This window comes from Canis lupus, chromosome 20 (assembly GCF_003254725.2).
Source record: "Canis lupus dingo isolate Sandy chromosome 20, ASM325472v2, whole genome shotgun sequence".
In the NCBI taxonomy this organism is placed as follows: Eukaryota; Metazoa; Chordata; class Mammalia; order Carnivora; family Canidae; genus Canis; species Canis lupus.
The window spans coordinates 51,693,322-51,748,068 of NC_064262.1; the positions used below are offsets into that span (position 1 = coordinate 51,693,322).

The 54,747-nt window shown below is 40.2% G+C and overlaps 4 protein-coding genes across 4 annotated transcripts; 3 read left to right on the forward strand and 1 right to left on the reverse strand.

Moving 5' to 3' along the window:
• The first annotated feature begins 3,481 nt into the window (after positions 1 to 3,481).
• Positions 3,482 to 4,471, forward strand: LOC112666992 (putative gustatory receptor clone PTE01). The gene has a single exon (XM_025458454.1). The coding sequence runs from the start codon at positions 3,482 to 3,484 to the stop codon at positions 4,469 to 4,471; it is 990 nt and encodes a 329-aa protein (XP_025314239.1).
• A 10,012-nt stretch (positions 4,472 to 14,483) lies between these two features.
• LOC112666991 (putative gustatory receptor clone PTE01) lies at positions 14,484 to 15,521 on the forward strand. Its single transcript, XM_025458453.1, has one exon. It carries the CDS (start codon positions 14,484 to 14,486, stop codon positions 15,519 to 15,521), a length of 1,038 nt encoding a protein of 345 aa, XP_025314238.1.
• A 9,233-nt stretch (positions 15,522 to 24,754) lies between these two features.
• LOC112666989 (olfactory receptor 7E24-like) lies at positions 24,755 to 25,741 on the forward strand. The gene has a single exon (XM_025458451.1). It carries the CDS (start codon positions 24,812 to 24,814, stop codon positions 25,739 to 25,741), a length of 930 nt encoding a protein of 309 aa, XP_025314236.1. The 5' UTR covers positions 24,755 to 24,811.
• Positions 25,742 to 31,365: 5,624 nt separating this feature from the next.
• Positions 31,366 to 32,304, reverse strand: LOC112666465 (olfactory receptor 7D4-like). The gene has a single exon (XM_025457447.1). It carries the CDS (start codon positions 32,302 to 32,304, stop codon positions 31,366 to 31,368), a length of 939 nt encoding a protein of 312 aa, XP_025313232.1.
• Between the last annotated feature and the right edge of the window lie 22,443 nt (positions 32,305 to 54,747).

A 54,747-nucleotide genomic window follows, 5' to 3' on the forward strand; every position in this document is an offset into this window, starting at 1 on the left:
GCCAGTCTTGAAGAGGGACCCTGAGCCTTCATCATATACCAGACAAGTGATCAGTACTCCTCAGTCATGCTCCAGCAGAGATGCATCCCAGCTCAGTAAGTGCTGAAGGAAACAGTGATTGGAGGAGGGAGTATCAGGAGCATTTTTTCCTCCTCCACAATAGAAACACTTGGTTTAGACAGATGGGAGGACATCAGTATACAAACTTTCAGATGAGACCCCTGTGACATTTATTTTCTTGGTTCTGATGGGGATGTGAGAACTCTCATTAAGAGTTCTGCTTCCAAAAAAAAAAAAAAAAAAAAAGAGTTCTGCTTCCAGGGTGCCTGGGTAGCTCAGTTGGTTAAGCATCTGTCTTTTGCTCTTGTCATGATCCTGGGATCCAGTCCCACATTGGACTTCCTGCTCAATGGGGAGTCTGCTTCTCCCCTTCCCTCTGCTCATGCTCTCTCTCTCCCTCCCTCTCTCAAACAAACAAACAAACAAAGCAAACAAACAAATAAATAAATAAATAAAATCTTTTTTAAAAAAAGAGTTCTGCTTCACTCTCACTGACTCTGATCTGGTTGGCCTCTCCCCCACCATAGCCAATGGATCTCTTCAACCTCTTGCCTAGGCTACTCCAAAATGATCATGAAGGAGATTATGATGATTGTAAGGAGAAGGATGCCATTGACCACTAACCACAACATAATGTACTTTTATTGAAAGCTTCCTAAATGCCAGGTTCTGAGGTATGTGTTTTACATATCTTATTTGATTTCATCTGGTTAATCTGTTCCAAATCATAAATGCACACATTATTATTATTTTACACAAGCTGAAAGGAATGCAGCATTTTATGTAACTTATACCAGGTTGTGAGTTAGAAAGGGTTGATGGCATGTTTGAATCTGGGCATCAGACCAGACTTTTCCTCTGCTAACCCAAAATGGTTATTTCACTTCCTTTAGGGGTTTCTGGCAGACCACCATTGGAGAACAGTAGATAGCACTTCCTGCTTCAACTACAGGAAGAATGGCTGAGATCACATGTAATAATCACAGAGAGTTGGCACATGATTATTCAGGGGAGATCTCTCTTTCTCTCTCTCTCCTGCTCCTGTTCCTGGATTTCACTTCAACTGTTCACTTTCTCCTCCATTCTTTTTTTTATGATTTTATTTATTTATTTGAGATAGACAAGGAGCAAGAGAGAGAGCAGAAGCAGGGGAGCAGAAGGAGAGGGAGAAGCAGGCTCCTCGCTGAGCAGGGAGCCTGACTTGGGGCTCAATCCCAGGATCTGGGATCATCCTGAACCAAATGCAGACGCTTAACTGACTGAGCCAAACAGGTGCCTCCCTCCTCCATTTTTACAGTCAGCCTACTCAATCATAAAAGGTGACATAAAGTCAGAATCTTGGGGGTTCATTTCAACTCAGGAAACGGAAAATGGTTTAAAAATGTATCTCAGATGTGCCTATAGTTAAAACCTCTGTACTTCTGCTTAAAACTTTCAGAAATTCTGGAAACAAGGAAGTTTGTGGGACTCAGAGAATGATAATTTATTTATTTATTTATTTATTTATTTTTAAATATTTTATTTATTTATTCATGAGAGACACAGAGAGGGAGAGAGAGAGAATGGAAGAGACACAGGCAGAGAGAGAAGCAGGCCCCATGCTGGGAGCCCCACGTGGGACTCGATCCTGGGACTCCAGGAGTCTTTTGTCCAAAGACAAAAGTCTTCAGCTTTGGGCTGAAGACAGGCGCTAAACCGCTGAGCCACCTGGGCTGCCCAAGAATGATAATTGATTTTGAATCCTGTCTGCTCCATTTATTATTAGTGTGCTAGGGGGAAAATTCTTGGTATCTCTGAGACCTAACGTTGTCATCTAAGTTGATCCCTAGTTGATACAGCTCAACTGAATAAGGGTTAAACAAATAATGGATGCCTTCTATGCAACAAATATGTGATGAATGCACAAAATAAGGACAAATTAAAATTTAGATGTTTTATTACTAATAATGATAAAGGTTATGATCTCCCTACAGCCTTAACAGGATATTTCATTTTGTTTATACAAGTACATCTTTAGCATATGGAGAGAAACAACTGAGTCTCATCTATTTCTGAATCCCCAGAGCCTATGCCTTTTGGCACAGAGGAAGTATCAAAAATTTAAAAATCTCAGTTAAGTACAGGATAGACCTTTCCATTGTTCACAGAAACAAAGAAGAAAGTATTTTCATAGTTATCAATGTTGTTTGATTATGTGCACTTAACTAAACCACATTTATCAAAATTTGAAGTCTGCAAAAGCCAAGGATAGGAATTATATGCTAAATGACTTTTAAAAGACAACCATTAGAAATGACAAATACCCACCATTTGCTTCGATGTGGATGGACCTGGAGGGTATTATACTGAGTAAAATATGTCAATCGGAAAAGGACAAACATTATATGGTCTCATTCATTTGGGGAATATAAAAATTAGTGAAAGGGAATAAAGGGAAAGGAGAGAAAATGAGTGAAAATATCAGTGAGGGTGACAAAACACAAGAGACACCTAACTCTGGGAAATAAACAAGGGGTAGTGGAAGGAGAGGTGGGCGGGGGGTTGGGGTGACTGGGTGATGGGCACTGAGGGGGGCACTTGATGGGATGAGCACTGGCTGTTATGCTATATGTTGGAAAATTGAACTCCAAAAAAAAAAAAAAAAAAAAAGAACCAACATTGGTCATCACTTATTTCCATGAAGGAGAAAAGAAAGAAAATCAAAGAATGATGAAACTGATGAAGATAACTAACACTAAAAATATTTTCTGATTATGAATCTTTAATTCTAATTTAGAATCCAGACTACACACTCCTGCCTTTCATGGAGTGTTTATAAATATTCTAAATGAAAAGAATATCTAGCATTTCATTTGAATAAAATATTTTTAACTGCTTCATAATTTCTTTAAATTAGAATGATTTTTTTTCTTAAAAGAGGAAGGATATTTCTTATGATTTCTCTTCAAGAAGGAGGCTGTGAAAAAAAAAGAAGGAGGCTGTGTTTACTGTGATCATGGATTTGTTATCTCTTATGTTCTTGGTTCTGATACTCTTTGGTAGAGTTTCTCTAAGGTAAATGTCTATAGAAAGAGGTAAATAGGGATCTCTGGGTGGCACAGCGGTTTGGCGCCTGCCTTTGGCTCAGGGCGCGATCCTGGATATCTAGGATCGAATCCCATGTCGGGCTCCCGGTGCATGGAGCCTGCTTCTCCCTCTGCCTGTGTCTCTGCCTCTCTCTCTCTCTCTCTCTCTGTGACTATCATAAATAAAAAAAGACTTAAAAAAAAGAGGTAAATAATGCAGAAACCAACGAAGAAACGAGTTCTAAGAAATAGGATGTGTCACACTGAGAAGTATTGCTGAAGGCTAGGGTGTATGACTGCAAGTGTGACTGTTTTATTTGTGATTGCTTGAATGTGCAATATGGACACAGTGCTGGATGCTCATTTACTTGTTTCACTTTTCCAACCCTTTTTTCTTTTTTGAAAGGTGTCTAGGCTACAAAGAACAAAACCTAACAAGTGTCTCAGAATTCTTCCTCACCAGATTCTCAGATGATCTAGAGCTGCAGCCTCTCTTCTTTGGGCTGTTCCTGTCCATGTACCTGCTCACCGTGCTTGGGAATCTGCTCATCATCCTGACTGTCAGCTCTGACTCTCACCTCCACACCCCCATGTACTTCTTCCTCTCCAACCTGTCCTTGGCTGACATCGGTTTCACCTCCACCACAGTCCCCAAGATGATCATGGACATCCAAACTCAGAGCAGAGTCATCTCCTATGTGGGTTGCCTGACTCAAATGTCTTTTTTGATCCTTTTTGGATGTATGGATGGTATGCTTCTGACTGTAATGGCATATGACAGGTTTGTGGCCATCTGTCACCCTCTACACTACTCAATCATCATGAACCCCCGCCTCTGTGGCTTGTTGGTTTTGGTGTCTTTTTTGGTTAGCCTTTTGGACTCCCAGCTGCACAGTTTGATTGTGTTACAACTTACCTGCTTCAAGGATGTGGAAATTTCTAATTTTTTCTGCGATCCTTCTCAACTCCTCAACCTTGCCTGTTCTGACACTTTCACCAATAACATAGTCATGTATTTTGTTGGTGCCATCTCTGGCTTTCTTCCTATTTCAGGGATCTTTTTCTCTTACTATAAAATTGTTTCCTCCATTCTGAGAGTCCCATCCACAGGTGGGAGATACAAAGCCTTCTCTACCTGTGGCTCCCACCTGTCAGTTGTTTGCTTATTTTATGGAACTGCTATTGGAGTGTACCTTGGATCAGCATTGCTGCCTTCCCCCAGGAAGGATATAGTGGCCTCGGTGATGTACACTGTGGTCACTCCCATGCTGAATCCCTTCATTTACAGCCTGAGAAACAGGGACATTAAGAGTGCCCTATGGAGGTTCCTCAGAAGAACAGCCTAATCTCAGTATGTGTGCAATCCTTTTTGAAGTGTGAGGTGAAAAAAAAAACCGGCAAAATCAAATATGTAGACCAGCAAATACTGCTTTCTTGGTCACATAATTTTTTCAGTCTCATGATTTTCATTCCTCTTCATGTTTCATATATGAATGTTAGTTTTTTTATTTGTTTTTAATTGGATTAGGGAAGTATTCTGGGATGCTTTGTACATCATAATGAATGCATGAGAGGTTCTCCCTAATGACCTTGGTATCTTGATGAAATGTAGAATTCTCTCTTTTTAAAAAGATTTATTTATTTATTTGAGAAGGGGAAGAGGGGCACAGGGAGAAAGAGGGAGAGACTCTTAAGCAGACTTCACACTGAGCATGGGGCCCAATGACGGGCTCAGTTCCATGAACTCTCAGCTGAAACCAAGAGTTGAATGCTTAACCAACTGAGCCACCCAGGTGGCTCTACAACTGTTTCTTCATATACTTAAAATGTATATCCTTTCCATGGTTTCTGTGTATTTTCCATGCAAATTTTTCATCTATCAAAACTATTTATTCAGGTAATGTCCAAGGGTGCCATTCACTGCTCCTCAACCATGGATTTTATTAGAACCCTCTGAGGAGTCTTATAAATAATGGTAACTGAGTCTCATTACCAGAGACTCTGATTTAGTTGGATAGGTATGTGATCACTTAGTTGCAAGTTCCTAAAGAGATCAAGCTTGAAAGGGTAAGTTATGAAAAATTTATTGTAGTTCCAGACAAAGGTCTTTTTTTTTCAAATGTTTTATTCAAATCCATTGTCCTTTAGTACTATAAGCTTTTTCATTTGTGTTGGTTAAGTGTCTCTGCTCCAGACTCACTCTTCTATATTTATCTTGTAATGCTAGGGTGAGTCTCTTGAAATCACTGCTTTATTTTCCCTCTGGCTTTTCTTGTTATATATATATATATATATGTTTCAAGTGTAGAATTTAGTGATTCATTACTTACATACAACATTCCATGCTCATCACAAGTGCCCTCCTTAATAACTATCACTCATTTAACACATTCCCCTGCCCACTTCCCCTCTAGTAACCCTGTGTGTTCTCTATAGTTAAAAGTTGTTACATATTTTAATAATGGTCAGCAAATGTCATTATACTCTAAAATTAAGTAAAGTTCATTACTCTCTCTAAACCCCTAAGTCCTTGGTATTTATTGGCTTCCATTTGTCATCATATTGTTCTATTTTTTGCTTTATCCTGCAGTAGGTATTTAACCAACTATCTACACTCAATTCTCTTTATTAAACTAATTAGCTTGATTTATTTTTTCTATTTATTTATTTGAGAGAGAGAACATGAGAAGGGGGAAGGGGCAAAGGGAAAGGGAGAGAATTTTAAGCAGACTCCACACTGAGCATGGAGCCCAATGGGGGGCTCAATCCCATGACCTGAGATTATGACCTGAGTTGAAAACAAGAATCAGACATTTAATGGACTGAGCCACCCAGTTGCCTCTGATTTCTTTCTTTCTTTCTTTCTTTCTTTCTTTCTTTCTTTCTTTCTTTCTTTCTTTCATAAACTCTAAATCTTAAATTAACATGAGGAGAAAGGTGTGTTATGAGTTGTGTGAGTTGGAATATTGCAAAATGAGCTCCTAAAGTAAAGGTGGTTTTAAATATATATCTTTGTTAGGAGTGTACAACTGAGATCTAGGTACTGATAGCATATTTCCAGTAGATGGGTGGCTCTAATGGTATCTGAGGGTTATTAAGTCATGAATTTCATCATAAATAGATTGTAATTTGGGCAGCCTGGGTGGCTCAGCAGTTTAGTGCCACTTCAGCCCAGGGCCTGATCCTGGAGACCCGGGATAGAGTCCTACGTTGGGCTCCCTGCATGGAGCCTGCTTCTCCCTCTGCCTGTGTCTCTGTCTCTCTCTCTCTCCCTGTGTCTCTCATGAATAAATAAATAAAATCTTTAAAAATATAAAATAAATAGATTGTATTTTACACTTCTTTTTAAAAAAATCCTCAGCAGCAAAAGTTTGTGTCATCAGCAAAGGTGGGCTCTTTTCTTCCTTTAGTAACGGCCTGTTTAGGACTTCACTTTGTTCCATGCTTCTTTGTCTTCTGTCATTGATAAATCAGTCTTTGGGCTCCATTTGGTTCTTCAAAATGAGTATCCATCTTTCTTTAGAAGTATCATACATAGTTTTTTGGTAGTAATCTTGGTTCTCTGAAAACCTGTCCAACAACTAGTTTAGTTTACCCTGCCTTTTATCTCTGAGGTAGATCACCTACCAACTACTTTGATAAGGAACATTGATATTAGAGAAAGGCATGAAATTGACAGATAATGAAGCCAAAGCAGTTAGTGGAAAGTTACCATCCAATAAAAATTACTACATTTATATATTTGCATATCCATTTATGCAAAGCTGAATAATAGCCAAAGAACCTAGTTGAGTGGGAAAGTAGTATTGCCATTTGTGGTCAAATGGTAGGCTCTACGCAGAGGTAGCACTTTGGTTTTTGTTTTTAGATTGGGAAGAGTGCATAGGAAAAGACTGGAAGATTCACACAGCCATCTGAATGTGGTGTGACAATACTTGATTAGAATAGGAGATACAGTAGAAAATATGTGGGATAAGAAAATACTCCACTACCCAGATATTAGCTCAAAAATTTGAAAATTTTAGCAACTCAAAGTTCCTTTCTGAGCCTCAGAATCCTTAGCAGCAAATTAGGTGCAATAGTGCTTATAATAGTACATGTATATTATATGTATAATAATTACATATTATAGTGCATGAGACCATGCAATAATTATATGTAATTGTTCCATGGATTAGTCAGATGATAGTTTTCCATCAAATGGTAAATCTTATTATAACATTAAAAAAGTTAATTTAAATAAGCATTCCAGTAATTTATAAGTAATCTGATGTTACAAATTGTGTGACTTTGAGTATGGTACATAACATCTGTAGAGTTATTACAACAAGAGCATTTAAATGAAAGGCTAGTTGATAAGATATCATCAAATGTGCTGAATAGAACATGATTTAATATGTGGTAGGAGATCAATAAAGGGAAGCTGTCATAATCAATATATTAACAGACTAGTGCCTGGTTTTAACATATGGGCTTTGCAAGCCAAAAATTTGATTTGCAACATCAGCTCTTCTAACTCATTAGCTGAGTGCACTGGGGTATATTTTTTATAACTTCTGTGGCCTTTAATCCTTCATTTTAAATGATATTTAGCTGAAAGCACTCTAGGATTAAAAAGACAGTATGCATATGGTAAGAACTAAGTAAATATAGGTATCATTATGATCGTCATCTACCCTGTGGTCGATATACTCCTTTTTTCAATTTGTATGTATATATATATACATATACATACATACATACATACATACATACATACATACATATATATATATATTCTGTTGCTGGACACTTGGATTATTTTTATATTTTGGGTAATGTGAATAATGGTGCAATGAACATGGAAGCATAGACAACTCTTCAACATCCTGTTTTCACTTCCTTTGAATATATGCCAAGAAGTGGGATTGCTGGATCATATAGTAGTTCTATTTTTAATATTTTGAGGCATCTACATGCTATTTTCCATTGCATTCATACCAATGTACATTCTCACAACAGTGCACAGTGTATTTCTTCCACATCCTTGCCAACATTTGTTATAATTATCTTTAAGATAGTCATTTTAACAGGTGTGAGTTGATATCTCATTGTGGTTTTGATTTACATTTCCCCGATGATGAGTGATGTCAAGCACCTTTCATGTACCTGTTGGTCACTTGTTAGTCTACTTTGGAAAATTACTTACTTAGTTCCTCTGCCCATTAAAAAATTTTTTTTGCCATTGAGTTGTGTGAGTTCTTTATATATTTTGAATATTAACCTCTTATCAGATAATATTATTTCCAAATATGTCCTCCCATTCTCCCATTCTGTGGTCGCTTCTTCATTCTGTTGTTTGTTTTCTTTTTCTATGCAGAAGCTTTTTAGCTTGATGCAGTCCCATTTCTTTATTTTTGCTTTTGTTGCCTGCTTTTAGTGTCCTATATAGGAAATTGCTGCCTGACCAATATGAAGGAGTTTTCACCCTGTGTTTTCTTCCAGGAATTTTATGTTTTCAGGTGTTATGTTTAAGCTTTTAACCCATTTCAAGTTCATTTTTGTGAGTAGTGTAAGATAAGGGTTCTTCTGCATACAGTAATCTAGTTTTCCCAACACTATTTTTTGAAAAGAATATCCTTCCCCTTTTGAATGTTCTTGGCTCCCTTGTCAAATATCACTTGACTATATATGCAAGGGCTTATTTCTGGGCCCTTGACTCTGTACCATTGGTTTCCCTGCCTAATTTGATGTTAGTACCATACCCGCCTGTGGCTGATATTCGTAGTCCTTACACTTCTTCCTTGTTTCTAGCTGTGTCTATATGTGTAAGCTTTGTCATTTTTCTGGGTGTAGTATAACTGAAGCAAGTCCTTATGCAGTGCACTGAAAGGCTGGGCAAGCTGGTCACTCACCCTACTCTCCCTTTCCTATTGAGGGAAACTCTTCCAGCTGGAGATTTCCCTCTTGGTGCTGAGCAGTGCTAGCTGGGGGGAATGGAATGATGCATAAAATGAAGCTGTTCTTCCTTCCCTTTTGTTCTTTCTTCTATTTGCTGAAGTTTCTTAAGTAGACTTCTAAGCTCTTCTAGAGCTGTTTTTGTGCATGGATAGTTGATTATTGATCTCTGTAGGGGGACAAAGGCCAGGGTTGCCTTCTATACCATCTTGGTTTAATTGATCTTTCTTTGCATAAGATAATGACAGATCAATCTCTGAATTACTCATCAAGAGTCCTCTGAGCCAGGAGAATCACATGGGTAGGATGTGGAAGTTTCCAAGAGACCATAATTTACATGCAATTTATTTTGTCCACCAGAAAAAAAAACCCCACAGTCTAAAAGCACACTTATTTAAACATTAGGATTTGTGAACACAAAATAATCTAAAGAAAATACATTCTGAAGCAAATTATTCTCAATGTACAGAAACCAGAAACCACTGGGGACATTTGTTGAATTTCAGCATAGAATGGCTACAGTGTGGTGTGATGTTAATGGAGGGACCCTGATGATAGAAGAGAAACGGCATCAGCTTCTTCTGACTACATGTTCTAAAGCAACATGGTGGGGTCTGCAGAAATGCCAAATTAGAGCTAATTTCTGCCCACATGTCAGATCTTCTGCAGGGGAATTTTGTTGAGAGCCTTGTGGTATGATGGGTTGTGGACTACGTTGGGAAGCAGAGAGACATCTCTAGAGTCTTGTGGTATTAAGAGACCAATGTCCTGATAAAGGGCAAGGCTTGCATGGTGGGCAGATTTTAATATGGTCCCAATGACCTCCACCTCCTATATTTATGTCATTGTGGAGATTCATTCCCTTAAGTGTGTCCTGGGTTAGTGGTTTGCTTCCAAGCAGCACAACTTCTGAGATTAGGATACAAAATGATGCTGGCTTTTATATGCCTATCTGTTCTTTCTCTGTCACCTGCTTTTTCTGATGGAAGCCAACTGCCATGTGTGAGCTTCCCAAGAAAGACTCATGTGACCGAGAATTAAAGAATACCTCTGGCCAATGGCTTTCAAGGGACTCCATCCTTTCAATAGCTATGTGAGTGGGCTTGGAAACAGGTCTCCCAGTCAAACTTCGGGAAGACAGTAGCTTTAGCTGATGCATTGATTTCTGTCTTGTTAGACACTCTTGTTTATTTAAAAGAAGTAGCAAGATACAAATAAGCATATAAAAATTAATAATATTCTAATGTTCATACATCAATGAAAGAAAAACTAGGACTTAGGCTGTCATTTAAATAAGGGAAAAAGACTTAAAAGAATTTCTTCTTAGAGACATAAGTCTTAACTCAGAAGATGAAAATAATTTATGATTCTTGTTATAGAAGACTGAATTCTCCCTAATGCATGTGATTGATATAATGGATTTGCAGATGCCAAAGTCAAAAAGTCATAAATTAAACTGAAACAAACAAACAAAAAAGAGTCTGTACTTTACGTTAAGATCCTCAAAACTGGAAGTCAGAGGCAAGGTGTACAGATAAGCTTTCTTCTAAGAAGAGGAATGCCTAGACCCTTCTTTTTTTTAAGATTTAAAAAAAATATTTATTCATGAGATATACAGGGAGAGAGAGGCAGAGACATAGGCAGAGGGAGAAGCAGGCTCCCTGCAGGGAGCCCAATGCAGAACTCAATCTCAGGACACCGGGATCATGTCCTGAGCCAAAGGCAGATGCTCAAATGCTGAGCCATCCAGGTGCCCCTGCCCAGACCCTTCTAAATGCATTCACTTTTCTCCTTTTCTTCTTCTCTTATTAGGAAGTCCTCAGAGATTGGGATAATATGGACCGATTTTGTTAATTATGAGCTCTGTGCATTGAGCTCTCAAGGTCATGCAGGAATAAATAATCAGACAGTGCCTTCAGCCCTTCTGGGTGCCAGGACTGTTAGGCCACATACTGTCTTCTTCTCCCAGAGTCATCATCTGCACAACAGGATTCATGCCTGAGTCTGTCTTCTTACCAGCCCTGAAGAAAAAGCCTCAACCATCATCATTCACCAAGCAGGAAAGGGGAGGGGATCCAAACTCCTAGTCATGACCCAGCAGAGGTATACACAGATCACTGAGTGCCCAGGGAGATGGTGGATGGAAGAGGGCCTGCTGGGAACTGCTTTCTTACCAGCTAGATGAGCTGGGGCTGGCCAGAGGGAAAGGCAGTAATATGCAAAGTTTCAGCTCAGAGACCTATGAAGTTTGTGTTCTTTTTTGTGTTGGGGGTTTCATAATTCTCATTCAGAATTCTGTTCTCCTCCAACATCATTTCTAGCTTCCATATGCATCACTCACATGAGCGCAGGACATTAAAGTTAATTAAGAACCTATCTTGAAAGGATGTAAAAGCTAATTAGCACATTTCTATTTTTTGTTCTATAAATTCTTTTAATACATTTCAGACTTCCAGTTGGGTCAAATTATATACCTCTGTTTCAGTTTTTTGTCCCCCCACCCCCACCCCATACAGTTGCCTTTCTTTTTTTTCTTCATTTTTTGTCACAGGATCTATTTCAAGGGAGGTCCTCTCTATCCTGCTCATATTTGTACATTTCTTTCTCCAGAGAGCTTCAACTAGTGTCTTCAGGGTAAGAGACCTCCTCCATGATGATGATTGTTTCATAGGGTTAATACACCCTGTGCTTAAATCAGGCTTGAATTAACCCCTTTACTGTGCTACAGGGTGGGGGTGGGGAGCTATGGATGTTTCTCTCTATATAACCCTGATGATTTGGATCTTTGTTGCAACAAAGATGTGGATAGCAGGAGCAGCAGATGTATTGAAAGGTCCTAGCCTGGTTTTAGGGGTATAGACCTCAGCAAGACACATGATGACTGCTTTTCTTCTTCTTTTTCTTCCCTCCCTATTTCTCAGTCTCTGTCTCCTTCTTCCTCCCCTCCAATGACATTCCTTCATGAGCAACCACCCAATGGACCTAGATCTTGTACTGGGTATATTATTTCCCCTAAGCACCCTTAGAGGTCAATGTCTGGTTGAAACACACAGTCAGTCAGGGTAAGAGCCTTTCCTTAACCCTAGTGTCTTATTATCTAAGTATGTCTTAATTTTGGTTATTAATTGATTGATATATTTGGCAGCTCCCACATTCAGGCATATATATTGATGATTGTTAAGTCCTCTTGTTGGATAGATCCTTTAAGTATGATATAGAGTCCCTCTTCATCTCTCACTACAGTCTTCGGGGTAAATTTTAGTTTATCTGATATAAGGATGGCTACCCCTGCTTTCTTTTGAGGACCATTTGAATGGTAAATGGTTTTCCAGCCTTTTATTTTCAGGCTGTAGGTGTCCTTCTGTCTAAAATGAGTCTCTTGTAGACAGCAAATAGATGGGTCCTGCTTTTTTATCCAGTCTGACACCCTGCGCCTTTTGATGGGGTCATTAAGCCCATTCACGTTCAGAGTTACTAATGAAAGATATGAGTTTAGTGACTGGGGGTTGTATGCAATTGATGAATAACTGAATTCTACCTCTGAAACTAATAATACCCTGTATGTTAATCGCATTTAAATAAAAATTTTAAGTTTAAAGATAAAAAAAAAAACAAACAAAAAAACAAAACCCTAGTGTCAGTCACGGCTTCGTTCAAAGACAGGTCTGAACCAAGACACAAGACCCAGGGCCACATTAAGAAAAGACCCAATCCCATTCTCTTGTCTCTAACAGCCAAGTAATTATTGAAACTTCCAAATTAAGTCATTTAGATCTATAAGAAAGGATCAGAAGGGCTTAAGAAATGCATCACAGTGCAGTGCTATCCAGAGTGCATACTTCATGCTTGCCAGTAGGCGGCAGGGACAGTGAGCAAGCCAGAGCAAGAGAAGAAAGACCTTGTATGGTGATGGTCATTGTCTCATGCCCCACTCATTGTATCAAATAAGACACTGAAGAAATAGGATGGACATCTATTCAAAATTTGGCTTGGATGTTGAGGCTGGGAATGCCACATATATAAGAAGATATAAAAAGTTTTATTCCTCATATGAAGATCTCCCTTGAAGAGAGAGCATAACTGGCCTTCTAAACTAGTCTGAAATGGCACAAGAGTTCAAGGAACGTGGCTCACTTGGGTTTTTTATTGTGTTTACAGTGTGAGTTTAGCATGAGAGTTCCTGCATATGTGCTTTGAATGTTTCACTGTCACCAAAGGAGGGAGAACCTAGGCTTGCTTGCTTCCTTGATTTTTTTAAAATTGAAATATAATTGATGTATAACATTATATTAGTTGCAGGTATACAACATAATGATTCAAAATTTAGGCATATTGCAAAATGATCGTAAGTCTAGCAAATATGCATCACTATACATAGTTAAAAATTTTTTTCTTATAATGAGAACTTTTAAGATCTATTCTTGGTAGCTTTCAAATATGAAACACAATATTAACTATAGTTACCATGCTATACATCACATCCCCAGAACTTATTTACCTTATAACTGGAGGACCCAGGTTTTCTTTTTTTTTTTTTAAGACTTCATTTATTTATTCATGAGAGACACACAGAGAGAGGCAGAAACACAGGCAGAGGAAGAAGCAGGCTCCCTGAAGGTAGCCAGATGTGGGACTCGATCCTGGGACCAGGGTCACGCCCAGAACCAAAGGCAGACGCTCAACTGCTGAGCCACCCAGGCACCCCAAGACCCAGGTTTTCTTATAAACTAGCCCAGATGTTGGGTTGATGGGATAAAGAGAGCAGTATGCCTTAAACTCTGTTAGCAATAAAATATCACACACAAAAAATAGAGTCACTTTATTGCAAAGTTCTTATAGGGTATTTGTAAATAGTCCAAGTCAAGGGAATTAATTTCTCTGCATTTAAATAAAATAAAGTACTTTTAAAAAAAGATTTTATTTATTTATTTGAGAAAGGGAGACAGCATGCGGAGGAGGAGGGGCAGAAGAAGAGAGAAGGAGAGGGAGAGGAGGAGGGAGAAGCAGGCACCCTCTTGCCCCAGCGGGAACCCGAGATAGGGCTTTATCCCAGGACTCTGAGACCTTAACCTGAGCCAAAGGCAGCCACTTAACAGACTGAGCCACCCGGTCCTCCCCAAGAAAAAATAAAGTACTTTTGACTTCTTATTAGTGTCTTTTAATTAGAATAATTTTTAAAGGGAAAAGGATATTTCTTAGTCCTTTTGTTTCCCTTAAAGGAGGGAGCTGATTAGAGTGTTTATAGATTTTTAAATCTCCGAGTATCCTAGTCCCTCTAATTTCTTTCTCCCAGTCTCTCCAAAGTGGATGCACATAGAAACAGGTGAATGGACCAAAAGATGAGAAAAGAGTTCTAGGAAGAATGTGTTGCTACAACTGAGAAATTTTGCTAAATTTTCCTCAAATGTGAATCCTTTATTTATGAATTGCTTGAATTCAAAATATAGACACACTGACAGATCCCAGTATACTTGTTTCCTTTATTTAAACTCTCATTTATTTCTCAAAAGCTGTCTCTGCTACACAGAACCCCAGAATCTAACAGATGTCTTGGAATTCTTCCTCCTGGGGTTCTCAGAAGATCCAGAACTGCAGCCTGTAATCTTTAGCCTGTTCCTGTCCATGTATCTGGTCACCATGCTGGGGAATCTACTGATCCTCCTTGCTGTCAGCTCTGACTCCTGCCTTCACACCCCCATGTACTTCTTCCTTTCCATCCTGTCCCTGGCTGACATCGGTTTCATTTCTACCACAGTCCCAAAGGTGATTTTGGACATTGAAACTCACAACAGAGTCATCTCCCATGTGGGCTGCCTGATTCAGTTGTCTTTTTTTAATCTTTTTGGATGTTTGGACAGTGTACTCTTAACTGTGATGGCCTATGATCGGTTTGTAGCCATTTGTTATCCTCTGCACTACCCAGTCATCATGAACCCCCGCCTCTGTAGCCTGCTGATTCTGATATCTTTTTTAATCAGCCTTCTGGACTCTCAGCTGCACTGCCTCATGATGTCACAACTTACCTTCTGCATAAATGTGGAAATTCCTCATTTCTTCTGTGACCCTCCTCAGCTCCTCAAGCTTTCCTGTAATGATACTTCCACCACTAAAATATTCATGTGTTTTCTTGGTGCCATCTTTGGTGGTATTCCAGTCTCAGGGATCCTTTTCTCTTACACACGAATTGTTTCCTCCATTCTGAGAGTCCCATCCACAGGTGGGAAGTACAAAGCCTTCTCCACCTGTGGCTCCCACCTGTCAGTTGTTATCTTATTTTATGGAACAGGTCTTGGGGTGTACCTCAGTTCTACTATCTCACATTCTCCCAGAAAGGATGCAGTGGCCTCAGTAATGTATGCTTTCATTGTTCCCATGCTAAATCCCTTCATCTACAGTCTGAGGAACAAGGACATCAAGAGTGCTTTGCAGAGGCTCCTCAACAGAAAAGCCCAGTCTTAAAAAAAAAAAAAAAAAAAAAAAAAAAAGAACAGCCCAGTCTTAATTCTTGGACTCTTTTTTAGGTCTGTTGATCAGAAATAATTGCAAAAACAAACATATGGAATTGACAAGCATGCCCCTTTGGTCACATAATTTTTGTAGCTCATGGTTTCCATTCCTCTTGATTTGTCACATCTAAATATTATTTATTTTGGCACATCTTTGATGGAATTAGGGGAGTATTCTGGGACTCTATGTACGTCAAAATCACTGCACAATTGAATCTTATTAAACCTATGGAATCTTCTGTATTTGTCACCTATGACCCAGACATCCTGTAGAAATTCACAACTCTCTTTTAAAATGTGGAAGGAGGAGATCCCGATCCCTGGGTGGCGCAGCGGTTTAGCGCCTGCCTTTGGCCCAGGGCGCGATCCTGGAGACCCCGGATCGAATCCCACATCAGGCTCCCGGTGCATGGAAGCTGCTTCTCCCTCTGCCTATGTCTCTGCCTCTCTCTCGCTCTCTCTCTCTGTGACTATCATAAATAAATAAATAATTAAAAAAATACTAAAATGTGGAAGGAGCCTCGGCTTCCATCGAAAGATGAATGGATAAAGAAGATGTGGTTTATGTATACAATGGAATATTACTCAGCCATTAGAAATGACATAATACCCACCATTTGCTTCGACGTGGATGGAACTGGAGGGTATTATGCTGAGTGAAAGAAGTCAATCGGAGAAGGCCAAACATTATATGGTCTCATTCTTTTGGGGAATATAAAACATAGTAACAGGGAGTAAAGGGGAAAGGAGAAAAAATGAGTATCAGAAAGGGAGACAGAACATGAGAGACTCCTAACTCTGGGAAACGAACTAGGGGTGGGGGAAGGGGAGGTGGGCAGGGGGTGGGGGTGACTGGGTAACGGGCACTGAGGGAGGCACTTGATGGGATGAGCACTGGGTGTTATTTTTTTTGGGGGGGTGTTATTCTATATGTTGGCAAATTAAACACCTATAAAAAATAAATTTACAAAAAAGAATAAAATGTATGCACAATTCTCACCCATTTTCATTGTCATGTCTATCTCCCATAAAATTTTGCCTTTGATCAAATCTATTGATGCAGGTTGTATGGGAGAATGTATGTCACTTTTCCTCAACCTTGGCTTCATGTTTGAAGCATCTGATACACTTTAAAAATCCTCATGCCTGAGTCCCACCACCACAGATTAAGATTCAATTGGACTTGAGAGTAAAAAGAACGTGAAGTTTTTTACCAGCACTCCAGGTGGGTCTAATGAGCAGCTAAGGTGGAGGACTATTGAATTTTGTCAGACCTTTCATTCAAAGATAACTTGCATTTGTTGGGTCTTTTAGTGTTCAGGTTCAGACCCTGAACATCTCAAAGTGATCAGAGATCAAAAAGGAGGAGACATGAAAGAGTATTCCATAGCAGTAGCAAATGTGGTTTTCCCCCTCATATTCTAGGTAATATTTTTTTTACTTATCTTCTCCCTCCACACTCTACAGCTGGTTCACTGTGCTGAATAATAAGCTATTGTTTTCTGCTCCAAACTTACCTTTCTATACTTTAAATTGTGATGCTGTGGTTGGGGCTGGGAATCCTTAAACCATTGCTCTGATTTTCCACCTGGCTTTTCTTTAATAATGGTAATAAAGATCACATGCACTAATGTCCAATTTTGTTCCCCATACCTCTTAGCCCATGGTGTTGTCACTATATCCTGCAACTATGGCTCTGTTACCACATTTTTCCTTCTGTGCCTTTCACTTTTCAATAAGCATTTACTCCTACCTGTACTAAAATTACCTTCATTAAAGTAAGTAGTGTGGTTTCTCTTTTCTTGACTGAATTCTGACTGATAAATCATAATATGGGGAATAAAGCTACGTTGTGGGATGCAATGGGGGGAGATTGCAAAGTGAGCTCAGGTTAAAAAGGTGTTTGTAATGATATATCTTAGTCAAGGAGATACAGTTGATGTTTCAAGTAGTGGTGAAATTTCTGGTGGCTGTGTGGTTCTATTGTGCCTGTAGATTGTTAAGTCACCTAAGTTATGGATAAATTTAACTCTATCTTCATTTTTATTACTCAGGGGTAGCAAAGGACCATGTCCTCAGCAAAGGGGAGATCTTTCTTTTACTAGTAACCATCTCATTAGGATTCCACTTTGTCACCATGGTTCCTTCTCTTCTATCATGATCAATCTGACTTTGGGTCCTTCTGTCTGCTGCTACACACCCAGGAACCCATATACATATCAATATTTCCTTTATAGATGCTACATATAATTTCTGAAGTAGCAATCTGTGCATTTTGAAAAGCTGCCTAATAGCTAGTTCAATTTGCTCTGCCTTTATACTAAGTCAAATGGCCTACCAACTTCACTGACAATGAACCTCGTATTGGATTGGTTCTTTCTGCTCCAAAATGACTTTGGTTTATTTTTTTTAAAGATTTTATTTATTTATTCATGAGAGACGAGAGAGAGAGAGAGAGAGAGAGAGAGAGAGACATAGGCAGAGGGAGAAGCAGGCTCCATGCAGGGAGCCCAATGGGACTTAATCCTGGGACTCCAGGATCACACCCTGCACCAAAGGCAAGCACTAAACCACTGAGACACCCAGGTGTTCCGTGACTTCAGTTTAATACTAGATTTTCCTCCTGTTCAAGCATTCTAAAACATCTCAACACTCCCACCTCCTCTGATCCTTCTCTATACTCCTGTCATTTGGTCATTTGGGCTCTCTAAAATTTTCCTATGTTATTTATGCCCACACGCATAATTAACACAATTTCTTTCATACCCAATTTAATTGGGTAAATATTGAAATTTTCTTCATATCAGTTAATGAGAAATCAAGCTTTGAGTTTGTCTTCCAGTCAAGCCTTGAGATGATTACATCCCTGACCCACATTTTGAATGTAGAGATCTCTGAGAACCCCTGAAGTATTTAAGCCAAGTCTTAAGTCAGCAGATAAATGTGTAAAACATGTAAATATAAATATGTAAAGAAAATATGTAAAAATAAATAATTGTCTAATATAATAAAATTCATCACTAGACAGAAAAATTAGAACCTGGGCTGTCTTTCAAAACAGCAAAAAAGATATGTCTCCAATGCATAAAATTCTAAAACCCAAACAAGGACTATAGAAAGAAAATTAGAAAGTTCTCCTTAGAGACATAAATTTTAACTGAGAAAATAGAAATTTTATAAGATTCTTGGTATAAAAGACCTAATTTTCTCTAAATTACATGATTAAGTCAATGGCTTTACAGATATTAAAGTCATATGTTGCTTTCTGTAGTTGAAAAACAAATGTGTCTGAATTTTACAATGAGGTAGGTAACTTGGAAGTCAGAAGTGAGGAGTAGAGGTTACTTCTTCCTGAGAAGATGACAGGTCTAGATACCACCCCCTCTGGTACATTCACTTTTCTTTTTTTCCTTTTCCACTAGTAACAGCAAATCTTTGGGGACTGGGAGAATGCGGACCAATCTGGCTAATTATGTACCATAATTCGAGCCCTCAAGGCCAAGCAACGGTAAACAATCAGCCTGTGCTTTCCAGCCTTTTAGTTGCCAGTTCCAGTTCAGTGGTCTCCATACATGCGTCTCCTCTTCGCAGAGTTGTCTGCTCCAGGGGACACATACTTGCATTTGTCTTCCTGCCAGTCCTGGAAACAAAGCCTCTGTCCTCATCCAGCTCCAGGTAGGGGACAGGCAGCCTGATCTGTCTTCCTCAGTCCTGCTCCAGCAGAGACACAATACATCCCACTGAGTAGCAAGTATGTCAGGAGAGACTGGGAGAACTTTGTTTCCTCCTCCTCAAGACCACTGGGACAGTTGGGATAGCCAGAAAGGAGGGGACCAAAATGCAAAGAATCAGCTCACAGCCCTATAAAGACCTAATGTTGTTGGTTCTGGTGGGAATCCTAGAACTCTTATTTAGATTTCTACTTTTGTCCCATACTAGTTCTATTTCCCTTGGGCATATTCCCCATCAGAGCAGGAAATGGGTTCTTCTTAACTGTCCCCTAAATCCTCCAAATGATCATGAAGGTGATGATGATGGTGATGATAGAAATATCAGTAACCACAATGGTACAAACTTTTATCTTGGGACTCCAAGTGCCAGACACATAAATTTTCTATTTAGCTTGCTACCTTTTATCCACATTACCACCCCTGAAAGACAGCAACATGTATTATCATCATCTCCGAGTTAAGGATAGGAGCACAATATTTTTTTCACCTGATTTTATTTTTTGTCTTCAACCCACCTTTTTTTAAAAAGGTGTTTTTTAAAAAGATTTTATTTACTTATTCATGAGAGACACAGAGAGAGGCTGAGACATAGGCGGATGGAGAAGCAGACTTCCGAAGCAGAACTCGATCCCAAGACCCCAGGATCATGCCCTGAGCTGAAGGCAGATGCTCAATCACTGAGCCACCCAGGTGTCCCCCCAAAATTTTTTGTTTAAGTTCTAGTTAGTTAACATACAGCGTACTATTAGTTTCAGTTGTACAATATTGTGATTCAATACTTCCATACAGTGCTTCCCAGTGCTCATCAGGACAAGTGCACTCCTTAATCCCCATCCCCTATTTCACCCATCACCCTACTCATCTCCTCTCTGGTAAGCATCAATTTGTATTCTATAGTTAACCTATTTCCTGGTTTTCCTCTCTCTTTTTCCCCATTTGTTATTTTGTTTTGTTTCTTAAATTTCACATATGAGTGAAATCATATGGTATTTATTTTTTTCTGACTGATTTGTCTTGTTTGTCATAATACTCTCTAGCTCCATCCATGTCATTGCAAATGGCAAGATTTCATTCCTTTTATGGCTAATATTCCACTGTATATATAGATCACATCTTCCTTATCCATTTATCAGTTGATGGACATTTGGGCTCTTTCCATAGTTTGGCTATTGTTGATAATGCTGCTATAAATTTGGGCTGCATATAGTCCTTTGAATCAGTAATTTTGTATCCTTTGGGTAAATACCTAGTAAAGCACTTGCTGGATCATACATAGGGTAGTTCTATTTTTAACTTTCTGAGGAACCTCCACACTGTTTTCCACAGTGGCTGCACCAGTTTGAGTTCCCACCAACAGAGCATGAGCGTTCCTTTTTCTCCACATCCTCACCAACACTAGTTGTTTCTTGTGTTGTTGATTTTAGACATTCTGACAGGTGAGGTGATACCTCATTGTAGTTTGGATTTGCATCCCTGATGATGAGTGGTGTTGAGCATCTTTTCAAATGTCTGTTGGCCATCTGTATGTCTTCTTTGGAAAAATGTCTATTCATGTCTTCTCATATTTTTTTTTATGATAGTCACACAGAGAGAGAGAGAGGCAGAGACACAGACAGAGGGAGAAGCAGGCTCCATGCACAGGGAACCTGACGTGGGATTCGATCCCGGGTCTCCAGGATCGCCCCTGGGCCAAAGGCAGGCGCTAAACCGCTGCGCCACCCAGGGATCCCTTCTGCTCATATTTTAATTGGATTATTTGTTTTTTGGATGTGGAGTTTTATAAGTTCTTTGTTTTTAAAAGATTTTATTTGAGAGAGAGAGAGAGCCAGAGAAAGCATAAGCTAGGGGAGAGGCAGGTGGAGATGGAGAAGCAGACCCCCCACTGAGCAGGAAGCCTGATGCAGGGCTCCATCCCAGGACTCTGGGATCATGACCTGAGCTGAAGGCAAATGCTTATCCGACTGAGCCATCCAGGAGCCCCAAGTTTTAGAAATTCTTTGTATATTTTGGATATTAATGCTTTATCAGATATGTCCTTTCCGGAAGGGGAGGTGGGTGGGAGGATAGGGTAATTGGGTGATGAGCAATGAGGAGGGCAATTAATGGGATGAGCACTGGGTGTAATACTATACGTTGGCAAATTGAATTTAAATTTTAAAAATGTAAAAAAAAAAAAGATATGTCCTTTGCAACTATCTTCTCCCATTCCATAGGTTGCCTTTTAGTTTTGTTGATTGTTTCCTTTGCTGTGCAGAAGCTTTTTAAATTTTATTAGGTCCTGGGGTAGATAGGGGATGAAATCAGGTTTGAATGCAGACAGTGAGACTGGTCACAGGGCACTTAGACAGTGTTCTCTCCTGCCTACCCAATTTGTACATCTCTTTCCTGTTACTCCAGCAAGAGACCTCCACTCGCTGTGCTCTTCTCTTTTGAGGGGTTCGTGGTAGAAGACACCAGAGAGCAGTCAGTCACCTGCTGTGTCAACTATAGAAAAGATGGCCAAGATGAAGGTAGAGATCATAACGAATCAGCTCCCGACAATCCAGGGCAGCTCTCTTTCCTGACCCTGCTCTCAGATTTTGCTTCATATTCCATTTCCTCCTCCATTCCTCACCCTGATCTCTAAGGGAGATATAGTCAGGATGTTAGATTCCATTCTTAGTTAGGAAATAATAAACTGTTCAAATATAAATTGTAGCAGTTTTGGAAAAGACCTCTGGACTTCTGCTCAAACTCTATGAAGTGCAAGGAAACAAAGCAAACAAGTTCAGTGCATTGACTTCAGAGACCCACTAATTTTGAATCTTATCTGCTCTACTTTTTATCTGTATGACACTGGGCAAGTTCTTAATATCTTTAAGCCGGTTTATACAACTGCATTGAGTAAGGATTAATATAAGCACTAAACATGTGACTAAATATGTAAGGGATGCATATAATAAAGGCAAGGTAAATTTTAGGTATTATTGTTGTTATTGTTGTTATTATCAAGGCTAAGCACCATGTATCCAATTAAAATATCCTGTGATCGGAAGGTTCGATTTTCCCTAGGTCCTGAGAGAACTTTTTTTTTTTTGTCCTTGTACAGGTAGGTACTGAGTATTTGGAGAGAAACAACTAAATCACATTTATTTCTGATTTCCCAGGGCTTACTTTGCTTGGCACAGAGTAGGCTATAAGAACAGCAGAGATTTCTGTTGAATATTGAATAGACCCTTCTTTGGTTCTCAGAAATAGAGTATAGACAGCATGGCTTCCATGCACTGGGTGCTTCTTTTCCTGCCAATGACGTTTCAGAGATCTACATAAAAGATAAAACAGTGCTTGTGTGTGTCTATGCCACAGATTTTCTAAGAGACCTATCATTTTCCACTTAATAGAATCTATGTTTAATTATTTAAAAATTACTGGAGATTGTCATAAAGATGAAAATTAAAAGAGAGGAAAAGAGAAGAGAAGTAAATCTTATTGCATGCACTGAGGCACATTTTTGGATTTCCAACTTTTTTTTTCTTGAGAGAAGGAGAGGTTAGGGAGATAGACTCGATCCCACAATTCTGAGATCATGACCTGAACTGAAATTAAGAGCCGATTGCTTAACCAACCAAGCCACCCAGGAACCCCAATTTCCACCCATTCTTGAATGGATTTCCTGGGACATGATAGGCTTCTACCGCTCTGATATATAACAAAATAAAGGTCATTAAACCTTTCTTAGGATTTCATCAATAAACCCACCATTCCAAGAACAGTGAAAATTCTGATTTAAAAATCATGACTGAATATTTATCAGGTGCAAATCTCTTTTTGGTGCCACATGTATCTTGAAATGGATGCTGTTATCCCCATTTCTAGTTGAGGGGTACCAGCAGAGGGATTGAGACATTGACACATACTCCACATTTAGTCTGATCCCATTTAGTTCCATCCCAGGGTTCTGTGCACTCCACCAGTGTGGAATGATTGCTTCCTTTTCTTTTTTGAAGATCTTATTTATTTATTCACGAGACACAGAGAGACACTGAGAGAGAGGCAGAGACACAGACAGAGGGAGAAGCAGGCTCCGTGCAGGGAGCCTGATGTAGGACTTGATCCCGGGGCTCCAGGGTCACACCCTGCACTGAAGGCGACGCTAAACCACTGAGCCACAGGGGCAGCCTGATTGCTTCCTTTTCAAATATACTTTAGCCTCAGATAAGCAAACAGAAACAGGGCAACAAACTCCTTCTCTTGGGAATTTATGAATTCATCTGTGAATTAGGGAAATGGGGTAAGTGGTTTACAGGGGTCTTTACTGATTGAATATTATAGATCATAGGATTTTCGATGGACAGTAATGCATTTTACAGCCTATCCTGGAAATCTGTGATATGGAAATATTATTCCTGATATAAGATAGGAATTTTCACATGGATCTATCATGAAAAGACCATTGTAACACAGACTTCAGGCTTCATCAGACTTTCTGATTCTATACCCTGACAATAAAATCGTGAAATTGATTTTGACTATGCTTTCTATTAGGAAAATAAATGTAGGTAATTTTTTTTTAAGACACACAGAGAGAGAGAGAGAGAGAGAGAGAGAGAGAGAGAGAGAGGCAGAGACACAGGCAGAGGGAGAAGCAGGTTCCATGCAAGGATCCCGACATGGGACTCGATCCCAGGACTCCAGGATCACGCCCTGGGCTGAAGGCAGGTGCTAAACCGCTGAGCCACCCGGGGTTGTCCAATGTAGGTAATTAATAGAAAATTATACATATATTGATTTTTATAATTCTTTCATCTTTTATGCCTATATACTATAGAAATTCTCACTTGTGTAATATGGAGGTGGGCACAAGAATTTTATTAGGGAAATTGTAATGAGAAATTAAAAAGAAAACAAAGTTCATCTTTTGGATAATACTATGCCTCAAATAAAAAAGACTATGCCTCATTGAAGTGCTTGAAATAGACGTATATTCTTCATAGAGACACTTAAAACACATTACTGTGGTAAATGAGAACTCAGGAAACAATACATGTATTATTACAGTATTATGTAAATTTTAAAGAAAACTATTTATGAAATATAAACCAATAGTATTATTATGTAAAATATGCCTACCACATCCATGACAGTGTTTGCCTTTGGGCAACTGAAGTGTAGGGGAATGGGATCATGAAAGGAAAGCAAGGAAATCCAAATTTTACTGGTAACAAATATGAGTTCTGAAGCAAATATAACTAAGTTTATCTATGTTTAAATATGTATATATTTCTGTAACATTCTTGGCTCATAGTGGGTATGTATAGAAACAGGTGAATAGCCCAGACACCAATAAGGAAAGCGTTCTAAAAAGAGTTTATAATTGAGAAATGTTGCTGAAGGTAATGGGATGTATGCTCCTCAAGTGTGAATACTTTACTTGTGAACTGCTTGCCTCAAAATATGCACACTTAGCCAGGTGTCTCTACATTTGTTTTGTTTATTCAATACCCTCTTCTTTTTTGAGAGGTGGCTCACCTGCATGGAACCACAGAATCTAACAAGTGTTTCAGAATTCCTCCTCCTGGGCCTCTCAGATGATCCAGAACTGCAGCCCCTCCTCTTTGGGCTGCTCCTGACCATGTACCTGGTCACTGTGCTTGGGAACCTGCTCATCATCTTGGCCGTCAGCTCTGACTCCCACCTCCACACCCCCATGTACTTCTTCCTCTCCAACCTGTCCTTGGCTGACATTGGTTTCAGCACCACTACAGTCCCAAAGATGCTGGTGAACATTCAAACACACAGCAAATATATCACTTATGCAGGCTGCCTAACTCAGATGTCCTTTTATTTTCTATTTGGGTGTTTGGACAATCTACTCCTGGCTGTGATGGCCTATGACCGGTTTGTGGCCATTTGTCACCCCCTGAACTACCCAATTATCATGAACCCACGCCTCTGTGGCTTGTTGGTCCTGTTGTCATTTTTCAGCAGCCTTTTGGAATCTCAGATTCACTGTTTGATGGTGTCACAACTTACCTTCTGCACAGATGTGGAAATTCATCATTTCTTTTGTGATGCACCTCAACTTCTCCACCTTGCCTGCTCTTATACCTCCATCAACACCATACTAATCTATTTTATTGGTGCCATTTTTGGTGGCATTCCACTTTCAGGGATCCTTTGTTCTTATAGTAGAATTGCTTCCTCCATTCTGAGAGTCCCAACCACAGGTGGGAAGTACAAAGCGTTCTCCACCTGTGGCTCCCACCTGTCAGTTGTTTGCTTATTTTATGGAACAGGCCTTGGAGTGTACCTCGGTTCATCCATCTCCCCCTCCCCTGGGAAGGATGCAGTGGCCTCAGTAGTGTACACTGTGGTCATTCCCATGCTGAACCCCTTCATCTATAGCCTGAGGAACAGGGACATCAAGAGGGCACTGTGGGGGATTATAAGCATAACAGCTTAATCTCAGCATATATCTTATTCTTTTTGGTTCATAGAACTGGAAAATACAGCAAATCAAAGGTGCACAACAAGAAATTCTGAATCTGCAGCCACATGGTATATGTACCTTTATGGATCTCTGCTTTACACTTACACAATTTTTCCTGCTAGCATGGTTCTAATGGAACTGGGAGATTATTTTGGATTCCCCACTTAAATCATAGCCCCTGCAGGATTATGCATATATCCATATACCCATCTTAGTTTCTTTATGCATTGCCCAGGACTCTTGGTCATGAGCAGTCTTGTTTCTATCTTTGCAAAATAATCATAGCTCTCTGTTTCTTGCTATTTTCCTATAATCTCCCCTCCCCTATTTGTTAGGAGGATCTAAATCCTACATTATCACTGGCCATCAGGGAAATACAAATCAAAACCACAATGAGATACCACCTCACACCAGTGAGAATGGGGAAAATGAACAAGACAGGAAACAACAAATGTTCGAGAGGATGTGGAGAAAGGGGAACCCTCTTGCACTGTTGGTGGGAATGTGAACTGGTGCAGCCACTCTGGAAAACTGTGTGGAGGTTCCTCAAAGAGTTAAAAATAGAGCTACCCTATGACCCAGCAATTGCACTGCTGGGGATTTACCCCAAAGATACAGATGCAATGAAACGCCAGGACACCTGCACCCCGATGTTTATAGCAGCAATGGCCACAATAGCCAAACTGTGGAAGGAGCCTCAGTGTCCATCGAAAGAGGAATGGATAAAGAAGATGTGGTATATCTATACAATGGAATATTACTCAGCCATTAGAAACAACAAATACCCACCATTTGCTTCGACATGGATGGAACTGGAGGGTATTATGCTGAGTGAAATAAGTCAATCGGAGAAGGACAAACATTATATGGTCTCATTCATTTGGGGAATATAAAAAACAGTGAAAGGGAAAAGAGAAAATGAGTGAAAATATCACTGAGGGTGACAAAACATGAGAGACCTCACTCTGGGAAATGAACAAGGAGTAGTGGAAAGGGAGGTGGGCGGGGGTTTGGGGTGACTGGGTGGTGGGCACTGAGGGGGGCACTTGGCGGGATGAGCACTGGGTGTTATGCTATATGTTGGCAAATTGAACTCAAATAAAAAAATTAAAAAATAAATTCTACATTAAGGACCAAAATATCTAATACATTTTTATGCCTTAATGATCTTGGTCAGTTATATGTATATATTTTTAAGTAAACTCCATGACTGGTGCAGAGCCCAACACAGGGACTGTACTACAAAGAATTTGCCAAACCACAAGACTGCCCTCCCCTCTGACACCAGCCACAAGTTCAAGGGTCCTTAGGTCCACTCTCACATCAGATCAGTTGGATACAAATTTGGGAATTTTTTCACATTCCATAATTTACTGGGATGATTCAAATTGAGAGGACTGCCTCAGGTTTGATAATGCACTAGAATTACTCACAGAACTCAAGAAGCAGTGTATTTATGATTGCAGTTTTATTATAGAAAAAAAGATACAAATTAGATTCAGCCAAAGGAAGATACACATAATGCAAGATCTGGAACATCCCATATGTATCCTTTCTCCTTGGGGTCCAGATCCATTACCCTTCCCTGATGACAATATGTGTGATAATTCTCAAAGACTGTTACCAACCACGTTGCTCACCTGAGCTCCAGTGTCCAGAATTTTATTGAGGCTTCATTACATAGATATAATTAATTGAATTATGGCCTGTGTGGTTGAACTCAACCTCCAGCCTCCCTCCCGAGGTTGGACTGATATCACTCTGCCCAAAGTTCCAACCCTTGAATCACTTGGCTAGTCTTTTTGGCATGGCCAACCCCTATCCTGAGTCATTTCGTTAGCATAAACTATCAGATACAGTCCATGAGGCCCTCCATGAATAACCAATCACTCTTATCACTAGGGAAATTTCAAATGTTTAAAGGTCACCTCTTGGGAGCTGGGACAAAGTCCATATTTCTCTTTAAGTGAAGCCAAATTCCTTACTACACATCTGACCTTCCCCAGGTGTTGATTCCAGGAACACTGCCTGGTAAACATCCTGTGTGCTAATCATTGTCTAAGAGTCTGCTTCAGAAGGCACTCAATGTGGGACACCTTGTTACTAATAAAATTCATTTAAGAAAAATTTAAAGACAGTTCCAAGGTAGTTGCAATGGTTTGGAATATTCTTTGAATTATACACCCAATGCTGGGCTCAGGAATGGGAAAATTCAAGGAAAGGAGATGAAGAATGGGAGCATTCATTCAATGCCTCCCTGGGGGCAGCAAGGATGTCCCAATAGAAAATCTTAATGAATCTAGAAACCCAAACTCAGAGATGCTTGATAAAAAAATGAGTGCAGAGTTTGAACTAATAAGATAACATACATATCTCATTGTGTACTACACTTTAAAAAAGTTTATTTTAAAATATTAAAACCTGGGATGTAAATAAAATATGCCTTAAAAATGATCATTTATTTGTCATCTGTTACAGTTGTACTCCTCAAATTTCTGGAGCCAATGGCCCAGTCATAAACAGTCTCCCCTTCTCCATCCTTTATTTTGTTACAAGTTTTACCAGGGCCATGCAGATTCCTCTGCTCATTGGATTGTTGAAGACATTGCACATGGGGATGACCACAGTGTTTAACACTGAGGTTATTCCTGCTCTTCTGGAAAGAGGAGCCTTCTGAAGAACTCAGAAATATTCCAACACTTGTCCATTAGTGAGAGGTGCTTTATCCACATGCCGACAGACATACTATTTAACTCTCTTCTTGCTTCCACTGTCAAAATTCACTAGCATCTAGCATCTAGCACATTCAGATCTTCAAGTGAGAAACCTACTACTCCCGTCCAGATCACTCAGGTCCCCCCAGTTTTATCATTTTAGATCATTGTTTTATCTGTGTCCATAACAAAGCAATCCAATCATTTGAATAGCACCATCTCCTTTATATGATTTGCTTTCCCCAATCTTTAAAAACAGCTCATAGTAACATATTATTTTTGCTCTTACAAGAGAGTCCCCAATGACTGCTCAATATTCACTTTCTCTCCATGTACATGGCAGCCAGACTGATTTTTTTAGGTGTACTCAAAATCTTGTGACTTCTTTGCTTAAAACCTTCTAATCACTTTGTCTTACTCCTAGAATAAAATTTGAACCCTTTGCCAGGGTCTATGAGACCCTTCAGTAAGTCTCTCCTATTCTTTTCCAGCTCCCTCACTGGTCCCTGGACCAGCACCATCAGCTTCACCTGGGAACTTGCAAATGCAAATTTTCAGGTTCATCTCCAGACCTGATGAATCAGAATCTTTGCAGTCATCTGTATTCTAACCAGCCCACTGAGTGATTCTATTGTACACTAAGTTTGAGAACCACTTGTCTAGACATAGTGGCTTTCTTATTGTTCTTTAAACAGACCATGTTTCAGTCTCCAGACCATTACACTTAATTCTCTCTGCCTAAAATTTTCTTTCCCTTTCTTACTGAACTTTCCACTTAAACATCAAAACTTAAAGATGTCTTGTCTGACACCCATCTAAATTCTCCATCAAGTTAGTCTCTAGTCATCTTTTACTACCACTTCCTTCAGAGTGAACTCACATGTTTTGAGTATTTTTAGTAACAGTTGTACCAAGTTGCCTTAGCTATTCTGTTCCAAATTAAACTGATGCATCAAGAAAGTGAGTTTTGCTCATCTTCCAGCCTGAAGTCCTTTGTGAGATGCAATATTATTTGCTTAAACAGAGAAGACATTAGTAAATTTCGTTGAAACAATATTTTGATGGGAAATTTGTTAGGAAGTCTAGAAAGTTGTTGCCAAGAAAAATTGCACTGGACATAGTAAATAGGTAAAGAAGACTTTATTCAAGACTATTGCAATAAGAGATAGAGATTGAACTCAACTCTACAGAACAAAAAGCAGAAGGATTTTTTAAAAGATTTATGTATTTATTGGAGAGAGAGAGAGCATGCTCATGAGTGGGAAGGGCAGAGAGAGAGTGAGAGAGAATTTCGAGCAGACTTCACATTGAGCATGGAGCGTAACATGGGGCTTGATCTCATGACCTGAGATCAAGACTTGAAGAGTGGAAGCAAGAGTTGGATGCTTAGCACCAACCCAGACACCTCTATAATTCTCATGTTTTTTTTTTTTAAAAACATGATTCAGTTAGCTAAAGAGCAGAAGTTCTAAATTACAAGTATCTTGAGTTCTAAACTCAAATAGCAACAGCATTAACCATGCATGATTGAGCAACAAATCCAGAATGGTGACTGGGGCCCATGAGTCAGAGACCTGTGGTGGTGGCAACAGACCATTAGATGAGCAGACATCAAGATTGTCGTTTGACTTAGATAACCCAAAATATCAAAAACAAGTCAGCAAAAATCAGATGTCAGCTACCACAATTGAAAATCATGATTCTTTTCTGTTTCCAGACCCAAGTCTGTTTTTAGATGCAAAGCCTGAAAGAGATTAAGAGTGGCATGGTTCTCCCTTTTGGAAGCCCATAAAGTGATTTTTCAAAATGGTAATATGCTTTGAGGACTCCACTTGATGGAAAGTTGATCCTGTCAGACTCCTTCCATCCTGGAGTAGGCAGTAATTCATCTTTACCAGAATGAATATTTATGTATTTATGTTTGCCTTTCCTGCTACAGTGTCTCGGGAAACACCACCATCCAAAGACTTAACACATTATCCAGTTTCTTTATGGTGAAGAAGATATGAAAATATTTATCAAGAGATACACTGGTCCTAACATATTCTGCATCACCTGAAGCTGCCCAGCATCACATACATAGAGGGTAGTAATTCTGTGATTCCATTCTTACTCTCCTGAATTGTAATCCGATGCTTTTTCCTGACATCACACTTGAAGGTCCCCTTTCAGACAGATTTTATCACTGTCTGAACTTTTGGGTGTGGGCCTTGGTAAGTTCACCTGCAAAACAAGGCAACTAAACCAAATACTGTATTAGAGCCTGATCAGTTCTGATAGTCTGGATCTTGGGGTATTTTGATCTCTAGTGATACATTTTTATAGCTTATTTTAGAAATGCATTCAATAAACACATGGAGAAAAGTTCAACCTTGATAATAACCAAATACATAATTTATCCATCAGTGTATATTCTGTTTGGACATATAATGTGATCAGATAAATTTTGAGATCCTAGGTTTATGCTCTATGAGGGCCAAGATTTTTGTCTTTTTTTTTCTTTCATTGCTGTGTTCTAGATACCTACCATAGCCTGGCACACCACATTTGCTCAGTAAGAAGAACTAGCAATGGTTATTGATAAAATGCACTATTTCAGGCAACTATTCTGAATTGGTACTGAAAGTGGCCATGGGACTGGAAATCCAAGCTGCAGTGTAGTAATAGGAAAGTAAAAGGAGGGGATATGGAGAGTAGAAATGATAACAGAGCAATCAACATAAGAGGTTAAAGTACATAAGAAAAGTACTCACAAGGTAGTTCTGAGCAAATTCACTTATGAATGAGGGGTGAGAGAAAAACTCACTGTGATTAAGAGGCAGGATTTCTTTAGCCAACTGCTGTTACCACTGTCAGCTCAAAAAACCAGGACTAGTGTCCCCATCACTGAACATAGAGTATTCTCCCCAGGACTTTTTGTAGAGCCCTCTTCATGTCCCTGTTCCGTAGGCTGTAGATGAAGGGGTTCAGCATTGGGGTGACCACAGTGTACATCACCGAGGCAATCATGCCTCTCCAGGAAGATACATCAGAACTGAGATACACACCAAGCCCTGTCCCATAGAATAAAGAAACCACGGAGAGGTGAGACGCACAGGTGGAAAATGCCTTATACTTATACTTCCCATTAGCTGATGGGATTCTCAGGATTGAGGAGGCAATTCGAGTATAGGAGAAAAGGATCCCTGAGAAGGGAACAATGCCAAGAAGGGCAGTCACCATATATTGCAAGATATGATTGACCAATGTGTCTGAACAGGCAAGGGTGAGGGCCTGAGCAAGTTCACAGTAAAAGTGTGGAATTACCCAGTTGGTGCAGAAAGACAGCCGCAACATCAACAAACTCTGGATCAGGGAGTATGAGAAGCTGATGAACCAGGACACAAGAACCAGGAGGCCACAGAGCTGTGGATTCATGATGACTGTGTAGTGCAAGGGGTGACAGATGGCCACAAACCGGTCATAGGCCATCACAGTAAGGAGGAAAGTGTCCATGCCTCCAAAAACCATAAAAAAATACATCTGGGTGATGCAGCCTGCATAGGTGATGGATTTGCTCTGTGTTTGGATGTTCACCAGCATCTTAGGGACTGTGGTGGAGGTGAAACTGATGTCAGCAAAGGACAAGTTGGAGAGGAAGAAGTACATGGGGGTGTGGAGGTGGGAGTCAGAGGTGATGGCCAGGATGATGAGTAGGTTCCCAAGCACGGTGACCAGGTACATGGACAAGAATAGCCCAAATAGAATGGGCTGATGCACTGAGTCTTGAGAAAATCCCAGGAGTAAAAATTCTGAAACACTTGTTTGATTTCTTGGTTCCATATTGCCAACTCATCAGCTAGATGATTGAAGCAGGAAATGAATATGAAATAGGCACTGGATAGACTCTAGAGTCTCTCTACCTTTTTTATTTCTTGAAGTGAAGCATTGGCCATAAAAGCCTTAACATTACAAAATTTAGGAATCCAACATTCTGTTATTCATTACGTGAGATATTTAATAATGTTGATCAACCCCTGTCCATTGGCCTCTAAGACACCCATATATCCTCTTTATTTAGAATCATCAAATCTAAAAAGTTAAGAACAACTTCGAACCTTAGCAATAAAATGGCTCAAACTCAATCTAACGCAAATGTGGAACATGAGATCCAGTGAAACCTTGTAACTTAATCTGGATTATCTGCCTTGTCTGGGATGCAGAAAAGGGACAGGTAAGTATATCTCAGAGGTGAGAAAACTTGGGAGTATCTCAAATATCTGGACAGACTATTTCAGGATCAGTAGAATGTAAGTTTACTCCTCAAGAAAAAAGAAAGGAAGAAAAAGAAAATGTTTTTACCAAATAATAAAACACATGAACAAATTCTTAATGGTTAGTGTACTAGGGGCCATCAACATCCTGCAGGGACAGGGAGAGATGCTTCCTAGACATTGGTTACTTGACAAAACGCCCTTTATCTGTGAAGTTAAGGAATTGGTGAAATTGTCTAAGGAAAATGAGGATATCAAGGTTTCAGCCATTTCAGTATCATAAGACAAAACACTCCAAAGTCACAAAAGGAGTTTTGATGATCACAGCTTTGTAGTACAACTTGAAATCTGGCATTGTGATGCCCTTGGCTCTGGTTTTCTTTTTCAATATTCCCCTGGCTATTCGGGGTCTTTTCTGATTCCACACTACAAAGCTGTGGTCATCAAGACAGTGTGGTACTGGCACAAAAACAGACACATAGATCAATGGAACAGAATAGAGAACCCAGAAATGGGCCCTCAACTCCATGGCTAACTAATATTTGACAAAGCAGGAAAGACTATCCATTGGAAAAAGGACAGTCTCTTCAATACATGGTGCTGGGAAAATTGGACATCCACATGCAGAAGAATGAAACTAGACCACTCTCTTTCACCATACACAAAGATGAACTCAAAATGGATGAAAGATATAAATGTGAAACAAGATTCCATCAAAATCCTAGAGGAGAACACAGGCAACACCCTTTTTGAGCTTGGCCACAGCAACTTCTTGCAAGATACATCCATGAAGGCAAGAGAAACAAAAGCAAAAATGAACTATTGAGACTTAATCAAGGTAAAAAGCTTCTGCACAGCAAAAGAAACAGTCAACAAAACTCAAAGACAACCTACAGAATGGGATAAGACATTTGCAAATAGCCTATCAGATAAAGGACTAGTATCCAAGATCTATAAAGAACTTCTTACACTCAACATCAAAGAAACAACCAATCCAATCATGAAATGGGCAAAAGACATGAACAGAAATCTCACAGAGAAAGACATAGACATGGCCAACAAGTACATGTCACTTGTTGGCAAGCTCCGCGTCACTTGCCATCAGGGAAATACAAATCAAAACCACAATGAGATACCACCTCACACTAGTGAGAATGGGGAAAATTGACAAGACAGGAAACAACAAATGTTGGAGAAGATATGGAGAAAGGGGAACCCTCTTGCACTGTTGGTGGGAATGTGAGCTGGTGCAGCCACTCTGGAAAACTGTGTGGAGGTTCCTCAAAGAGTTAAAAATAGAGCTGCCCTACGACCCAGCAATTGCCCTGCTGAGAATTTATCCCAAAGATACAGATGCAATGAAACGCCGGGACACCTGCCCCCCGATGTTTCTAGCAGCAATGTCCACAATAGCCAAACTGTGGAAGGAGCCTCGGTGTCCATCAAAAGATGAATGGATAAAGAAGATGTGGTCCATGTATACAATGGAATATTCCTCAGCCATTAGAAACGACAAATACCCACCATTTGCTTCAACGTGGGTGGAACTGGAGGGTATTATGCTGAGTGAAAGAAGTCAATTGGAGAAGGACAAACATTATATGGTCTCATTCATTTGGGGAATATAAAAAATAGTGAAAGGGAATAAAGGGGAAGGAGAGAAAATGAGTGGGGAATATCAGTGAAGGTGACAGAACATGAGAGACTCCTAACTCTGGGAAACAAACAAGGGTTAGTGGAAAGGGAGGTGGGCGGGTGGATGGGGTGACTGGGTGATGGGCACTGAGGGGGGCACTTGATGGGATGAGTACTGGGTGTTACACTATATGTTGGCAAATTGAACTCCAATAATATATATATATATATATATATATATATATATATATATATATAAAGAATTTGAGTCATATCCTCAATGGTGCTCATTAAATACTGGGCAAGATAGAAATTAAACCAGGATATTGACACATGAGCCCAAAAAAGATGAGAATCAGATGCAGCACTCACATTAAGGTGGTGATTCAAATGAAGCTGGGAAGATGGGAGAACTCATCTGAGGTCCACTTTCCTACTCTCTCTACTCCAGGTCCTGAGGGTCCTATACCCAAACAGAGAGGAATGGATCCTATAACCCAGTATGCCGAACAGCATAAAATCATAAAATGATCTTCAGTGTTGTGCTTTGCCTTGTTAGAAGTATTTTCGAACATGTACTATTCTGTAATACCCCTACCTACAAAGGAAAAAAAGCCACCATTGGCTGTTATCCCTGTCAGTCTTCTTAGATATAAAAACCAAGTAGCAGGGAGGAGGTGGCCAAAATGGGTGAAGGGAGGTCAAAAGCACTAACTTCTAGTTATAAAACAAGCAAGTCATGGAGTGTAATGTGTGGCATGAATATAATTAATAATACGGTATGGGGTATTTGAAAATTCCTAAGAAAAGAGATCTTAAACATTTTCCACAAGAAAACAATTTCTGTAACTATGTATGATGGCAGATGTCAACTAGACTTATTGACTTATAATATGTCGAATATTATATGTGCAATATATATATATTTATTTATTTAGTTTTAAAGACTTTATTTGACAGAGAGAGAGTGAACATAGGTAGGGGGGAATTGGCAGAGGGGGAGAGAGAGGCAGCCTTCTTGACAGAGCAGGGAGTCATACTTGTGGCTTGATCCCAAGATCCTGGGATTATGACCTGAGCCAAAGGCAGATGTTTAACTGACTGAGCCACCCAGGCACCCTTATATGTGCAATATATTGAATCATGTTGTACACCTGAAACTAATAAAATTTTACATGCCAATTTTATCTCAAAAAAAGAAAACCCACAAAAATCCCAAAGCACAGAGTGTCCCTGGAATGATAAAAATGATCAGATCAGAGGCAAATTGTTTAACTACAAATAAACACCTTTGTTCTGACCATTAAGGGGGTGAGTAGTTTGAATGATCTCTGCTGGCTTCTGGTGAGAGGTTTTCTAAGCAAATGGTCATGACTCATCTTTAAAGTATGATAGTTTGGGGCAGCCCTGGTGGTGCAGCAGTTTAGCGCCACCTACAGCTTGGGGTGTGATCCTGGAGACCCAGGATTGAGTCCTATGTCGGGCTTCCTGTATGGGGCCTGTTTCTCCCTCTGCTTGTGTCTCTGCCTCTCTCTGTCTCTATGAATAAATAAGCAAAATCTTAAATAATAAATAAATAAAGTACGATAGTTTGCAAAAGATTCCCTTGACTTCTAATAAGTGTAGCTTACTCTCTTGCATTCCAATCTGTTTTATTAAGCAGACTATCAGAGAGTGCACAGGAAATACCCACAATTCTGGGTATTTCCTGGAGTGTGCTGTGCATGTTAATGTCATCAAGGACATTATAATCAAGCAAAACAATTTCATTTCCTACAGAGGCTGGATTACGATTCAAATGGGCTATGAAATAATGAATAACAGCATTCATTTTTAAAAAGAGTTTCTCACACTTCAGAAACATTTTATCTTAGGACCAGAGGTTAGAAATTAGAGGTGGAGGATACAACCATCTGTCATGTATACTTTCCTCATGCATCAAATGCACGTTTGTCCTATGTTTCTATTCTGTTTCTAGTGTCTAGTCCAAGAAGGGCTTCTTTGGAACAGGCTAAGTGTTAGCTGTTGGGGAAACAAAGATTAATGGTATGGTTTTGTCCTGAGAGAGCCTGCCTTCTAGGAGTAGTGATGGATACAGAAACCAGACATTGCAACACAGTGAATTAAATGCTAAGATAAAGGCAGTCTGCAGAATGAAGTACAGAAAGCAGCTCCATATCTAGCCTGAAGTGATGGAGTCAGAAGGATTCTTGGAGGAAGAGATCTCTGGGCAAGGAGTTGTCTAGGTTGATGATTGAATATAGGCTCTTCTGGCAGAGAAGGCAGCAAGGGAAAAGGCCCATAAGCAAAAGGCAGCATGGGACAACGTGCTGTTAGCAATGTGCTGAAGCAGAAAGTAGGACATGGGGATAATGAAGAATGAGGTTGGACAGATGAACAGAGACCACATCTCTGGAAACCTTGAAAAAAAAATTGATGAAGGGGCTATGTAGGGACTGTGACCAAAGAAGTAACATGATCCATATCACAATTTTCCCTGGTGCCTGAAATGAAAGATAGATTTAAGGCAGGCAAAACTAGAGTCAAAGGGAATGGGGTTGGAAAACCTCACATCATTAATGTTGAAGGGGCCAAGTCACTTTTTTGGGGAAGAGGAACAAAGGCCAGAAGAGGTGAATAAATTAGCCCAATGTCTTGCTAATGATTCCATGTAACTACTTAAGGATGAGACCTCATACCCAAGCATGATCCAGAGAACTATGAGAAAGGGACATGTGAATTTCAATGTCCCATAGAATGTTCCCAGGGCAAAAGGGTAGAATGTCAAGAGGGAATTGGATGTTGGACCTTCCTGTGCACTTCATTTTTCCTCCTTTAGCCACCCTGCCCCAGTCTTACCTACTGCAGCCCTAATTTCCAGGGAACAGACTCTTCACTCTTGAAAAGTTCTAAAAGAATCACAGATAAAGGTGAAGAAGGAGGAGGAAGGACAGGTCCTTTTGAAGAAACAGGAGATGTTCCCCCAGCAAATGAAGGTGGCAAAGAAGGATTCAGAAAGGATTTGTTGGAGTGCCTGGATGACTCAGTTGGTCAAGCATCTGTCTTTGGCGCAGGTCCTGATCCTGGGGTAATGGGACTGAGTCCCGCATTGGGCTCCCTGCTCAGCAGAGAGCCTGCTTCTCCCTCTCCCTCTCCCTCTGCCTGCCACTACTCCTGCTTGTGCTCTCTCTCTGTCAAACAAATAAATAAATAATCTTTTTTTTTTTTTTTTTAAAGAAAGGATTTATTTAGGCTGAGTGAAGATGGAGGCACTGGAGTTTTGGAGCAAATGATGGGAGAAAACAAGAGAAGATCAATACTTCATGATAAATGACCTAAAAATCTCTCAGTACGTGGGGGCATCCATTTGTACACCTCTGACTGGTAACTATCACTACACAGCGTAGTTCTGGAAAATGCTATGGTATCCCAGAGTAAACTGTGCTTAGCCTCTTCTTCCTCATTCCTATAATCTCCATCACCCACTCACCCAAATAACATACAATCAAAGTAAAAGCTCACTAACAACAGCAAGTTGTTTGGCTTTGAACAAATAGTGTAGCCATTGACTCTCCTAAGCTAAGCAATCGGTCCATAGGGCTCCTTCTGCACAGACATTACAGGGTGGCTCTGCCATATGCTATAGTCAATGCTCTTTCTACGCAACCACCTCCTTTCCCTATTACCGAGAGCACTTACTGGGCTATGCATGCTTAGCAATGTGGGCTTACCACAGGGGCCAACTCCCCTGAATCTTGTTCTCTTGTGGAGGGTGGGTAACGAAGAAAGATTTGTTTCCCAAAAGAGAAAGGATACAGAGCCTGTAATACAGGGCCTGGCTGATTTCTCCTGGAGAAAGCATGAGTATCTTAAGAGTGGTACATGGGCCTTGGTGATGATAAGTTGGTGTGTTACAGGTTTTGTGGCCCTGGGGACTGAATCCCCTCTGAAGCTTGTTAGACAAATTGATCGATAGATTTTCCATTCCCTGATCAGTTTGACTCCTCAAAAGCAGGGACCACACAGGAGAAAAGTGTCTCTGACCTGCCAACTCTTTATCCCTTGGAGAGAGTAACAGTTGAGCCAGCTGTGACTCCTCCCTCCTGGGTCCTTTTTCTCTCTTGGAAGAATGTCTCCGGTCTTTCTTAGATCTTCTCTTGGGGACAACTGACTTTTTGTATTCATATTAGGCAGATGGCTGAGTAGTAAAGGGTCCCAGGAACTACTAGGGTAATGGTTCTCAAACTTTGCACCAAGATGACCATGAGTGTTTGTTTAAACAGATTTCTGCGTTTCAGCTCCAAGTCTCTATCTTAGTAGGTCTGGGTTTAGGTCTGATAATTTGGATTTTTCACAAATTCTGAATTTTGCTGGTCTCTAGGACAATCTTTTGGAAACAGTTGCCCTAGGGCAAAGTTTTAAAATGTAAGCTTTATCAAAAGTATCATCTGAGGCTATTGTTAATGTATAGCTTCCCATCTTATTCCAGACTTACCCAGTCAACATCTCCAGGGTAAGAGGTTGAGATTCCACTATGAAAAAAAAATGACAACAATTGTACTTTATTTTTATTATATTTTATAAATAGATGTTTATATTTATGTTTAATAATAATATATAATTTATATATTTTATTATTTATATGTTCTAAACAATAACTTATATATAATTTATATATTTATTATGTATATTGTATATATGTTATACATATATAGTGTCCACAATAATATATATAATATATATATAACAGATATATAACAAAATTTACCATTCTAAACATTTTTTTAAAAGATTTTATTTATTCATGAGAGACAGAGAGAGAGACAGAGAGGCGGAGACATAGGCAGAGGGAGAAGCAGGCTCCACGCAGGGAGCCCAACGTGGGACTCAATCCTGGGACTCCAGGATCATGCCCTGGGCTGAAGGCAGGCACTAAATCGCTGAGCCACCCAGTCATCCCCATTCTAAGCATTTTTAAGTGTACAATACTGTAGCATTAAGAACATTCACAATATTGTACAACCATCACACTATCCATTGCCAGAACTTTATCATCATCCCAAATAGGAACTCTGTCCCCATTAAACAACAATTCCTCATTTCCCCTTCTAGTAACCCTTGGAAACTTCTTCTATTTTCTGTCTCTATGACTTTGTCTGTTCTAGGTACCTCATATAAGTGGAATCATTCAGTGCTTATCCTTTTTCGTCTGATTTATCTCACTTAGCAGAATATTTTCAAGATTTAACCATGTTGTGGCATGTATCAGAATTTCAGTTTTTTTTAAGGCTGAATAATATTTCATTGTATGCATATTTACCATTCTGTTTATCCATTCGACTATTTTTATCTATTAGTTATTGTGATTAATGCTGGTATGAATATTGGCAAGATTCTCTATTTGAGTTTCTGCCTTCAATTGTCAGGGGCATATATCTAGATGTGGAGTTGATGGATCTTGAGACTTTACTTTTAAAAGCATGCCAAATAGGGATCCCTGGGTGGCGCAGCGGTTTAGCGCCTGCCTTTGGCCCAGGGCGCGATCCTGGAGATCCGGGATCGAATCCCACGTCAGGCTTCCGGTGCATGGAGCCTGCTTCTCTCTCTGCCTGTGTCTCTGCCTCTCTCTCTCTCTCTCTCTCACTGTGTGCTTATCATAAATAAATAAAAATTAAAAAAAAAAAAAGCATGCCAAATGATCAGATGTTTGAAAAAACACTGTCCCAGGGACATTGAACAACAAATCCTGGAAAGTCCCTATTCTGTACTTTGGTAGTCCTTAGGAAAAATACGGAAGAGGCAAAGAGGATGTCAGATTAGTGGATCTGAAAGATCTTGATAGGGGCTTTGAATCTAGATGTGCCACTAATTAATTAATTAGTCAAATCTTTACTAAATGATTTAGGTCAAGTACTGTGTAAGATCCCAGAGTTAAATGGTAAATGAGGCACTATAACAGAATTCCACCATAAAATGAAAAAAGATCACTGGCTAATGCTTTGTGAGAGGGGCAGATGTGTTTTTCAAAGAACAATTTGGGTTGAAATAGCAAAATCTTCTAATAGATGTTAGATAGACTTTTTCTTTATTAAATAACATTAAAATTCTAAAAATGAGGAAAAAACATAATAGGCTTTAAAACAAATGTTGAAAAGATATCTGCATTCCCATGTTCATTGCAGCATTATTCACAGTAGCCAAGATATGGAACAACCTAAGTGCCTGTCAAAGGATGAATGGATAAAGAAGATGTGGTGTATACATACGTATATATGCATATGTATATATATGTTTTTATTTTTATTTTTTGCATATACACATAATGAAATACTATTCCTCCATGAGAAATAAAGACACCCAATAATTTGCAACAACTTGTATGGACCTGGAGATATAATGCTAAATGAAATGAATCCACCAGAGAAAGACAAATCCCATATGATTTCACTCCTATGTGGAATTTAAGAAACAAAACAAATGAACAAAGACAAAAGACAAACAAATAAATGGACCCTGTAAATACAGAGGATAAACTGGTGTTTGCCAGAGGGGAGGTGGGTAAGTGGATGGGTGAAATAGATACAGGGGATAAACGTACACTTATCTTGTTTTTGTGTGTGTGTGTGTGTTTTTTTTCATTGCCTCTATTTTTTTATCCTTCTATTTTTAATTTTAGTTCCAGTGTAATGCACAGTGTTATACTTAGTTTCAGGTGTACAATATAGTGATTCAACAGTTAAGAGTATACTTGATGAGCACTGAGAAATGTATAAAATTGCTTTGCTTTAAAAAACCCTGACTTTTGCTTGGGTAGTGGGACACTATTTGGGTTGCTACAAAATCTATGCACCCAAGTTGCAATACTTTGATCTCAAATGCACGCTTTTGCTCAATTATTGTCTCCTGACAATTTCAGGTTGACAAAAAGATGGTAAAGTCCATAGGAAGAAAATTATTTGATAATTTTAAAACACCTTTTGCTGTAAGTGGTGGCATGTACATGGGCAGGAGGGAGGGGATGCAGGCTCTGGAATCAGAAAAATAAGGATTTATCTTCAAAGTGATAAATCATAATGATTTTTAAAATTTTTTTAAAGATTTTATTTATTTATTCATGAGAGACAGAGAGAGAGAGAGGCAGAGACACAGGCAGAGGGAGAAGCAGGCTCCATGCGGGGAGCCCAACGCGGGACTCGATCCCGGGACTCCAGGACCATGCCCCGGGCCAAAGGCAGGCACCAAACCACTGAGCCACCCAGGGATCCCCAGCCACCCAGGGATTCCCCCATAATGATTTTTTTTCCCATAATGATTTTTAATGAGATATAATGGTCAGCTGAAGATGGGAGCATGATAATTAATGAACACACAGGGATTGCTGTTATGAAACATGAGTTTTAATAGCATTTTGATAATTCAAAGAAATGCATAAGATGAAAAAGAGAGGGGACACAAGCATTGCAAAGTAAGAGACAGATTAAGATTTTGGAGGTGGAGAGCCCTCAGACCTCTGAAGATGTAGCCTTGTGCGGGTCCCTCATCAAGCATTTCAACAAATCCCCTCAGATCATTGTTTTCTAATTTTAGCGGTTCACCTGGGTGGCTTATTAAATCCAAATGGTTGGGTCTGACCCTGGAGTTTCAGATTTAGTAGATCTGGGATGTAGGTCAAGAATTTGCAAGTCTAACAAGTTCCCAGGAGATGCAGATGCTGCTGATATGGAGAAACACTGCTCTTGTCTGTGTCCCTAATGTTCTAGTCTAATAAAAGTTTTTCTCCACTGTTTATATCTCCCCTCCTTGACCTCAGCCTGAGCCTTTACTAGGATATGCTGGCTCTTTCAGATGGCCTCAAGGAAACCCCTGGTTGCCCTGGCTCTGTCTTCTATAGTGACTTTCCCCCAGAAAGTTCAAGGAGATGATCCAGGCAGAGAATATCCCATATCTCTGGGAGGCCCAACATAGTCTGCCTTGGAGACACCCAGAGCTTATTCAAAGCTTCCAGGAACTTCCAGGCTGAATTCTCAGAGCACCTCATTAAATAAATTGTCCTATTGTCATTGTAATTTTTAAACAATTAAGATCAAGAGAATAATAGGAATGAAACATTCTCCCCCTTCTGTTTCCCTGAAAATTGCTATGCAGAGAGGCGTATTTCCTTCTTCCAATGATTTCTTCATTACCTGGTACATCCAAACACGTGCAGTCAACAAGATCATGCTCCTAGAGATTAAAAAGAGTTTTATCCTCCATCAAAGAAATCTTCCAGGGTTCCTTAAGATACTGTCCTTAAAATATTAAAAAAGTCATAAATAAGAATAAATAAATAAGCACAATTGTATTTTCTTGGGGTAAAAAAAAAAAAAGATATTGCCCCAATTCTTGCCTCCCCTTCTTCACAGGGTTTAGTTTCAAAGTTGAGAGTTTCTCCCTAAGGGATGTGTTCATGTTAAAAAGAACACAGCAGACCTGACCTGCAGAATCCCACTGTAACAAAAATGAAATGCATGAAATGTCTCTGGAAAATGAACTAGAGGTGGTGGGGGTGACTGGGTGGTGGACACTGAGGTGGGCACTTGATGGGATGAGCACTGGGTGTTATTCTGTACATTGGCAAATTGAACACCAATAAAAAATAAATTTATTAAAAAAAAGAGGTGTCTATTTCAAGAAACAGAATGTAGCCGTTAGTGACATTGCTGTTGGAAAACCAAGCATTCTAAAGAGTGGAAACGCCCCCTTAGAATTTACTTGGCATGTGAGATCGTGGCAGACCTCAGGGAGAGAAATTGTGATGGAGGTAGAAAGATTCCAGATTAGTTGGTTGAAGATAGGGAACAATGTGGGAATGGAAGTAGCATGTATAGACCAAATCTCCTAAAATTTGGAGCAATGTCCAAAGGAGAGTAAAGGTCGATGAGTGAGTTTTTTTTTATTTTTTTTATTTTTATTTTTTTATTTTTTTTTTTAATTTTTATTTATTTATGATAGTCACAGAAAGAGAGAGAGAGAGAGAGGCAGAGACATAGGCAGAGGGAGAAGCAGGCTCCATGCACCGGGAGCCCGATGTGGGATTCGATCCCGGGTCTCCAGGATCGTGCCCTGGGCCAAAGGCAGGCGCCAAACCGCTGCGCCACCCAGGGATCCCATATGTTACTGAGTTTTTTTTTAATAAGTATTTTTTTAAAATTTATTTATTCAGAGAGAGAGAGAGAGAGACTGAGAGGCAGAGACACAGGCAGAGGGAGAAGCAGGCTCCATGCAGGGAGCCCGAAGCGGGACTCGATTCTGGGACTCCAGGATCAGACCCCTGGCTGCAGGCGGCGCTAAACCGCTGCGCCACCGGGGGTGCCCCGATGAGTGAGTTTTATTTCTATTGAAAGAAATGGGAATATGGAAGATTCCCATGTTATTAGAAATTGTAACATTACATGGAATATACAGGATTTAAAAAAAGATATTTGAAGTGTAGGTTTCCCCAAAAGTTAGGACAGGATGGGATTCAAAGTTTAGGTGGAGGTTTTTAAGAGGCAATCATTACTAATAATTATATAAATATTTATAATTTTATATTTATTTTTATATTTATTATATAAATAATTACTTAATTACAATGGCCAATGTTGTGGATAGCATAGTGTTCAATGAGAAGAGGATCTATCTGGTGGACACTGTACAACTGAGAACTGAAGGGATGGGGTAGGATTCAGCCAGACATTGGCTTTTCTTTTCTTTTCTTTTCTTTTCTTTTCTTTTCTTTTCTTTTCTTTTCTTTCTTTTCTTTTCTTTTCTTTTCTTTTCTTTCTTTCTTTCTTTTCTTTTCTTTCTTTCTTTTCTTTTCTTTTCTTTTCTTTCTTTTCTTTTCTTTTCTTTTCTTTTCTTTTCTTTTCTTTCTTTCTTTCTTTTTTTTTTTTGACATTGTCTTTTCTAACTCCTGATCTCAAAACAGGAACTTCTCACTCATTCCTTACCAGTAGTTGACTTATACTACCATCCGTGCAGACCGATGATTGCCAGACCAATATATTGGACCCTCCAAGATAATGGTGCCAATGGGGTGTTCTAGGCCCTTCAACTTCTTTCCAGGATGTTTCACCTTCCCCAAATGTTGCTTCTCTATTATCCCATCTCTTTTTTTTTGTTTTTTTTTTTTAAATAAATTTAGTTTTTTATTGGTGTTCAATTTACCAACATACAGAATAACACCCAGTGCTCATACCATCAAGTGCCCCCCTCAGTGCCTGCCACCCATTCACCCCCACCCCCCGCCCTCCTCCCCTTCCACCACCCCTAGTTTGAAAGCAAACACCATCAACTTCTGCGCTCATGAAATTGTTTCACTCCAGTGTTCTCAACTTGGCTGATTTTGACCTCTCTAGAACAAGTTCTGGTTATCACCACATGGTGCCGGCATCTAGTGGGTAAAGACCAGGGATGCTGCTGTTAAACATCCTACAATATACAGGACACTGCCTCCCCATGACAAACAATACATACCCCAAATGTCAATATTGTTGAGGTTGAGAAACCCTGGTCTAAACTGTTGGGGAATAATATTAAAATTTTTATCTAAAAAATCCCAACCATTTTCTATTATTTTATAAAGATATTGAAAATATGTAAATAAATCTCAATTTTTTTCTTTTTTTCTTTTGTGCTATTTAATGGTTTGTATTTTTTAATAATAAATTAATTTTAAAAAATAATAAATTAATTTTTTATTGGTGTTCAATTTGCCAACATACAGAATAACACCCAGTGCTTATCCCATCAAGTGCCCCCCTCAGTGCCCGCCACCCAGTCACCCCCACCCCCCACCCTCCTCCCCTTCCACCACCCCTAGTTCGTTTCCCAGAGTTAGGAGTCTTCCATGTTCTGTCTCCCTTTCTGATATTTCCTACCCATTTCTTCTCCCTTCCCCTCTATTTAATGGTTTGTATTGTAGCTAGATTTATATTTTAGTCATTTTGAAGTGCACATTTCTACACACTTGCATTGAGGATATTCACATTGTTGGGCAACCATCACCACCATCCATCTCCAGAATGTCTTTATCTTCCCAAATTGAAACTTTGTACCCCTTAAACACTAACCTTCTACTTCCTCCCTCCTTCCAGCTGCTCACAACCACCATTCTACTTTCTGTCTGTGAGTTTCACTACTCTTGGTACCTCGTATAAGTGGAGTGATATAAAATTTATCCATTTGCAATATCTCAATTTTGACCTTCCCAATTTTCAAAACCTGAACTTCTGAAGTCCACTTTTCTTCCAAATTTCCTCCACCCACAGCCCTCCTTGCCTCAATGGATACAATTCCATTCTTTCATTGTTCAGGCCCCAAACCCTGGAGCCAATCTTGGCTCCTCTCTTTTATCTCACACCCATCTCCCTACTGAGAACAAATCCTCTTGGCTCTATCTTCCGAGTATAGCCCCATGGACAAGTTCTCAAGGTTTTCACTACTAGTGCCACCCTGGCCCTACCTTCCTATACATATTTCACCTGGCTTGCTGCAGGTGGCTCTGAGCAGACATCCTCACACCCTGCAATCCATTCTCAACCCAGCAGCTAGAATGATCTTTGAAATCCTGTCATATGGTGTCATGCATCTGCCCCAAACCCTGCAACGACTCCCCACATCACTCAGAACTTACGAAAGCAAAAATCTTCCAAAGGCAGGGAAAGCCTCACAAGATCAGTACTGGATATCTTACCTCCTTTTGCATTTGCTCCCATTCTCTACTCCAGCCACATCCTCCCCCAGGTGACCTCCCACCTCAGGGTCTTTGTATTAACCTTACCATTTATCCAGGGTACTCCACCCTAGATGTGCATTCACCTTCTTCATAAATGTATGCTTGGGATGCCTGGGTAGCTCAGCAGTTGAGCGTCTGCCTTCGGTTCAGGGGGTGATCCTGGAGTTCCGGAACTGAGTCCCACATCGGGCTCCTGCAGAAAGCCTGCCTGCTTCAACCTCTGCCTCTCTCTCTCTGTCTCCCATGAATAAATAAAAAAATCTTAAAAAAAACAAATGTAATGTACTCAATAAGGTTTATTAAGAACAGGCTTTTTAATAGGACAACTTGCTTTTCCCATACACCTCTATCTGTTTATCCTTGTGGAGACCGAACTTAAAATATGACTGACACAGTAAAAAGTAAACAAAAAATGTTGTTCTAAAGGGGCTGCTAGTGACATTGTTTCCTGACCACAGTTGATTGGCCCAAGCTGAAAGAGAACACATTTGTACAGATCAGAATCATTTTGAGTTTTTTTTTTTTTTTTTTTTTTTTTAGAGAATAGACTTTAATTGTAGATAGTTCCTGGCTATATTGAACACTTATTAGTTATATGAATATATCTAAGGTACAAAACCAAACTGCCCCTAGTGCTTCATTTGGGAATAAAAATACAGTTTGATAGGTGTGTCACAAAGGCTAAATGAGATAGAATATAAAAGTCCTTAATATTTCATTAGAATAAAAACTGCATTTGTTAATCACAGCTGCAATGAATATTCTGTTCCAACTTAGAAATCAATTACAGTTAAAGGAAAACAAATAAAACAGCTCTTCTTAAAGCATATTTAGTGACACACGGTTTATATAGCACTTTCATTCATATTATGTGAATTAATTCCCAAAATGCCCTTAAATTTCACATTCATGGTGAACAGAGAAAACTAATGCTTATGGAAATTAAGGACCATTCAAAGTCACAAATCTACTAAGTGGTCCATTTGGATTTTTTTCCTTGTTTTATTTTTTTATTTTTTTTTACTGGAATTCAATTTGCCGGCATTTAGCATAACACCCAGTGCTCATCCCGCCAAGTGCCCCCCTCAGTGCCCATCACCTAGGCATTCCAACCCCCACTCACCTCCCTTTCCACTACCCCTTGTTCATTTCCCAGAGTTAGGTGTCTCTCATGTTTTGTCACCTTCACTGATATTTTCACTCAATTTCTCTCCTTTCCCTTTACTCCCCTTCACTAATTTCCAAATGAATGAGACCATATAATGTTTGTCCTTCTCCGATTGACTTATTTCACTCAGCATAATACCCTCCAGATCCCTCCACTTCGAAGCAAATAGTGGGTATTTGTCGTTTCTAATGGCTGAGGAATATCCCAGTGTATACATAGACCACATCTTCTTTATCCATTCATCTTTTGAGGGACACCGAGGCTCCTTCCACAGTTTGGTTATTGTGGACATTGCTGCTATATACATTGGGGTGCAGGTGTCCCGGTGTTTCATTGCATCTGTATCTTTGGGGTAAATCCCCAGCAGTGCAATTGCTAGGTCTAGGGCAGATCTATTTTTAACTCTAAGGAACCTCCACACAGTTTTCCAGAGTGGCTGCACCAGTTCACATTCCCACCAACAGTGCAAGAGGGTTCCCTTTTCTTCGCATCCTCTCCAACATTTGTGGTTTCCTGTCTTGTTAATTTTCCCCATTCTCACTGGTGTGAGGTGGTATCTCATTGTGGTTTTGATTTGTATTTCCCTGATGGCAAGTGATGCAGAGCATTTTCTCATGTGCTTCTTGGCCATGTCTATGTCTTCCTCTGTGAAATTTCTGTTCATGTCTTTTGCCCATTTCATGATTGGATTGGTTGTTTCTTTGCTATTGAGTGTAAGAAGTTCTTTCTAGATCTTGGATACTAGCCCTTTATCTGATATGTCATTTGCAAATATCTTTTCCCATTCTGTAGGTTGTCTTTGAGTTTTGTTGACTGTGTCTTTTGCTGTGCAGAAGCTTTTTTTTTTTTTAAGATTCATTTATTTATTCATTCAGAGAGAGCGAAGAGAGAGGCAGACACAGGCAGAGGGAGAAGCAGACTCCACGCAGAAAGCCCGACGCGGGATCGAGCCCCGGGTCTCCAGGATCACACCCCGGGCTGCAGGCGGCGCCAAACCGCTGCGCCACCGGGGCTGCCCTGTGCAGAAGCTTTTTTTCTTGAAGTCCCAATAATTCATTTTTGCTTTTGTTTCTCTTGCTTTCATGGATGTATCTTGCAAGAAGTTGCTGTGGCCAAGCTCAAAAAGGGTGTTGCCTGTGTTCTCCTCTAGGATTTTGATGGAATCTTGTCTCACATTTAGATCTTTCATCCATTTTGAGTTTATCTTTGTGTATGGTGAAAGAGATTGGTCTAGTTTCATTCTTCAGCATGTGGATGTCCAATTTTCCCAGCACCATTTATTGAAGAGATTGTCTTTTTTCCAGTGGATAGTCTTTGGTGCTTTGTTGAATATTTGTTGATCATAAAGTTGAGGGTCCACTTCTGGGTTCTCTATTCTGTTCCATTGATCTATGTGTCTGTTTTTGTGCCAGTACCACACTGTCTTGATGACCACAGCTTTAGGTAGTACAGCCTGAAATCTGGCATTGTGATGCCCCCAGCTATGGTTTTCTTTTTCAATATTCCCCTGGCTAATCGGGGTCTTTTCTGATTCCACACAAATATTAAGATGATTTGTCCCAACTCTCTGAAGAAAGTCCATGGTATTTTGGCAGGGACTGCATTAAGTGTGTAAATTGCCCTGGGTAGCATTGACATTTTCACAATATTAATTCTTCCAATCCATGAACATGGAATATTTTTCCATCTCTTTGTGTCTTCCTCAATTTCTTTCAGAAGTGTTCTGCAGTTTTTAGGATATAGATCCTTTACCTCTTTGGTTAGGTTTATTCCTAGGTATCTTATACTTTTGGGTGCAATTGTAAATAGGATTGACTCCTTATTTTCTCTTTCTTCAGTCTCATTGTTAGTGTATAGAAATGCCACTGACTTCTGGGCATTGATTTTGTATCCTGCCACACTGCCGAATTGCTGTATGAGTTCTAGCAATCTTGGGGTGGAGTCTTTTGGGTTTTCTCTATACAGTATCATGTCATCTACGAAGAGAGAGAGTTTGACTTCTTTGCCAATTTGAATGCCTTTTATTTCTTTTTGTTGCCTGATTGCTGAGGCCAGGACTTCTAGTACTATGTTGAATAGCAGTGTTGAGAGTGGACATCCCTGTCGTGTTCCTGATCTTAGGAGAAAGGCTCCTAGTGTTTCCCCATTGAGAATGATATTTGCTGTGGGCTTTTCATAGATGGCTTTTAAGATGTTGAGGAACGTTCTCTCTATCCCTACACTGTGAAGAATTTTGATCAAGAATGGATGCTGTATTTTGTCAAATGCTTTCTCTACATCTATTGAGAGGATAATATGGTTCTTATTTTTTCTCTTGTTGATATGATCAATCACATTGATTGCTTTACTAGTGTTGAACCAGCCTTGCATCCTGGGGAAAAATCCCACTTGGTCATGGTGAATAATTTTCTTAATGTATTGTTGGATCCTATTGGCTAGTATCTTGTTGAGAATTTTTGCATCTGTGTTCATCAGGGATATTGGTCTATAATTCTCCTTTTTGGTGGGGTCTTTGTCTGGTTTTGGAATTAAAGTGATGCTGGCCCCATAGAACGAGTTTGGAAGTACTCCATCTCTTTCTATCTTTCCAAACAGCTTTAGTAGAATAGGTATGGTTTCTTCTTTATATATTTGATAGGGCAGCCTGGGTGGCTCAGTGGTTTAGCGCTGCCTTCAGCCCAGGGTGTGATCCTGGAGACCCGGGATCGAGTACCACGTTGGGCTCCTTGTATGGAGCCTGCTTCTCTCTCTGCCTGTGTCTCTGCCTCTCTCTCTCTCTCTCTCTCTCTCTCTGTCTTTATGAATAAATAAATAAAATCTTTAAAAAAATAAACATTTGGGGATCCCTGGGTGGCTCATCAGTTTGGCGCCTGCCTTTGGCCCAGAGCGTGATCCTGGAGTCCCAGGATCGAGTCCCTGCACGGAGCCTGCTTCTCCCTCTGCCTGTGTCTCTGCCTCTCTCTCTCTGTGTGTCTCTCATTAATAAATAAAATCAATAAAAACGTTTAAAAAATAAAAAATAAAAAAATAAAAAAATAGACATTTGATAGAATTCCCCTGGGAAGCCCCTGGCCCTGGACTTTTGTGTCTTGGGAGGTTTTGGATGACTGCTTCAATTTCCTCCCTGGTTATCAGCCTATTCAGGTTTTCTATTTCTTCCTGCTCCAGTTTTGGTAGTTTGTGGTTTTCCAGAAATGCATCCATTTCTTCTAGATTGCCTAATTTATTGGTGTATAGCTGCTCATAATAAGTTTTTAAAATCGCTTGTATTTCCTTGGTATTGGTGGTGATCTCTCCTTTCTCATTCATGATGTTATTAATTTGAGTCTTTTCTCTTTCTTTTTAATAAGGCTGGCTAATGATTTATCTATCTTATCAATTCTTTCAAAGAACAAACTCCTGGGGATCCCTGGGTGGCGCAGCGGTTTGGCGCCTGCCTTTGGCCCAGGGCGCGATCCTGGAGACCCGGGATCGAATCCCACATCGGGCTCCCGGTGCATGGAGCCTGCTTCTCCCTCTGCCTGTGTCTCTGCCTCTCTCTCTCTCTCTGTGACTATCATAAATAAATAAAAATTAAAAAAAAAAAAACAAAAACAAAGAACAAACTCCTGGTTTTGTTGATCTGTTCCACAGTTCTTCTGGTCTCTATTTCATTGAGTACTGCTCAAATCTTTATTAACTGTCTTCTGCTGGGTGAAGTTTTCATTTGCTGTTCCTTCTCCAGCTCCTTTAGGTGCAAGGTTAGCTTTTGTATTTGAGTTCTTTCCAGTTTTTGGATGGATGCTTGTATTGCGATGAATTCCCCCTCAGGACTGCTTTTGCTGTGTCCCAAAGATTTTGAACGGTTGTGTCTTCATTCTCATTAGTTTCAATGAATCTTCTTAATTCTTCTCTAATTTCGCAGTTGACCCTTTCATCTTTTAGCAGGATGGTCTTTAACCTCCACGTGTTTGAATTCCTTCCAAACTTCTTGTGGTTTAGTTCTAGTTTCAAAGCATTATGGTCTGAAAATATGCAGGGGACAATCCCAATCTTTTGGTATCGGTTAAGACCTGATTTGTGACCCAGTTTGGTCTATTCTGGAGAAAGTTCCATGTGCACTTGAGAAGAATGTGTATTCAGTTGCGTTTGGGTGTAAAGTTCTATAAATATCTGTGAAATACATCTGGTCCAGTGTATCATTTAAAGCTCTTGTTTCTTTGGAGATGTTGTGTTTAGAAGATCTGTCGATTGTAGAAAGTGCTACACTCAAGTCATCAAGTATAAGTGTATTATTATCTAAGTATGTCTTAACTTTGGTTATTAATTGATTGATATACTTAGTGGCTCCCACATTCGGGGCATAAATATTCATGATTGTTAGGTCCTCTTGTTGGATAGATCCTTTAAGTATGATATAGTGTCCCTCTTCATCTCTTACTACAGTCTTTGGGATAAACTTTAATTTATCTGATACAAGGTTGGCTATCCCTGCTTTCTTTTGAGGACCATTTGAATGGTAAATGGTTCTCCACCCTTTCATTTTCAGGCTGTAGGTGTCCTTATGTCTAAAATGAGTCTCTTGTAGACAGCAAATAGATGGGTCTTGCTTTTTTATCCAGTCTGAAACCCTGCGCCTTTTTTTTCCCCTGCGCCTTTTGATGGGGTCATTAAGCCCATTCACATTCAGAGTTACTATTGAAAGATATGAATTTAGTGTCATCCTGATACCTATTCAGTCCCTGTTTTTGTGGATTGTTTCTGTGGACTTCCTCTTTCTTTTACAGAGTCCTGCTTAATATTTCTTTTTTTTTTTTTTTTTTTTAATATAGCTTTGAACTGTGCAGATCTACTTATACATGGATTTTTTTAAATTTTATTTATTTATGATAGTCACAGAGAGAGAGAGAGAGAGGCAGAGACACAGGCAGAGGGAGAAGCAGGCTCCATGCACCGGGAGCCCGACGTGGGATTCGATCCTGGGTCTCCAGGATCGCGCCCTGGGCCAAAGGCAGGCGCCAAACCACTGCGCCACCCAGGGATCCCCTGCTTAATATTTCTTGCAGAGCTGGTTTGGTGTTCACATATTCTTTCAGTTTCTGCCTATCTTGGAAGCTCTTTATCTCTCCTTCTATTCTGAATGAGAGCCTTGCTGGATAAAGTATTCTTGGCTGCAGGTTCTCCTCATTTAGGACCCTGAATATATCCTGCCAGCCCTTTCTGGCCTGCCAGGTCTCTGTGGAGAGGACTTCTGTTAACCTAATACTTCTCCCCATAAAGGTTAGAGATCTCTTGTCTCTTGCTGCTGTAAGGATCTTCTCTTTATCTTTGGAATTTGCAAGTTTCACTATTAAATGTCGAGGTGTTGAACGGTTTTTATTGATTTTAGGGGGGATCTCTCCATCTCCTGGATCTGAATGCCTGGTTCCCTTCCCAAGTTAGGGAAGTTCTCAGCTATGATTTGTTCAAATACAGTTTCTGGACCTCTGTCCCTTTCGGCGCCCTAGGGAACCCCAATTAAATGTAGATCTTCCTTCTGAGGCTGTCATTTATTTCCCTTAATCTATCCTCATGATCTTTTAATTGTTTTTCTCTTTTTTCCTCAGCTTTCTTCCTCGTCATCAACTTGTCTTCTATGTCACTCACCCGTTCTTCTACCTCTTTAACCCTCGTCTTTGGACCTCCAGTTTGGATTGCATCTCATTTAATGGATTTTTAATTTTGGCATGATTAGATATAAATCCTGCAGTCATGAAGTCTCTTGAATCCTTTATGCTTTTTTCCCAGAGCCACCAGTAGTTTTATAATTGTGCTTCTGAATTGGCTTTCTGACATCGAATTGTAATCCAAATTCTGTAACTCTGTGGCAGAGAGTACTGTTTCTGATACTTTCTTTTGTGGTGGGTTCTTCTTTCTAGTCATTTTGCTCAGTGCAGAGTAGGTAAAAACAAATTGTACTAGAAAAAGGAAGAAAAAAAAGAAAAAAGGAGAGAGAGAAAAAAAGGAGGGGTACCCTCTGATTCTATATATTGTAAATCCTTCGTCTTCCCCTGGAGCTTTCCAGTGATGGTTGGTCAAAACCTTGCTCTTCCCTTGTCCTTCCAGCTGGTCATCTGGGGGAGGGGCCTGCTGTGCTGATTCTCAGGTGTATGCACCTGGGGGGGCTTCCCCGCCTCCCGCCAGGTGCACGGCTCAGTGGGAGCTGTTTATCCTGTGAGGCCTCTGTTCCCTGGTGGCTCTGTTCCCAGGCAAAGGGTGACACAGGGAGGAACAACCACACTGGCGGCAGCCAGCTCTCCAGCCCTGGAGTCAGCTCCCGCAGTAACCACCGCAGCTCCCAGTCCGCAGGGGCCTGGATGCTCCAGGGGCGGGTCACTGACCTGCGCAGCTCCAGGCATCATCCAGTGGCAGGAGCGTCCACAACGTCTTGTGTCCTCCGCCCTCCGCCCGTCCCGAGGGATTGCAGGATCACGGGCTGTGTCCCCCCGGCGTCCTGGGCTCCCGGGCCTGCGCCGCTGGGATCGGGCTCCCGGGGGCCGCGCAGCCCCGCCCCGCGCCGGGCGGGCTCCAGCCCTTTACCCTGTGGGGTGTGGGTGCTCTCTCCCGGACGCACCTCCTCTGTTAGTGACCCTGGGAGACTGGAGGCTCCACCACCCCTCCTGGGATCCTGCTTGTGTTCCCTGCTGAGCGCCTTTCCATTCGGGAAGAATCTGGTGCAGATTCTTGAAGTTCCTGCTTCTCCGGGGCTGGGCTCCCCTGTCCCAGGGGTTCTCACCACCCGGCCTTAGACCGGCTCCTCGCGGGGCCCCTCCCCAACTTGATTCTTTTTTATTTTATTTTTTTCTGTCTTCCTACCTTATTAGAAGCGCAAACTCTTCTGTGGTATTCCAGCTGTTCTCTCTTTAAGTCTCAGGCCGAATTCATAGGTTTTCAGGCTGATTTGAAAGTTATCTAGGTAAGTTGGTGGGGACAGGAGACTTGGGGACCCTACTCCTCCACCATCTTGCCCCGCCCTCCCCCAATAAAAATCTTTTTTTTTTTAAGTTTTTTTATTTATTTATTTATTTTTTAAGATTTATTCATTTATTCATTCAGAGAGAGCGAGAGAGAGGCAGAGACACAGGCAGAGGGAGAAGCAGGCTCCACGCAGGGAGCCCGATGTGGGACTCGATCCCAGGTCTCCAGGATCAGACCCCGGGCTGCAGGCGGCGCTAAACCGGTGCGCCACCAGGGCTACCCTAAAAATCTTTTAAAAAGATTTTGTTTTACTTATTTATTCATGAAAGACCCAGAGAATTCAGAGGCAGAGACATAGGCAGCGGGAGGAGCAGCTTCCCCCAGGGAGCCTAATGCGGGACTCAATTCCAGGACCCCAGGATCACGACCTGAGCCAAAGGCAGATGCTCAACCACTGAGCCACCCAGGTGTCCCTCAATAAAAATATTTTAAAAAATAAACATTTAGAGGTTTTT

What these genes read in the sequence shown, in the direction of transcription:
- LOC112666992 (XM_025458454.1), top strand. Translation starts at nt 3,482, where the DNA reads ATGCTCATTTACTTGTTTCACTTTTCCAACCCTTTTTTCTTTTTTGAA.
- LOC112666991 (XM_025458453.1), top strand. Translation starts at nt 14,484, where the DNA reads ATGAATTGCTTGAATTCAAAATATAGACACACTGACAGATCCCAGTAT.
- LOC112666989 (XM_025458451.1), top strand. Translation starts at nt 24,812, where the DNA reads ATGGAACCACAGAATCTAACAAGTGTTTCAGAATTCCTCCTCCTGGGC.
- LOC112666465 (XM_025457447.1), bottom strand. Translation starts at nt 32,304, where the DNA reads ATGGAACCAAGAAATCAAACAAGTGTTTCAGAATTTTTACTCCTGGGA.